A 72,089-nucleotide genomic window follows, 5' to 3' on the forward strand; every position below is an offset into this window, starting at 1 on the left:
TTATTATTTTTGCATTTTGTACTTAAAAAATCTTAATAAATATTTATATTAAAAAAATAAAAAATAAAAAATAAAATAAGACTGGGGACGGAAAGAAGGCAGGCATCTGGGGGGGGGGGAGACTTCACACCCACCCATAGGAGCCAACTTCTAAGGGCCAAGGTCCCTTTGATCTCCCCAATAAAATATTTGAGGGGTGCTTCGTATGGTATGTGACGCTGGTCTGGGACCATAATAAATTTCATTTCAAAATATTTGAGGGGGGGCAGGGGCCCCGAAGTTGAAGCGCATTGCCATTCAGATCCTCTGTGTGTGTGTTATGTGATCCATTGGTTGGAGCGGGGCTTATCTGCCCTCCACCTGTTGCGTTCCCAAAACAAGGAAGGATTGGACTATGATTAATAGAATACACATGAGACTTGACCAGCAAGACTCTGGGAGGAGGTGCCAGTAATAATAATTCCCCTCCACCCCTTGGCCCAGGTCATTTTATTCACAAAAGAACTTTTTACACAGTGTTCGTAAGAACCAATCAGATTTCCTCTGAGCATTTCAAAAAAAACCACGTGGGACAAAGTCAGGTCAGAAGAAATTCTTTCAGCTACAAAGAAACTATTTCCTACTTGAGCATGCATGTGTAGTTCAGAGTAAATAAAATAGGAATAAAAGGAGGGATGCATTCAGCAAAACCGCAGAGCTCATAAACAGGAGAAGAATGATGGCAGTATTTGCCATCTCCTTGTGAACTCTCTACCTAGCCCTTAAGATCTATCTAAAAATTAAACTACATCAAAGCTACCTTCTATTTTTATGACCCAGGATGCCTGGTGAACAACTGGCCTGTGTGTTTAGGGTGCTTATAGGTGCCTGGCAGGCGTAGAGAAAGCAAATGGCAGAGGTGCGGAGGCTTGTGGGATTTGATCAGAAATTATTGCCAATGAATCAAACCCAGTTGACGCCATGCTTTCATTGTGGACACAACAGCTTGCTCCATATTTCATAATTCCTCATAGCAATCCCAACTGACCCCCACACTCTGGATATTTGCACACCTACATCTCACCATTTTATATTCAAGTTGGCACCCACCCACCCACCTTTGCACCCAATGTTATTTTGACTATACGCGATTTTGGCTTTAGGCATGATCCCTTCGGCATAACCCCTGTGTGAGTTGCAAGCGTCCCTTCACACAGCTCATAATCGAACTGTGGAACTCCCTCCCACAGGAGGCAATGACTACCACCAACTTGAATTGCTTTGAAAGAGGATTGGACAAATTAACAGAGGGCAAAGCTATCAATGGCCACTAGCTGACCACCACGGCAATGTTTCTGAAGATCAGGTGCTGCAGGTGAAAGTGCTCTTCCGCTCCTGCTTTCTGGTTTCCCACAGGTATCTGCTTGGCCACTGTGAGAACAGGAGGCTGGGCTAGATGAGCAGCAGGCTCTTATCATGATCATCATCATTTATTACTTATCCCTTATTCCTCTTCTTATACCCAACTCTACCTCTCTTTTAAGTCAGAACCAGTGAAGGCGGTGAAGGTCCTGTGTGAGTGTCTGGAGGCAGTTGGAGGATGGATGGCAGTCAATAGATTGAGGCTGAATCCTGACAAGACAGAAGTACTGTTTTGGGGGGACAGGGGGCGGGAAGGTGTGGAGGATTCCCTGGTCCTGAATGGAGTAACTGTGCTCCTGAAGGACCAGGTGCACTGCCTGGGAGTCATTCTGGACTCACAGCTGTCCATGGAGGCGCAGGTCAATTCTGTGTCCAGGGCAGGTGTCTACCAGCTCCATCTGGTATGCAGGATGAGACCCTACCTGCCCGCAGAGTGTCTCACCAGGAGTGGTGCATGCTCTAGTTATCTCCCACTTGGACTACTGCCATGCACTCTACGTGGGGCTACCTTTGAAGGTGACCCGGAAACTGCAACTAATCCAGAATGCGGCAGCTCGACTGGTGACTGGGAGTGGCTGTCGAGACCACATAACACCTGTCTTGAAAGACCTACATTGGCTCCCAGGACATTTCCAAGCACAATTCAAAGTGTTGGTGCTGACCTTGAAAGCCCTAAACGGCCTCGGTCCAGTATACCCGAAGGAGCGTCTCCACCTCCATCGTTCTGCCTGGACACTGAGGTCCAGCCCTGAGGGCCTTCTGGCGGTTCCCTCCCTGTGAGAAGTGAGGTTACAGAGAACCAGGCAGAGGGCCTTCTCGGTGGTGGCACCTGCCCTGTGGAAAGCCCTCCTATCAGATGTCAAGAAAACAAACAACTATCTGACTTTTAGAAGTCATCTGAAGGCAGCCCTGTTTAGGGCAGTTTTTAATATTTGATGAATCACTGTATTATAATATTCTGCTGGAAGCCGCCCAGAGTGGCTGGGGAAACCCAGCCAGATGGGCAGGGTATAAATATTATTATTATTATTATTATTATTATTATTATTATTATTATTATTATCCTACGTTTACCAACCTCACTTCCTCTTAAACAAGCAAATAATCTTTTGAAGGCAGAGAAGGAATCCTTTGTTTTGTTTTCCCCACTGCACATCCGAGTTCAGAAAAGATCTCTTGGCGCCAAGTTATTTGTTCAGGATCTACTCATCTTTCTTTCGGTGTAATTGCACCCTGGCAGGCACAGATTGCATTAGGGGAAGGAAAAAAATTAAAATAGAACTCTGCTTAGGAACACAGGGTCATGGCACACCTCTAAGCCGAAAGCCTCGCCTAGGAATGCCATCCCTATCATTAGTCAGGAATTTAAAAGCCATTATTAGATGAAGGTATATCTCCACAACATTGTCAGGAGGCTATTTTCGGTTCCCTGTCCAGATGCTGATTCACAGCGGATGTTTAAATGGACCAATGGATCTGCTTTGCTCTGTAATTTAAATTGTTTCTGGTTTAATGAGCACCTGTACCGGCTGATAGGGTTCACACCTTAGGAGGAGGGAACATTCTGGTCCCTGGTCAACAAAGGGCTGCGGTGATGTAAGAAGACTTGGCCCATTGCTGTCATTTCAAAGGGAATCATGCAAATTTTGCTAACAAGGATGTCTCGGGAGAGAACTTTGTAAAAATAAATAAAAATGCTTTTTGGGGTCTTGAAAAAAATATATATATTTTATTTTTTACCAACCACCAAAACACAAGCAGTGAAACCCCCCAGGCGGCTGATCCATTGGGTATACAATATTCAATAATATACATATTCAATAATATTCAGTAATAAATACTTTTTATTATCTTCTCAAGTTGAGTGACAAGCACGGCCCATCAAAAAAATTATCAAAAGGAAAAAGGACATCCCAAAAACTAGACTCCAACCAACTGGTCAAAATCAGAAACAAGAATGCGGAGAAGTTTCTATGTGCAGACTCCACAGATTTCCCCCCCCCCCAATAAATGCAGATATACAGTATTTAAATGAGAAAGAAGAGATAACGAACATTCAACAGATCTGCATAAGTATGCCCTGGGGACTTTCCTCTTGCAGTATGAAACATTTGTATAAGCGCCACCAGTCTGTTGCATCTGTCTGTCCTGGGAGGGGGCTCTGCAGGGGGTTGGACTCGATGGCCCTTGTGGTCTCTTCCAACTCTATGATTCTATGATTACAATAGAGGAGTGAAGTCAAACTGTTGGAAAGTTGCATTGCCTGATATAAGAGAGACATGCTGTGTTGCAGCTGGGGCAGAAGTAGGCACCCGTTTGCGCTGCTGCAGATGCACGGTGATATTTCTTCTCTCTGCGCTCCTCTCTCTACTGGTCACTGCTGTGGACGCACAACCTCGCTGTCTTCCTCCAGGCACTGTGGTCGCCTGCAAGGGATTCCCACATGGCCTTTGTGTCATTTTTGCAGACATCCACCAAGGCCAGGGCCTTCTCAGTGATGGCTCCGAGCTGGTGGAATGCTCTGTCCCATGAGACCAGGGCCCTGCAGGATTGAACTTCCTCCTGTAGGACCTGTAAAGGTAAAGGTAAAGGGACCCCTGACCGTTAGGTCCAGTCGTGACCGACTCTGGGGTTGCGGCGCTCATCTCGCTTTATTGGCTGAGGGAACCGGCGTACAGCTTCCGGGTCATATGGCCAGCAGGACTCAGCCACTTCTGGTGAACCAGAGCAGCACACGGAAACACCGTTTACCTTCCCACCAGAGCAGTACCTATTTATCTACTTGCACTTTCACTGTTTTCGAACTGCTAGGTTGGCAGGAGCAGGGACCGAGCAATGGGAGCTCACCCTGTTGCGAGGATTTGAACCGCCAGCCTTCCGATCGGCAAGCCCTAGGCTCTGTGGTTTAACCCACAGCGCCACCTGCGTCCCCTGTAAGACAGAGCTATTCCGCCTGGCTTTCAGTTTGAACTTAGCCTGATATTTTCTTCCCCTTCCTTCCCTTTTTATGAAGATTTCCCGCTCTGGGATCCCACAGCTAATTCTCCCCTGGTCTCCTCGCTGGCCCAAATAGGACTAATTTAGCCAGCTAGCCCTGGCGATCATCTAATGTTTATTGGATGGATTTCCCCCAATTAGCTTTCGTCATTGAGCAGATGTATGAATAGCACTTCATCTTCTGCAAAGCCACTTCCGCCCTGCAGAGGAGGTGGGGTTGTGGGCTTCACGCTCCCAGTCCCTGTGTGATTGGGGGAATCCCCGGCCGCGTCACCCCCTGGCCAGCCAATCGGCTGGCTCTGGGGGTGTGGCCTGCCCTATTTAACAGAGGCACAGCTGGGGATCTCCCTTTTCCCTGCCTCTCAGCTGTTCCTGTTCATTTTAAAAGTAGCTCATAGATCAAAACCATAAGAGGGAAACATAAGGGTCAGACTGAGTCCAGACCAAAGGCCAGGAGGAACAGCTCTGTCTTGCAGGCCCTGCGGAAAGCTATCAAATCCCACAGCGTCCTAGTCTCTTGTGACAGAGCGTTCCACCAAGTCGGGGCCAGGGCTGAAAAGGCCCTGGCCCTAGTTGAGACCAATCTAACCACCTTGCAACCTGGGACCTCCAAAGTGTTGCCATTTGTGGACCTTAAGGTCCTCCATGGGGCATACCAGGGGAGGCGGTCCCATAGGTACATGGATCCTTTAAAGGTCAAACAGCACCTTAAACCTGACCCTGTACTCCACCAGGAGCCAGTGCAGTTGGTAAAGCACTGGATGAATATGCTCCCATGGCAGAGACCCCATAAGGAACCTCGCCGCCGCTTGAAAGAAACTCTGCACCGCTAGAGTTTCTGGGTCAGCTTCAAGGGCAGCCCTGCATAGAGCGAGTTACAATAATCAAGCCTGGAGGTGACCGTTGCATGGATCACTGTGGCCAGATCAGGGCGAGCAAGGTAAGGGACCAACTGCTTAATACGGCGGAGATGGGAAAATGCCACCTTTGCTGTGGCTGCAACCTGCACCTCCATGGAAAGGGAGACATCGAAGGTTACACCCAAGCTCTTGACAGAAGGCACTGGCACTAATTGAGCCCCCGCAAGAGATGGGGTTGCTCAAAACGCAAGCCTGCTAGACCTTCTTCTTGTTCTTGGATATTCGCATAATATTCTCCCAGACCCTTGGCAGAGTGAATGCGCAGGACAGAATGGCAGAGGGATTGTTGAGTGGAGCGTGGCGGCACACAGCCCCTAGAACAAAAGAAGCCTTAAAATGCCTGGCGAATCAAGGAAGTTTAAGCAGTTTCAGAGGCCTGTCTGCACAAAATGCAAAAACCTTGTTCACCAAGATAGTGATGGAACCTCCATGTTTGAGGGCAGTCTACCTCTAAAACTATGTGACATGGGACCCCTCATCTCACTTTACTGGCCGAGGGAACCGGCGTACAGCTTCCGGGTCAAGTGGCCAGCAGGACTAAGCCGCTTCTGGCAAACCAGAGCAGTGCACGGAAACGCCGTTTACCTTCCCGCCGGAGCATTTTTAAGGCCCGAAGGTTTTATGCTTTTGCTGGCCATTGTTGGGAGAAAAGAATACAGGACTAGATGAGTCTGATCCTGAATGGTTGCTCTCTCATTTTCTTATGGCACTGTTTCTACCATATATATATATATATATATATATATATATATATATATATATGAGCTATTTTTTAATTAAAAAAAACCCCACATCTTTTATTTATTTTTATTTCCAGCTCAGCTGGTTTGTCCTGACCAGCAATCTAAATTTCCACCTGCCACTTCAGATTTACCGAAGTCATTTCCCTGCCAGCAAACTGATTTGATTTACTGCTGCTTTTCCTCTGACAGCACCTGGCTAAACAAGACTTGCCAAATAGAAGTCAGGGTGCTCCAGCAATGCTCGAACCACCAATTATGTAATATTTCCTTCTGTTTTGTTTTAAATTCATATCCTGCTATAACCAATAGGGGGGCTGGTCCATTTGAGTGAATGGGGTGGAGCGGGTGGCACTGTGGTCTAAACCACTGAGCCTCTTGAGCTTGCCGATTGGAAGGTTGGCGGTTCAAATCCCCGTGACGGGGTGAGCGCCCGTTGCTCGGTCCCAGCTCCTGCCAATCTAGCAGTTCAAAAGCACGTCGAAGTGCAAGTAGATAAATAGGTACTGCTCCGGCGGGAAGGTAAACAGCATTTCCGTGCACTCTGGTTTCTGTCACGGTGTTCTGTTGCGCCAGAAGCAGTTTAGTCCTGCTGGCCACATGATCCAGAAAGCTGTCTGTGGCATAGCTGTCAACGTTTCCCTTTTTTTAAAGGGAAATTCCCTTATTCCGGATAGGATTCCTCGCAAGAAAAGGGGAAAGTTGACAGGTATGGTCTGTGGACAAATGCCAGCTCCCTCAGCCTGAAAGCGAGATGAGTGCCGCAACCCCATAGTCGCCTTTGACTGGACTTAACTGTCCAGCGGTCCTTTACCTCTTTACCTTTACCTTTTGCCCCAACATCCTCCCTCTGTCTTCAGACAACTCCCTTCCTGCTTACCTCCCTTCTTAAAAACCGGTCCAAGGGGTTTCCTCCTCCTCCTCCTCTTCTTCCTCCTCCTCCTCCTTATCCACCAGGTTGCCCCTTGTCAAACGCAGCTCCACCTATCACTGGTTCTGGTTCCACCAGGGCCAGATTAAGAACTCTGGAAGCCCTAAGCACTCAAAGGATTTTGGTACCCCCACATATATCTAATATAATAAACAACAGTAAACCATAAAATATTTTTTTGTTTTTCAAAATGAAACAAAACCTACAGTGAGATGAAAAGTAATGTTGATTTCTGTATACTTCCATACCTTGCAATGTAGACATGCATAATGACAAATAGGTGGGGTTTCGAAATGGGCAAAAAACCGAGGCAACGGAAGAATGACAGACCCTCCAAGTGTTCCTATTTTCCAGGGACAGTCCCGGATTTACAGAAGCCGGTTTCTGCTCTTTCACGCTCTTCCCTAGGGTGTTCTTATTTTCATCAGAGAAATGTTGAAGGGTATGGAGTTATGCGACCCCTGACCCAAGGCAAAATCTGAAGGTAGCCCTGTATAGGGAAGTTTTTTATATAAAAAAAGTTTGGTGTTTTATTATGCTTTTATATATGTTGGAAGCCGCCCAGAGTTGCTGGGGTAACCCGGTCAGGCAGGCAGCATATAAATAATAAAGTTGTTGTTGTTGTTGTTGTTGTTGTTAAATAAGACGTCACTATTTTCATCAGAGAAATATTGGAGGGTATGGAACCATTATATATTAAATGCATAAAGGTAAAAGGACCCCTGACAGTTAAGTCCAGTCGTGGCTGACTCTGGGGTTGCGACGCTCATCTTGCTTTATTGGCCAAGGGAGCCGGCATACAGCTTCCAGGTCATGTGGCCAGCATGACTAAGTTGCTTCTGGCAAACCAGAGCAGTGCATGGAAACGCCGTTTACCTTCCTGCCGGAGCGGTACCTATTTATCTACTTGCACTTTGACGTGCTTTCAAACTGCTAGGTTGGCAGGAGCAGGGACTGAGCAACAGGAGCTCACCCCGTCATGGGGATTCGAACCGCTGACCTTCTGATCAGCAAGTCCTAGACTCTGTGGTTTAACCCACAGCGCCACCCACATGCTGCCTAGCAAATCACCATGTAATCGGTTCTGGGGTTGGCCAAAGACATCTTGGCACCTGAAGTGAACCACAAAATGACCTTCTTCTTCTTTGGCGATCTCTCATGGCTCGAACCCACGACCCTTAGATTAACAGTCTCAGACTCTAGCAAATGCACTATCCTGTCCCTGATCAGTTCTGACCTTACTGGGCATTACTGCTGGTTAGTGGTGTTACCGGAAAAATCTGAGGGCTCCCTTGGACAAAAAGTAAAGACACCAACCAGAGTAAATTGGAGCAAATCAGCAGCCTGTAGGCTTGGCCTTTATTGACTGTTGCAACAGGGTGCTCCCCTCACTTGCAGGTGAGAGGAAAGACACAGAAAAATGGTGTGCAAGGCCTTATAAAAACTTTTGAAATTCCCCTCCTCTAGGTCAAGCCCACCCCCAGAAACATCATGCATACATTACAGAAAGGAGGGGTTGAGGGAGGAGTTGTGGTGGTAACCTGAGTGTCCTGTCACCTGGCTGGTTCCCCCTTGAGTACTTTCCAGGTGACAGAGGGGAGTTTCCAGTTTCCTGCCCCCAGAGGGACAAGCTGATCAGTGTCCTTTGTTTCAGTCCATGCTGAATCCACTCCCATATGCAAGTTCTTTGTGATCTTGATTGGCTTCTGTCTAGGACCATCAGGGTTGGCATAGCAACTGGGCAGGGCTCCTGTGGATGTGCTGGGATGGTGAAGGGATTATGGCTGCCCTGTATCAAACCTTCCCCATTTTGTAGTCCTTCCTTCATGGAGTAAAATAAAAGTGGAACAGTGCAAAACCGATGTATGGTTGATTTTCTATGAATTTATAACAGAAGCATAGCGTATGTAGTGTGTGAGTGTGAGTGTGTGTGAAGTTTGTACAAACTGAATGATTGGGGTGGGGGGTTCCTGCTACAGTGGAAAGCTGGATTTTTCCTTTACATAAATCAGCATGTCAGCCAGTCAGTAGAAACGGCATATGGTTCATCTGGGGGGGGGACGGGACATGATGGAGCAACTGAAAAGCAAGGCAGCTTTTGAGATAGTGTGGGTGAGTCTTGTTTCATTTGCTGCAGTGTCTGTTTTCTGTCCACTGTCCCCAGGGCTTTCCTCACCTGAGCAGAGAGAGGCCTCTAGTGTCTGAACACAGATCTGCAGACGGACCGAGAAATCCACTTCCACACCATGAAATCACTTTAAACCACTGTGATATCACTTTAAACAGCAATGGCTTCCCCCAAAGAATTCTGGGAGCTGTAGTTTGTTGAGCATAATTAGGAGACCCCCTTATTCTTCTCCCAAAGCTATAAATCAAAGAGTGATTTAACAATCATTTCTTTCTTTGCAGGGAACTCCGGGAATTATAGCTCTGTGAGGAGAAAGGGGGGGAGTCTCCTAATGGGGGGGGTCTCCTAGTACAGTTTCCCAGGATTCTCTGGGAAGAGGCCATGACTTTTTAAAGTGATGAGATACTCTTCTTCTCTGGCGATCCCTCATAGCCAAGTAAGATTTTCTTCCATAAGCACAGTTTTAACAGTGAGACCATAAGTGACTGTGGAGGCCAATTCTGGATCCCCACATCCTTCCACAGTGGGGACATTGGTTTCCGGGCAGGAGTTGATCATGGTGTGGATTTGCCAAACGTGCCTTCCTCCTAGCATGTTTCTCACTTGCGTCCTGAGTTCGAGTGTCTTCAAAGCCCATGACGCCTTTGGTAAAGGCTGTTCTCCAACTGGAGCGCTCACAGGCCAGTGTTTCCCAGTTGTCGGTGTTTATACTACTTTTTTTAAGATTTGCGTTGAGAGAGTCTTTAAACCTCTTTTGTTGACCACCAGCATTACGCTTTCCATTTTTAAGTTCGGAATGAGATACAATCATACCTCATGTTACGTTTGCTTTAGGTTGAGCATATTCAGGATGCGTCCCGCGGCGACCCAGAAGTACCAGAAAGGGTTACTTCCGGGTTTCGCTGCTGGCGCATGCACAGATGCGCAAAATGACATCATGCGCAGAAGCGGCAAATCATGACCCGCGCACACGCAGACAATGGTTGCGTTCCTTTCAGGTTGTGAACAGGCCTCTGGAACGGATCCTGTTCGCAAGCAGAGGTACCATTGTACCGCTTACATGAATAGCACAATTGGACCCTCTGTGACTGTCAGCTGACTCTAATACATTTGATGTCATGCCATGTCAGGCTTGGGGAAACCTATTCAGCTTCCCAAGAGGCATGGGTCAGTGATGGGTGGGGCCGAATGAAAAAATTGGGTGGGGCCACAAGTGCGATTCTTGCCTCTGTACAGTCTGCAAAATCCCAGCGACCCAAATTCATAGGGTAGTATAGACCCACTGAAATCAGTGGACCCAGGATAATAATAATAATAATAATAATAATAATAATAATAATAATAATAATAATATTTTTATACCCCGCCCTCCCCAGCCAAGACTGGGCTCAGGGCAGCTAACATCAGGTATAAAACAATTGATTGAAATACAACTTAAAAACAAGATTAAAATAGAGTACAACATTAAAATGCAGCCTCATTTCAGTAGGAACACAAATCAAAAACTTTTGGGGGGATGAAAATGTCACCTAGGTTAGCAATGTGGATTCATTTCAATGGGTCTAAGATACAGGCCTTAGGGTTTTACACACAGAGAGACCCCTCTGCCTCCTTCTATCCAGGGAAGCAAGCAGGTATCGTCACAATTCAACAACAATTCAACAACGTAACATGGGAAGCTGCTTTCTACTGAATCAGACTATTTGTCCATCTAACCCAGTATTGTAGACACTGGCTGGCAGCAGCTCTCCAGGGTTTCCAAGAAGGAGCCTTTCTCAGCCCTGCCTGGAGATGCCAGGGATCAAACAGAGTTACTTGAGCACACAAAGAACTTGGAGATTTCCTAGAGGGCCACGTCTGCACCCAAAAGTTGGTGGCTCCCCAAGCCGTTTACCGTGCACATCTCCTTTCAGGGAAGGGTATCGATATGGATCAAAACAGCTCCCCATGTTTTATTTATTGACTGAGAACATTGGTATCTTGCTTTTCAGTCAAAAAGGCTCCATGAGTGATTTGCGGGCAATCAATGAAAACAAGTCAGCCCCTGTCTGCGTGCTTACAATCTTAAAAAACAACAAAAAACACAACCACAGCACACAAGGGGAAAGGCACAGGGAAGGAAGAGGAAAAAAGCAAACTCAAGCACCAATTTTTAAACAGTATTTTGTGGCTTTTCTTGGGGCAGGACAATGAGGCCATCATGATGAGCTCCTGGATGTTTTAAAGATTTGCCATGCTGCCACAGATTTGTCGGTTGGGGAGCAGGGAAGACATTCTTATCCAGGTTGTCAGTTGTTGTTTGCGAATGACCAAGCTGGCATCTAAACTTAACTGGGATGTTCTGTTTTTGGAGCACCTTCAGTGACTAGGCCAAGTGTAGGAGACTTCACATCTCTGCGGAACGTTTAAAGAAAACTTTGAAATGCCTAAAGACGCCATGATGCCTAGACAAAGGTGACTAAAGAGCTGTGACTTAATGGCCTCTCCCACTTTAGGAACATGCAGAATTCACCGCCACAAGATTTGTTGATGGCCACTGTTATTAGAGCGGTGATTTAATTGCATTTGTATTCAAGATGTCACAGTTGTGATCTCTGTCACTGGGCAACATCCAATTGCATCCTAATTGGAGTGGGCTAGGACCTGGCAAGTAAAGGTAAAGGGACCCCTGACCATTAGGTCCAGTCGTGACCGACTCTGGGGTTGCGGCGCTCATCTCGCTTTACTGGCCGAGGGAGCCGGTGTACAGCTTCTGGGTCATGTGGCCAGCATGACTAAGCCGCTTCTGGTGAACCAGAGCAGCGCATGGAAACGCCGTTTACCTTCCCGCCGGAGCGGTACCTATTTATCTACTTGCACTTTGAGGTGCTTTCGAACTGCTAGGTTGGCAGGAGCTGGGACCGAGCAACGGGAGCTCAGCCCGTCATTGCGGGGATTCGAACCGCCAACCTTCTGATCAGCAAGTCCTAGGCTCTGTGGTTTAACCCACAGCGCCACCCGCGTCCCTAGGACCTGGCAAACTAGGGTTCAAATCCCCCCGTTCAGCTATGTAGATCTCACTAACCTTCCTCACAGGGTTGTTGTTGAGAAGATAACCGAATAGGAACCTGCTGGGTCAAGACAATGGCTTACCTAGTGCAGCATCCTCTTCTCGCAGTGGGCAACCAGAAGCCTCGGGGGGGGGAGCCCCAAAGCAGGACCTGGGAGCAACAGCAACACTCCCCATTTGTGATTTCCAGGATGATTCTGGGATATCCTGCTTCTGGCAGGGGAAAGTGAACACAGCCAGAAGGTTTACATACGCTCCGACATTTCTCCTTGCCAACAAAGGTCCGTATAGTTCAAGCTATGGTTTTCCCAGTAGTGATGTATGGAAGTGAGAGCTGGACCATCAAGAAGGCTGAGTTGGAGTCCAAAGATATCTGCAAGTTCCCCATCCCTAATGGAACTAATTAAAAAAAAAAAAACCTATATAATTTTACAAAGACGTCTGCGTGTTTTTTTATTCCGAGAGCTATGCATTAGCAAATGTGGGAAAGAATGCAAGAAAAAGTGTTAAAAGTGAATTTTTTTTACAATCTCACATCATTCTTCTAATCACATCTCTCAATATCCTTCAAATTCACCAGTCCATTTCTCTTCCTTTGAATTCAATGGTTCTGAGCCAACTATCCTCCCCTGTCATATTCTGAATCGGCCACTGGGTGACACTGCTTTAAAGCAAAACTGGAGATGAAATTACTCTTAAGAAGGTAAGAATAGCCGGCTGGATCAAGCCAATGGTCCATTTAGTCCAGCATCTTCTATGGAGCCCGTAAGCAGGACCTACACTAGTGGCCAAAACTGCGGAAACCTTTTGGGGAAAGTGTACTTCTGAGGTTTGACGGCTCATAACACCACTTTCTTTTGGAGTAATACCATAACATTTATACATCAATGGAAAGGTAATTTAATAAAGAATGTAATGCAACAATGTTTGTTCAGTTATCTTTATTCTGTCAAAAGTTATAGCCAAATAACCAGAAAAAGGGTAGCACAACTTGCTTCGGCAGTAGCTTTCCATCATTTGAATGTAGCCAATGAGCATGAGTGTTTAGAGCGTGGGTAGGCAAACTAATGTCCGGAGGCCAGATCCAGCCCAATCGCCTTCTCAATCCGGCCCATGGACGGCCTGGGAATCAGTGTGTTTTTACATGAGTAGAATGTCTCCTTTTATTTTAAATGCTCCTCTGAGTTATTTGTGGAGCCTGCCTGGTGTTTTTACACGAGTAGAAAGTGTGCTTTTATTTGAAATGCATCTCTGGATTATTTGTGGGGCATAGGAATTCGTTCATTATTTCTTTCAAAATATAGTCTGGCCCCCCACAAGGTCTGAGGGATGGTGGACCAGCCCACGGCTGAAACAGTTTGCTGACCCCCAGTTTAGAGAGCCAATCAGGTGTTGTGAGCCACCAAACCTCAGAAATACACTTTCCCCAAAAGGTTCCCACAATTTTGGCCACTGGTGTAAGTACAACAGCATCCTCCCCTCTTGCAGAGGCGCTGAGTTGTGCCCAAAAGGGGGGGGGAGATGACATCACATATGTGACACCCCCCAACTGGGCCAAGCCGACTCAGCCCTCTACCTCCCACCCAGCCAACCACTGCCAGCCACATTGCATTTGTGAAAGGGACATGGCAAAGCAAAGACGCTTCACCCTGCCTCATCCCTGGCAGATGCCATCTGTAATTGGTAAAGTTGGGGCCTTATTTCATTCCAACGCTGCCCCGTCTCTTCTGCGATTGCGTGTGCTTCCATCCTGCCACCGCCTCCACTGCTCCTGAGCCTGCAGTCAGTCAGTCTCCTCCCAACAACTCTCAGTGTCCTCAACAAACTGCAGTTTCCAGGATCCTTTAAATAAATCAAAAGACTCCTGGCTTCTTGGGAGAAAAGCGATGATAAACCTAGACAGCATCTTAAAAAGCAGAGACATCACCTTGCTGACAAAGGTCCATATAGTTATAGCTATGGTTTTCCCAGTAGTGATGTATGGAAGTGAGAGCTGGACCATAAAGAAGGCTGATGGCCAAAGAATGGATGCTTTTGAATTCTGGTGCTGGAGGAGACACTTGAGAGTCCCATGGACTGCAAGAAGATCAAACCTCTCCATCCTTAAGGAAATCAGCCCTGAGTGCTCACTGGAAGGACAGATCGTGAAGCTGAGGCTCCAATACTTTGGCCACATCATGAGAAGAGAAGACTCCCTGGAAAAGACCCTGATGTTGGGAAAGATGGAGGGCACAAGGAGAAGGGGACGACAGAGGACAAGATGGTGGGACAGTGTTCTCGAAGCTACCAGCATGAGTTTGACCAAACTGTGGGAGGCAGTGGAAGACAGGAAGGCCTGGCGTGCTCTGGTCCAGGGGGTCATGAAGAGGCGGACACGACTAAATGATTAAACAACAACATGCCTGGAGAAAGTGAATAGGGAAAAGTTCTTCTCCCTCTCTCTCTTTAAGACATTTTTATTAATTTTTTAACATATCATTTCCAACAGCCGTTTGACATACATTCTTATATTATACAATATTTTAGACTTCCATCAACTACCTCTGAAGATTTTCCATTCTTTATCACTTTATACTACATTTTTTAAGATTTGCCTTGAGACAGTCTTTAAACCTCTTTTGTTGACCACCAGCATTACGCTTTCCATTCTTGAGTTCGGAATAGAGTAGTTGCTTTGGAAGATGATCATCAGGCATCCGCACAACATGACCAGTCCAACGAAGTTGATGTTGAAGAATCATTGCTTTGACACTGGCGATCTTTGCTTCTTCCAGTACACTGGTATTAGTTTGCCTGTCATCCCAAGTGATGTGTAACAATTTTTGGAGACACCGTTGATGGAATCTTTCGAGGAGCTGGAGATGGCATTTCATAGAATCATAGAATCATAGAGTTGGAAGAGACCACAAGGGCCATCGAGTCCAACCCCCCTGCCAAGCAGGAAACACCATCAGAGCACTCCTGACATATGGTTGTCAAGCCTCTGCTTAAAGACCTCCAAAGAAGGAGACTCCACCACACTCCTTGGCAGCAAATTCCACTGTCAAACAGCTCTTACTGTCAGGAAGTTCTTCCTAATGTTTAGGTGGAATCTTCTTTCTTGTAGTTTGGATCCATTACTCCGTGTCCGCTTCTCTGGAGCAGCAGAAAACAACCTTTCTCCCTCCTCTATGTGACATCCTTTTATATATTTGAACATGGCTATCATATCACCCCTTAACCTCCTCTTCTCCAGGCTAAACATGCCCAGCTCCCTTAGCCGTTCCTCATAAGGCATCGTTTCCATGCCTTTGACCATTTGGGTTGCCCTCCTCTGGACACGTTCCAGTTTGTCAGTGTCCTTCTTGAACTGTGGTGCCCAGAACTGGACACAGTACTCCAGGTGAAGTCTGACCAGTGCAGAATTGTTGTTGTTGTTGTTTAGTCGTTTAGTCGTGTCCGACTCTTCGTGACCCCATGGACCAGAGAACGCCAGGCACTCCTGTCCTCCACTGCCCCCCGCAGCTTGGTCAGACTCATGCTGGTAACCTCGAAAACACTATCCAACCATCTCGTCCTCTGTCGCCCCCTTCTCCTTGTGCCCTCCATCTTTCCCAACATCAGGGTCTTCTCCAGGGAGTCTTCTCTTCTCATGAGGTGGCCAAAGTGCAGAATACAGTGGCACTATTACTTCCCTTGATCTAGATGCTATACTCCTATTGATGCAGCCCAGAATTGCATTGGCTTTTTTAGCTGCCGCGTCACACTGTTGGCTCATGTCAAGTTTGTGGTCAACCAAGACTCCTAGATCCTTTTCACATGTACTGCTCTCAAGCCAGGTGTCACCCATCTTGTATTTGTGCCTCTCATTTTTTTGCCCAAGTGCAATACTTTACATTTCTCCCTATTAAAATTCATCTTGTTTGTTTTGGCCCAGTTCTCTAATCTGTCAAGGTCGTTTTGAAGTGTGATCATGTCCTCTGGGATGTTAGCTACCCCTCCCAGTTTGGTGTCATCTGCAAATTTGATCAGGATGCCCTTGAGTCCATCATCCAAGTCATTGATAAAGATGTTGAATAAGACCGGGCCCAAGACAGAACCCTGTGGCACCCCACTATTCACTCTTCTCCAGGATGAAGAGGAACCATTGATGAGCACCCTTTGGGTTCGGTCAGACAGCCAGTTACAAATCCACTGAGTGGTAGCATAGTCAAGTCCGCATTTTACCAGCTTCTTTACAAGAATATCATGGGGCACCTTGTCAAATGCCTTGCTGAAATCAAGGTAGGCTACATCCACTGCATTCCCTTCATCTACCAGGGTTGTAATTCTGTCAAAAAATGAGATCAGGTTAGTCTGACATGACTTACTTTTCAGAAATCCATGCTGACTATTGGTGATCACAGCATTCCTTTCTAGGTGCTCACAGACTGTTTGCTTAATGATCTGCTCCAGAATCTTCCCTGGTATTGATGTCAGACTGACTGGGCGGTAATTATTTGGGTCCTCTCTTTTCCGCTTTTTGAAAATAGGGACAACATTTGCCCTCCTCCAGTCTGCCAGGACTTCGCCTGTTCTCCAGGAATTCTCAAAGATGACTGCCAGTGGTTCTGAGATCACATCTGCCAGTTCTTTTAATACTCTTGGATGCAGTTCATCTGGCCCTAGAGACTTGAATACATCTAAACTAGCCAAGTATTCTTGTACTATCTCCTTAGTTATTCTGGGCTGTGTTTCCTCTGCTGAATCATTTGCTCCAAATTCTTCAGGTCGGGCATTGTTTTCTTTATCGGAGAAGACTGAGGCAAAGAAGGCATTGAGGAGTTCAGCCCTTTCTGTGTCCCCTGTTTGCATTTCACCATCTTCTCCTCTGAGTGACCCCACTGTTTCTTTGTTCTTCCTTTTGCTACGAACATACCCATAAAAGCCTTTTTTGTTGCTTTTAACCTCTCTAGCAAGCCTGAGTTCATTCTGTGCTTTAGCTTTTCTGACTTTGTGTCTACACATGCTGGCTATTTGTTTGAATTCCTCTTTGGTGGCTTCCCCCCTTTTCCATTTTTTGTACACATCCTTTTTTAATGTTAACTCAGTTAAAAGTTCTTTAGATAGCCACCCTGGCTTCTTTAGGCACCTTCCATGTTTCCGTCTCATTGGTATTGCCTGAAGTTGTGCTTTTACTATCTCCCTCTTAACAAACTCCCAGCCATCATGAACTCCCTTTCCTTTTAGTATTACTGTCCATGGGATCTCACCCAGCACTTCCCTAAGTTTTATGAAGTCGGCTTTCTTAAAGTCAAGAAATTGAGTCCTAGTATGCTTGGCTGCTCCTTTCCGCTGTATAGTAAATTTCAGAAGAGCATGATCACTCGCGCCTAATGATCCTTCCACTACTACCCCACTAACCAGGTCATCAACATTGGTTAGGACCAGATCTAAAATGGCTGTTCCTCTTGTTGCTTCTCCCACTTTCTGGACAATGAAGTTGTGTGCAAGGCCAGTGAGGAATCTGTTTGACCTTATGCTCTTGGCTGAGTTTGACATCCAACAAATATCCGGGTAATTGAAGTCCCCCATTACTACTATCTCCCTTCCTTTTGCATGCTTGGCCATCTGTTCCAGGAAGGCATCATCTATGTCCTCCGTTTGGCTTGGGGATCTATAGTAAACTCCCACAATGAGGTCACTGTGATTCTTCTCTCCCTTAATTTTGACCCAAATGCTCTCACTTTGGCTTTGAGGTTCTAAATCTTGGATCTCTTCACAGGTATACACATCCCTGACATATAACGCCACTCCTCCTCCTTTCTTGTCTGGTCTGTTTCTCTGAAATAGATTGTATCCCTCCATTATTACATTCCAATCGTGGGACTTATCCCACTAGGTTTCAGTGATGCCTATTATGTCATATTTAGTTTGCTGTACCAAGAGCTCAAGCTCATCTTGTTTATTTCCCATGCTTTGCGCATTAGTGTACAGACACTGAAGTCCATTAATCATTCCCCCGTGTCTCTTATTTAAGGATTTTTTCCTCCCACCACTAGGTCTGCGTGCTGTTTGCTCCATTTGGTCTATGACATTTGGATGATCATCTTCATCAACTGATAGACTCCTACCTTCAGGAGCACTGTCTCCCTCCCCCACATTAGTCAGTTTAAAGCCCTCCTGATGAGGTTTCTGAGATTTTTGGCAAAAACATTCCTCCCAACCGTTGTGAGGTGCAGCCCATCACTTGCCAGAAGTCCATCTTCAAGAAACTGCAGTCCGTGATCTAAGAATCCAAACCGTTCCTGTTTACACCATTTGCGAAGCCAGCTGTTCACTTCCACTATTTTTCCCTCTCTCCCTGGGCCATGTCGTTCAACTGGGAGGACAGATGAGATGACAATTTGTGCATTTAATTGCTTTAATTTCCTGCCCAGAGCCTCGTAGTCTCTTTTGATCTTCTGGAGGCTATTGCTTGCAGTGTCATTGGTTCCCACATGAACCAAGAGGAAGGGGTATTTGTCAGTGGGTTTTATGATTCCTTGCAGTCGTTCAACATTTATAAGTGGTCCATGTTTCACAAGCATACAGTAATGTTGGTAGTACAATAACATTATAAACAAGCATTTGGGTTTCCTAGTCCACTTATGTAGTGCTTTAAATATGTGGTACAGAGGAGACCAGAGTGGAAGGCAGCTCCAAACAAACATGAGGGGCGATAACAGGACCACGCCGGAAATCCACTCACCCCCGTGGATTTTCTTTCACTGCCGTTAAAGTCATAATTGCAGGCCCAGCAACAATGAGGGACCTCTGCTTGACGTGCCTCGCCCTTGCGCAACAGGTTTTTTGCCAAACGGGATTTGAGAGGACCGTGTCCCACTAAAGGCTACAAAAGGTCAGAAATAGAACTTGCGTGTAAAATTAAAAAAATAAAGATCTGTCACTCCTGGGCGGGTGCGAAGGCAGGTTGGTCGGCCAGCATCAGAAGCTGTGCAGCAAAGCCAATACAGGTGAGTGTCAGCTCTGCCGGGGACTTGCTGAGTGAAGGACGTGCCTGTGGACTTTGCCAGGGTCTGAATCAGAGGCCTGCTCAGAGAGAGGGAGCCTCCCGCTGCGAGGCGGTGATTAAGCGGCTCCTATATAATGATCTCCGGCTGCCAACCTGCTCACCAACGGAGACCTGGAGTCTAACGTGCCTCTGCTTGTGTGAAGGACAGGTGAGTTCAGCAAATGCAAGGGATTGGAATGGTTGCAAGGAATGAGGAGCCAGTAGGAGCACCCCCTCTCCAAAAATTGAATTGATTCATTGATTGTTTGACCCATTAGGAATCAGTCAGCCAGTGCCGAGCACCACACCATGTCTTGCTGTATCTGAGGCTAAGTGTGCTTCTCTGTACAGTTCTAGAATCATAGAATATAGAGATGGAAAAGATCTCTAGGGTTCATCTTTGCAATGCAGGAATCACGACTCAAGAATCCCTCATAGATGACCATCCAGCATCTGTTGAGGTCGGTCCGCCACCTTCCACGGGAGTCGGTTCCACCTTCAAACAGCTCTTACCCTTGGAAGGTTCTTCTTAATGTTTAGTCAGAACGTCCTTTCTCATAATTTGAATCCATTGATTCAGGTGTCCTCCCTTCTGGAACAGCATAAAACCAGCTTGCTCCATCTCCCTTGTGACAGCCTTTTGGCTATTTGAAGATTGTTATTTATTCATTTATTTCGACAATTTATTGCTCAATTAAAGTCAGCTTTAAGACCACGTTCATACCGCACATTTAAAGCACTATGGTGCTGCTTTGAACCGTCATGTTGTCCCTAAAAGAATTATGGGAACTGTAGTTTGTTAAGGGTGCCGAAAGTTGTTAGGAGATCACCCCTATTCCCCTCAGAGACCTGCATAGAAAGCCTGGAGGAAAGTGTGGCTAAGCCCTAACTTTGACTTCCCTGAAGACTTCAGTGATCAGGATGTCCTTAAAGCACCCTGGACCCAATTTGTTACGGGCCTTGCAAATGAATACAAGAAACCTGAACCTGGCCTGGTACCATATGGGCAGCCAGTGCAAGCTTTTGAGCAGCGCAGTTGTGAACACCTTGCTCTTTCATTTTAGGATCCCCCTTGAACTTGCCAAGAGATGTCTCAGCTCCTCGGGAACATCCACAGCATCATCGGTGCTTTCAACAAGTACGCAAAGGACGATGGGGAATGTGCGACGCTCAGCAAGGGCGAGCTAAAGAGCCTCATCCAGAAGGAGTTTGCCGAGGTGATCGTGGTGAGTGTCTACGTTGGTCTTCTTGGACAATGGGATGGGATGGGAGGATCGCGGGGCAGAGGAAGAGAGACCAAGTATGGAAGACTTGCATGCTATGGGTAGATTTAAGCTATTGGGGAAGTCAAGTGAATGGGCTTCAAGTTAAGGAGGACCAGGGAGTGAAGGAGGCCTCGAAGACCAGGAGATAGGGAACAATGCTGGCCAAGGTTAATGAAGCTTTGGAGAAGGGTCATGGCTCAGTTGCAGAGCCTCTGCTTTGCAAGCAAAAGGTCACAGGCTTAGTCCCCCAATGGCATCTCTAGGTAGGGCTGGGAAGTATCCACTGTCGGTCAGTGTTGTGGACAATGCTGCTGTCAGTCAATGTAGACAATGCTGAGTTAGATGAACCCAATGGCCTCTGTATAAGGCAGCTTCCTCTGTTCCTATTTAAGTAGAGGGTCGTGGCTCAGCAACAAAGCATTGGCTCCACATGCAGACAGTCCCTGGTTCAAATCCCTGGCACATCTAGGTAGGGTTGGGAGATAGCCTTGTCTCTCTGGAGATCTGCTGCCAGTCAACACAGACAATACTGGGCTAAATGAAACAATGGACTGACTCAGTATGTTCCTATTTAAACCAGAACCTATTTAGTCAGAACTTTGAGGACTGGGATTCTTAATTGGTTTTTGAGAGGGTGGGACATAACTGTGTGGAGGAGCACCTCCTTTGCACCTTCCGCTTTGCATGCACTCAGGTTCAATCCCTGGACCTCTCCAGGTTGGGCTAGGAATGTGCATTGTCTGGGCAATAGGGAGATCGATGGTCCAATGGAGCAGCTCAGTATGACGGAGTTATACTGCCTTCCTAAGTGAGTAACAAGCTTGGTGCATTTCCTTTCAGAACCCGCAGGACCCTGAGACAATCGAGACTATGCTGCAGCTGCTTGACAAAGACTGTGATGGCAAGGTGGACTTTGAGGAGTTCACCGTCCTGGTGTTCAAAGTGGCAAAGGCCTGCTATAAGAAGGAACACGAGTGCGGAGTGACAGCAGAAGGGCAGTCCAGGAGGGGAGGGAGCAGTGCAAGGAGACAGGAGACATCAGCGCTGAGCAAAGGCTCAACTCAACAACCTGCTCAAGAATCGGAGAAAGTTTCTGAACCTGAGTCTCAGTGCTCATCTCAAGAAGAGAAACAGGAGTCCCCAAAATCAGAGACACTCTCTGATAGACGGAGTAAAGAACCCCTAAAACAAGAACAGGGTTCCCGGTTTTCACAGAAGCCATCAGGGGCGTGTCCAACTCAGAGGGAGAGAGAGGAAGGCCAAAGAGGAGAGAAGGAGCCATCTTGCCAAGGTTTTCGGAGAGAAGTGCAGCATCGCTCCAAGCCCTCGCAGCGGAAACCCCAAATCGTAGCTGAGGAGATAAGCAGACAATGCTGCCAGGAATCTGACACACCAGATGAATGCCAGACTCAAGGAACTCAACAGAGCACAGTCCAAAAACCATCCCAGCCATGTCAGATGGAGGAACAGGGCCACAGGGAGCCACAGGAGCAAGAGCAGGCAGCTCAGCAACCTACTCCCCATCGAAAGGAAGCTCCGAGACAGACCCAAGAGCAACTGAAGAGGGAACAGGATGTAGTGAAGCCCAAGTCGCAAGAATCACAGAAAGCGGTTCAAAGACCAGCCCAAAGGGGGGTTGAGGAACCTCAAGCATCAGAACAGAAATCAACTTCCCAGTCCTGCCGAGATCGTCAGGAGGAACAGCCTTCATTGGGCTGTGGGAAAGAAAGAACGTCAACGTCTGAGCAACATTCAACCTGTTGTCAAGAGCAGGAACCTCAGAGAGGAGAGCGGTCAATGCAGCAAGAGGAATGTAAGCCTCAGACACGGGGGAAAGGTGCCGTTCGTAGACTTGTAGAAGAGTATCAGGAAGCAAAGGATGATTCTTGTCAACAGCCAACAAAGGAAGTTCAAGAACCGGAACAGGCTCAGAGTTGCAAGCCAGATGGTGGGATTCTGACACGTGGAAAGCAATCAACTCACCAACAGGAATGTCAGTCTCAAGGTCATGAGCAGGCCTTGACTGGCCAAGAAGAGCAAGAGTCTCAATCCCCAGAGGAGGCCACAACTTGCTGTCATGAACGTCATCCTTTGACCACAGTACGACATCAACCACATCAAGATGTTCAGGAGCCTCAGCGCTCTGGAAAGAGCCATTACCGCCGCCATGAATGTCAGACTCTGACACCAGAACAAGTTGTTTCTCCTCAAGAGGACACAAAGCCTCAGACATCAGAGAAGGAAGCCTGCGGTGAGCCAACAGAGAGTACCGAGCAGACCACAACTGGCTGTCATGAAGGTCAACGTTTGACAAGAAGACAACATGAACCTTATCCAGAAGAGAGTAAGCCTCAAAATACAAGGCAGAGTCAATATCGCAGTCATGAATGTTCACCTCTGACACCAGAGGAGGGCCCTTTCCGTCAGGAGAGGACAACATCTCAGAAACAGGAGAGAGAGGAAGCAGAGGGTTCAGAGAAGGCCACAACTGCCCCTTGTGAATGTCCATCTTTAAGAAGATGTCAGCCCTGTCCAGAGGAAAGTAAGCCTCAAAAGCCAGGGCAGAGTCAACATCGCAGTCATGCATGCCAGCCTTGGACACCAAAGCAGGTCCCCTCTGCTCAAGAGATGTCTCAGACACAGGAGAGAGAAGCCAGCTGTGAGCTACCAGAAGCTCCAGAGAAGGCCACCTCTAGAGGTCGGCCATCAGAACAATGTCAACCCCATGTAGAAGAGCAGAAGCCAAGAAAACCAGGGCCGAGCCAACATCGCTGTCAAGAATCTCAGCCTCTGGGGCAAGAACAAGCTCTTTCTCCTAAGGAGGAGACAAAACCTCAGGTGTCAAAGAGAGAAGCAAGCTGTGAGTCAGTGGAGACTCCAGAGAAGGCCACATCTGGTGGTCGGACATGTCATCCTTCACCATCAGAACGATGCCAATCCCGTTCAGAGGAACAAAAGCCTGAAAGACCAAGGCAGAGTCAACATCACTGTCAAGAATCTCAGCCTCTGGTGCAAGAACAAGCTCTTTCTCCTAAGGAGGACACAAAACCTCAGATGTCAAAGAGAGAAGCAAGCTGTGAATCTGTGGAGACTCCTAGGAAGGCTTCATCTGGTGGTCACGCATGCCAGTCTTCAACAACAGAACAAAGCCAGACCTGCCCAGAGGAACAGAAGCCTCAAAAACCAAGGCAGAGCAAAGATCACCATGAACGTCAGTCTTCAGAATCAGAGCGGGGCATTTCCCCTCAGGAGGAAACAAATCCTTGTGAACAAGAGCAAGAATCAAGCAGTCAGGAGACAGAGGCTCCAGAGAGGGCCACAACTGGCCGTTGGAAATGTCAGTCTTCATCAGCAAGGCATCAGCCTCACCCTGAGGAGGGGAAACCTCAAAACTCTGGGCAGATACAATATCGCCCTCATGAATGCCAGCCTCTGACACCAGAGCAGGCCATTTCCCCTCAAGAGGAGACGAAACCTCAGACATCGGAGAGAGAAGGGAGCTGTGAGCCGACACAGAGTCCAGCTTCCCAGGGGCCGAGAGATTCTTTGGCCAGGCAGCCCTTCCGACCTTGGCCTCAGCAACAGCGCAGAGCATTGCAGTTCCCTTCTCCATGGTCCCCAAAGCACTAAAGTCTCCCCAACGAAACCAAAACCCTTCTAGATAAAAAAAAGGCTGACGTATAAAGGATTGTGACCCAGAGAGAAGAGGGTGGGTGGCTCACAGGAGCTGGAAAATTTTTGTTTGTTTCCCACTAACTCTGTCAGGTGTGTGTGCAAGCAATTGCCAAGGAGAAGTGGCTGGTTGGCTGTATTTAGCTTGATGGGTTGCTAGTTGGGCAGGGATGGTATCAGGCTTAATTGTGGGCATCTGGGAATGAGAATCATTGAGCCGCTTTGCTTTTTAGTTGATGTGCCATTGCTGCTCCCTTGAAAGAGACATGTTCACCCAAACCCTGGCCAAGTAGCAAAATATTCATTCTCACCCACTTCCTGTCTAGTCCTCAGATGAGCTCAAGGGATAGGATAATAATAATAATAATAATAATAATAATAATAATAATAATAATTTATTATTTATATCCCGCCCATCTGGCTGGGCCTTCCCAGCCACTCTGGGCGGCTTCCATAAAAACCAAAAATACAGTAAAATCACACGTTAAAAACTTCCCTGAACAGGGCTGCCTTAAGATGTCTTCTGAATGTCAGGTAGTTGTTTATCGCTTTGACATCTGCTGGAAGGGTGTTGCACAGGGCGGGGGCCACTACCGAGAAGGCCCTCTGCCTGGTTCCCTGTAGCTTTGCTTCTCGCAATGAGGGAACCGCCAGAAGGCCCTCGGCGCTGGACCTCAGCGTCCGGGCAGAATGATGGGGGTGGAGACGCTCCTTCAGGTATACTGGACCGAGGCCGTTTAGGGCTTTAAAGGTCAGCACCAACACTTTGAATTGTGCTCGGAAACATACTGGGATGAGGGACCTGTGGCCCTCTTGATGCTGTAAGACCCAGCTAGAATGTTTGGGATTATTGGGCATGAATTTTCCATCCCTGTGTTAGGTTAATGCAAGAATTGGCCCCAAATCACTCTATTAAAGCTGATGTCCCACTCATACAATGGCAGGACTGGGAGGAAGCTGCCTGGATTCGAGGGTTCAGGGCTGTCAGGATACAACATGGTACACTTTGGCTTCTTGTCTGCATAGATTAGTCTAAAGGAATGCTTTCTTGCTTCTTTGATAGTCAATAAAAGAAATCGCAACCAGAATTTAATGTCGCGTCCTTTGTCTTTGCAACTGAGATGGTTTTCCCCCCGTTTCAAAACAAACATGCGGCCATGTTGGGCTAGGACTGGCTATCATGACATCTCAGCTGTACTCCATGAGACCCTGGAGGCTGGAGGCGAGGCCATTGAGGCTGTCTCTGGGCCATGTTCCTTGTCAGCCCTGCTCTGTGCCCTCCGTGAATGCTTTCGATTGACTAGAATGTGACCTTGAAAGATCACAATGCTTCTTGATTATCTTCTTGGTGTATATGAACAGATATGCATGTCTGACCACGCAGTGGCCTATTGTATAAAGTCACATCCATTGCTCCACTTGCTTTTGCTTCTGGCATGTGCCCCCAGAAGGTTTTAACACAAGGTAATGCAGCCCTGAGGCTGATAAAGGTTTATCGCACATGCTTTTAATACCGAAATCCTAGGCAAACTTATCTCGGAGTAAGTCCTGTTAGACTACAGTGGGAATAGCATAAGAAGAGCCCTGCTGGGTCAGGTCAATGGCTCATCTAGTCCAGAATCCTGTTCTCACAGTGACCAAGCCAATTCTTATGGGAAACCCACTAGCAGGACCTGAGCACAAGACCACCGTCTCCCCTCCTGCAGTTTCCAGCAATTGGGATTCAGAAGTATTGCTGCTCCAAGCTGTGGGAATGTTCAGGGATGCAGGAGAGGATACATTGTTTGATTATAGCCTTTCCAACTTGTGTTAACAAGTTCACAATTTAGCAGAGTAACATTCCCCCCTTTTAAAGTCACAGCGGATGCATTTGCTCAGGCTCACTAAAGGCTCTATAATAACTGTTCTGATATTTTCCCCTTATTCCCTCATAAAAGATAAGACATGACACAGTCTTCTATAAAAGTATAAAGAGTTTACTCACTCACATTCTGTTTACAATCAGATCCCAGAAGGCAGACTTAGCTTAGAAAAGTAACATATACCTGGAAACTATCTCATAAGGAGACAGTCCCTTTGTCCTCTCTTGGCTGGAGGCCAAGGAAGTTGACCTGCTGGCTGGACAAACATTCCTCCCCATGTGTAAACATGTTCACTCTAGGAATGTGGTACTTGACTGCTCTTGTGTTTCACATCCCACAAAACTGTGGAGGCAGAGCAGAGCCATCAAGGCTAGTAACAATCAATAGCCACCTCCTCCTCCTCCATGGATCTGTCCAATTCTTTGCCCAAATAAATACATACAGTGGTGCCTCGCAAGACGAAATTAATCCGTTCCGTGAGGCTCTTCGTATAGCGGTTTCGTCTTGCGAAGCAAGCCCATTGACAGCTTAGTGGATTAGCGCTATTAGCGGTTTAGCGGCTTTTAGCGATCAGCTGTTAAGCGGCTTATCAGCGGATCAGCTGATAAGCGGCTTAGCGGCTTAGGAAAAGGGGGGGAGGGGAAAAAACCCGCAGGAACTCGCAAGACATTTTCATCTTGCGGAGCAAGCCCATAGGGAAATTCGTTTTGCGAAGCGCCTCCAAAACGGAAAACCCTTTCGTCTAGCGGGTTTTCCGTCTTGCGAGGCGTTCGTCTTGTGGGGCACCACTGTATTGACATATTTCTTCATTCATTCAGCAGTTCTTATATATACTTACCCATCAAATCCTCTGAGCAGGATATGCAAAATATAAAATATACATTAAAAGTGCTAATAATAATAATAATATAGACTCATAGAGTTGGAAGGGACCCTGAGGGTCATCTAGTCCAACCCCCTGCAATGCAAGAATCCTGCCCACAGCCAACCCTGGGTGGACTCGAACCACCAACCTTCTGGCTAACAGCCACACACGCTGACCCATATTATTATTATTATTATTATTATTATTATTATTATTATTCCTATATGATTGGGTTGCCCCAGCCACTCTTAGCAGCTCCCAAAAGAATATTAAAAACACGATCAAACATCAGACATTAAAAACTTCCCTAAACGGGGCTGCCTTCAGATGTCTTCTGAAAGTCAGATACAGTGGTACCTCGGGTTAAGTACTTAATTCGTTCCGGAGGTCCGTTCTTAACCTGAAACTGTTCTTAACCTGAAGCACCACTTTAGCTAATGGGGCCTCCTGCTGCTGCCGCACCGCTGGAGCACGATTTCTGTTCTCATCCTGAAGCAAAGTTCTTAACCTGAAGCACTATTTCTGGGTTAGTGGAGTCTGTAACCTGAAGCATATGTAACCTGAGGTACCACTGTAGTTGTTTATTCCCTTGACATCTGATGGGAGGGCATCCCATAGGCTGGAATGCTTCTTCAACACCAACTTCGTTGGACTGGTCATGTTGTGCAGAGGCCTGATCATCATCTTCCAAAGCAACTCCTCTATTCCAAACTTAATTCCGAAAGTGTGATGCTGGTGGTCAACAAAAGAGGTTTAAAGACTTTCTCAAGGCAAATATTAAAAAATGTAGTATAAACACCAACAACTGGGAAACACTGGCCTGCGAGCACTCCAGTTGGAGAACAGCCTTGACCAAAGGTGTCATGGGCTTTGAAGACACTCGAACTCAGGACGCAAGGGAGAAACGTGCTAGGAGGAAGGCACGCTTGGCAAACCCTCACCAGGATCAACTCCTGCCCGGAAACCTATGTCCCCCCTGTGGAAGGATGTGGGGATCCAGAATTGGCCTCCACAGTCACTTATGGACTCACTGTTAAAATCGTGTTTATGGAAGACAATATTACTCGGTTATAAGGGCTCACCAAAGAAGAAGAAGAAGTAGACCCCTAAACATTTTTTAAGAAAAAAAAAGCACTGGCTTCATGTAAGCTGCCTGTTTACAAAGGTGCCCAATGAGAACAGAAACTAAAAATAAATAAATTAAAAGTGGTATTCCGATTGCTTGTTGTAGTTGCCCTGTGGCAACGGATACTATTTCTGGACATCAAAAATGATGACAATAGCGGGGTTGACAGATAGCATAAGCCCAGCAACCTGTTTGGAGGTGGAGAAGGTGTAGCCAGCTGGGCTAGGCAGAATGGGATGGAAGTGAATCAGATTCGCCCAAGGAGGGTGTTGCCTTCCACTCCTGCAATTAAGAAAAGTAGAAGAAAGGACCAGTTCTGTGGTGTTCTCCAACCTGCTTCTCTGAGCTGTTGCACTTACAGACCTGTGTGAGTTGAAATCCCTTGTTTTGAGGAGCAGAGACAATGATTTATGTATGCGACGACCAGTGCTGCATTTACATATAAGTTAAACAAGCTATAGCTTAGGGCCCCACTCTCTTTTTTAAAAATAATAATAATAATATTTATTCAAATTTTAAAGATTACAAAAAGAAACAATAAAAAGGAAAAATAAGAAAAAACATAAGAAATACAAACAAACAATAAAAAAAACAAATCAGACCTTTGCATAACTTCCTTTCCTTTACTTATTTCCTTGACCTCCTCACACCTCCCTTTTTTGTATTCTAGTCCAGTTAGATGTTTCAGCAAATCCTTTCCAGCTTTGTTTTTATCCTAATAATTTATCTTAATATACTATAATTCTCGTCTTTCACCAATTAATAAATCAATTTCAACCTAATCCTTTATAACATTTCTGCTAAAACCACATTACTTTATTCCAACAACCTTCTAACATTCCTTAATTTTGCAATGTTTCTGTAAATAAACTTTAAATTTCTTCCAATCTTCTTCCACCGACTCTTCTCCCTGGTCTCGGATTCTGCCAGTCATTTCCGCCAATTCCATATAGTCCATCACCTTCATCTGCCATTCTTCCCGGGTGGGTAAATCTTGTGTCTTCCAATACTTCGCAATGAGTATTCTTGCTGCTGTTGTGGCATACATAAAAAAAGTTCTATCCTTCTTTGACACCAATTAGCTGACCATGCCCAGGAGAAAGGCCTTAGGGCCCCACTCTCTTGGGAGGGGCCCCAAAAAATGTAAAGGGAAAAAACTGGATGTACATTTCCAAAATATAAGATAATAAAATAAAATAAATAAAATAAAATAAAACCTACATGCAGCAACAGTGTTTTGTGTTGTGTAGGCTCCTGGGATGTAAGTCATGGGTAGGCAAACTAAGGCCCGGGGGCCATATCCAGCCCATTAGCCTTCTAAATCTGGCCCACAGACAGTCTGGGAATCAGCGTGTTTTTACATGAGTAGAATGTGTCCTTTTATTTAAAATTCATCTCTGGGTTATTTGTGGGGCCTGCCTGGTGTTTTTACATGAGAAGAATGTGTGCTTTTATTTAAAATGCATCTCTGGGTTATTTGTGGGGCATAGGAATTCGTTCATTATTTTTTTTCAAAATATAGTCCGGCCCCCCACAAGGTCTGAGGGACAGCCCCCTGCTGAAAAAGTTTGCTGATCCCTTAATTCATGGGCCCCACCTGCTAGCCTGCTCCCTAAAATATCACTGGTTTGCTCCTTTCTATATATAGGGTGCCTACATTCTGCATGGACTGGTTGCAGGGCAACATGTGCAAATGGCTTGAGATACCTATTAGGTCCATAAATGACCATATTGCATATATTCAACACAAAAAACCACAACAATTTGTTGTTGACAAAGGACAGCTGGACATATAAAGGGCCCCGTTACCTTCAGTAGCTGAGGGCCTCCTCAAACCTAAACCCGGCCCTGGCGATGACAGCAGCGTGGATACTACTGGCCCAGAGATGGAAAGAAGATAAACTCCCGACCAGAGAAGAATGGCTGATGAAGATGATGGCGAAATTGACCAGGAAAACCAGAAACCAGGAAAAGAAGAACTTTAAGAAAGAATGGGGAAAGTTTACAATGTACTTAAAGAGAACACTGTAAACAACTAAAAACTTTGGCAGGATTTGAGTAACGTTTGTACAGTGGTACCTCATGTTAAGAACTTAATTCGTTCTGGAGGTCCGTTCTTAACCTGAAACTGTTCTTAAGCTGAGCTTAACTTTAGCTAATGGGGCCTCCCGCTGCAGCCACACTGCCATGGCGTAATTTCTGTTCTCATCCTGAAGCAAAGTTCTTAACCTGAGGTACTATTTCTGGGTCAGCAGACTCTGTAACCTGAAGCGTCTGTAACCTGAAGCGTCTGTAACCTGAGGTACCACTGTAATGTTCTAAAAACTAAGGTAAAATTGGATTATATAAGAAAAATAGAGAAAATAAGTGAAGCAGCAGAGTCAAAGGCTTCGGGGAATCCTAAATGATGACAGTGATGTTTATTGTTTGAATTTAAATCTACAATGAAAAATTCAATAAACAAATTCAATATATACCGTATATATACCGTACCACTGTATTATGAGACATCTGTAGTACTGCCAATGTGATTGTTGTAAACCCCTCTGTTGTTATTTTTTAAGGAATCATGGTGTGTAAATATTTTTTATAAGTATTTGTTGAGAGAGGATTGGTTCCTCCCTCTGTCATAACATCAGAACTCTGAGTCTATTTAGCACTGGGGTTATGGGCTGGTGGTAATCTGTCCCCACCAACAATCTAGACCCAAACTTGGGTCTCCAGCTGTTTTGGGACTACAACTCCCATCATCATCCCTAGCTAGCAGGACCAGTGGTCAGAGATGATGCTAACTGTAGTCCAAAAAAACACCTGGAGACCCAAGTTTGGAAAACCCTGATCTGGCCGCAGCAATTTGCAACCAGCGTTTCTCTTCCAGGAGAGGGAAATCTATAAAATGATCAAATGCATATGGTGGAAGGATGGAGTGGAATGGGGGAGGGAGGTGGGGAAGAAGAAGAAGAAGAGTTTGGATTTGATATCCCGCCTTTCACTCCCTTTAAGGAGTCTCAAAGCAGCTAACATTCACCTTTCCCTTCTTCCCCCACAACAAACACTCTGTGAGGTGAGTGGGGCTGAGAGACTTCAGAGAAGTGTGACTGGCCCAAGGTCACCCAGCAGCTGCATGTGGAGGAGCGGGGAATCGAACCCGGTTCACCAGATTACGAGTCCACCGCTCTTAACCACTACACCACACACACACGGGAGAGGGGTGGGATTTATAATGCACAATTCCATGGTGCTATGCTGCCATCTTGTGGTGGCTGGAGTTCGTGTCATGAGGGGAGGGTCCAGCAGGCTTGACCAGCCAAATGGTGTAGAATTTGAAACGTTGCGTCTAATAAAGTCTGTGTCCAGAACTGACGTTTTGTTTGCTCGCTGCTCCCCAGGATCTGCTGTTCTTAAAATACCAGGAGCGTTGCCATTTCTGTCTGCTGTGTTTGCAATCATGCAATGGAGCAGCCGTACTGCCATTATTATTATTTATTGACAGTTTGTATACCCCTCCCAGATTAAGACCCTAAGCACTTAAAAGATTTTGGTGCCCCTATATGTATCTAATTCAAAATATAAACATGTGAGCCTCGGTAGACCGAGTGGCAGCTTACCAGTTAACAGATTCTAATTTTGTTGTATCCCCAAGACTAATGTGTAACATTAATATCTAGTTCCAGTTACAGATAGGTAGCCGTGTTGGTCTGCCATAGTCAAAACAAAATAAAAAAATTCCTTCCAGTAGCACCTTAAAGACCAACTAAGTTAGTTCTTGGTATGACCTTTCGTGTGCATGCACACTTCTTCAGATACACTGAAACAGAAGTCACCAGACCCTTCTATATAGTGAGAAGGTGGGGAGGGGTATTGCTCAGAAGGGTGGTGGGAATGGGTGATTGGAATGTATAATGATAAGAATGTATAATGAGATAAGAATCCAATGTCTGAACAAAGACATTGGATTCTTATCTCATTATACATGACAAAGCCATTTTTCACCTTCTCACCCCTTGCTTTTTCCTGTAAGACCTATTGCAGTCGTTAAGAGTCGTCAACAGGCTCATCACAGCTATCTGCCAATCACCCAATCCCACCACCCTTCTGAGTAATACCCCTCCCCACCTTCTCACTATATAGAAGGGTCTGGTGACTTCTGTTTCAGTGTATCTGAAGAAGTGTGCATGCACACGAAAGGTCATACCAAGAACTAACTTAGTTGGTCTTTAAGGTGCTACTGGAAGGAATTTTTTTATTAATATCTAGTATTACTATTTTATTGTGTATATGTGTGTGTGTGTGTTATTTTTTCATTTATAATAGGATCCTTTTTCAACAATTTTTATTAAATTTTCTGTTTTACAATTTAGAATATTCGTTTAAACAACCTTAAAATATCAAAAACTTCCCTTCTTCTCTTTCCAAGGTTCATTTTGCATAACATAAATCTCTGCTTATTTTATATAAACTAAACCATCCAGTACTCCACTATTACATCCATCAAAACTTATTTACACTGTTGAATTTATCTTAATGCTGCCAATGTTTTCAAGTGTGCACATTTCCCCCCCCCCCCATATTTAATAAACGTTTTCCAATCTTCTCTAAACGTGTCATTCTTGTTTTCTTATTCTATATGTTAGGTCTGCAAGCTGCACATATTCTATCAGTTTAAGTTCCCATTCTTCTTTAGTTGGGACCTCGCTCATTTTCCCTTTTTGAGCTAACAAAACACGGGCCGCAGCAGTGGAATACATAAGAAACCTTTTTCAACACCTGGGAATTTTCATCTGAATTATCCCCAACAAAAAGGACTCAAAATGGGAGCTTTTTTTCAACTGTACCATATGGTCATTGGTAAATCAAGCAATGGTGAAATTTTGTAGTGCCCCCTGCCTTTGATGCCATAAGCACATGATTATTTTGCTGAATGGTTAATCCAGCCCTGGCCCTTGGGTTCATAATCTAAGAAGTCACAGCAGAGGAGGAAGAAGGAACTTGAGGGAGGAGGAAAAAGCAAAGCTCAAGTGCAAGTCCTTAAAGTTACAGCCAGCATCATTGACAGTTCTACCAGTCTCTCCCTTGATAATGGAATTTAGGAAACCTTAAGTGAACCCACGCAACACTTCAGACCAGCCTTTCTCAACCTGTGAGTCCCCAGACTACAACTCCCATCACCCCTAGCTAGCAAGGCCAGAGCTCAGGGATGATGGGAGTTGTAGTCCAACAACATCTGGAGACCCACAGGTTGAGAACCACTGCTTTAGCCATCTGTCACACTTTCATGTGACCAATGTCAGCACCCAGGCAAGAGCAAGGAGAGAATGCGGATGGATGATTTTTCATTTTCCCAATTTTAAATTTACCTCTTCATGTCTCTTCAGCAATTGGGGGGGGGGGAGAGTAGTCATGATTATTTGCCAGTGTTTTAGAATGAATTTCCCTGAATATAAATATTTTGTGCACTCTTTTGACTAATACACATCTTTTTCATGCAATTTTACCCTATATACTGCATTTTTGTACTGTGTTTTTGTACGGCATCCATTTTCATGCATACTTCCCTCAGATATATGCATTCTGTACACATTGTGTGGCTTGGTTGCAAAGTTCAGGGAAGTGCAAATTTCGGTGAGCATTTGGTTTCAGTTCGTTTGCAAATCAAGAAGTGCAGATGAGGTGATTTCTCATTGAAACTAAAACAAAAACCAGTTTCCCCCCGTCCCTAGGAGAGAAGCACAGATTAGGTCTTCAGCGATTCCCATTGAATTCTATGGGACAAGATGTCGTTCTGCTGCACGCTCCTTCAAATGATGGCTTTTTTAGCAGAACGCCCTTCCCTTCAAACTGTGATGTTGCCATCATGAAAAGTGTATTCAGCAGCACTGTCTCCAAGATACAATTTATGACTAACAGGCCTAAGTAGGCCTCCAGGCAGCCTTTGATGATGGTATCAAGCACTTTAGGCTCCTCGAGCGAAAGTGAAGAGTGAGAATCTGGGCGTGGAGGAATTCCATTCCCTACTTTCCATCATGACTCGCTTGTAGAAGCATAAGAAGAGCCTGGCTGGGTCAGGCTGGTGCCCTAACTATTCCAGCATCTTCTTCTCATCGATGCCCCGAGGGGGAAGCCCAGAAGAAGGGTTTGAGAGCAACAGCAACTCTCCCCAGCGGAGGATAAACACAACCCACAGACTGTCTCGCTAGAGTGACACATGCCCTGGTTATCTCCCTCTTGGACTACTGCAATGCGCTCTATGTGGGGCTACCTTTGAAGAGCCCCTGCCAATCAGGGTCATAGTGAGCTAGCTGGACCCATAGCCTGACCTGTATTCAGGCCCGTCTTTACCCAGGGGTGCAAGGGGTGCCGAATTTTGAGGGGCACCCACAGCTGAAGCCACCAAAGCTCTTAACCGCGACCCCCAGGTGATTGCGATTGATGGATCATTTCTGTTCTCTTTTTGGACCCACAGCTGTCCATGGAGGCACAGGTCAATTCTGTGTCCAGGGCAGCTGTCTACCAGCTCCATCTGGTACGCAGGATGAGACCCTCCCTGCCCAGGAACTGTCTTGCCAGAGTGGTGCATGCTCTGGTTATCTCCCGCTTGGACTACTGCCATGCGCTCTACGTGGGGCTACCTTTGAAGGTGACCCGGAAACTACAACTAATCCAGAATGCGGCAGCTAGACTGGTGACTGGGAGTGGCCGCCAAGACCACATAACACCGGTCCTGAAAGACCTACATTGGCTCCCAGTACGTTTCCGAGTGTTGGTGCTGACCTTGAAAGCCCTAAACAGCCTTGGTCCTGTATCTCCACCCCCATCGTTCTGCCCAGGCACTGAGGTCCAGCACCGAGGGCCTTCTGGCGGTTCCCTCCCTGTGAGAAGTGAGGTTATAGGGAATCAGGCGACAGAGGGCCTTCTTGGTAGTGGCGCCCGCCCTGTGGAATGCCCTCCCAAGAAGATAAGTAACTATATAACCTTTAGAAGACATGTGAGGGCAGCCCTGTATTTGGAAGTTTTTTAAGGTGTAATGTTTTATTATGTTCTTGTATATGTTGGAAGCCACCCAGTCAGATGGGCAGGGTACAAATGATGTTGTTGTTGTTGTTGTTGTTGTTTGTTCTGGGAGGAACAGATCAGTTTATCCCCAGCCCTTGTCACTTTTGCAAGTGTTTATTCATAAATTCATCTGGCTCATTTTACCTTTAAGAGCCTTTCTTCCTTTCAATCTTTGCTGTATGCGGAACCTGTTACCCTCCAAATGTTCTAGTTACAGGTAGGTAGCCGTGTTGGTCTGCCGTAGTCAAAACAAAATAAAAAAAGTTCCTTCCAGTAACACCTTGGAGACCAACTAAATGTTGTTGAACTCTAGTTCTCGCCAGCCCTAGAGTGGACATTGGTTAGGGATGGGAGCTTATTATTATTATTATCATTATCAGCCTCATCCTCCATCAATTTGTCTAATCCTCTATAAAATCCGCCCACATTTGGTGATTATTATTGCCATGGGGGTGCTGGTTGGAATGTGGCCCTCCCAGCCCCTATGCCTGGCCCTCAGAATTCTCCCCAGGCCACACTCCTCACTGGCCCTGCTTCTGCAGCTGGGGAGGTTTCGCCTGGCTGGAAGGTCTCCTCTTGCTTGTCTGGATGGAGAATAGAGGGAGGAAAGTGTGGGCAACGACTATTGACTACACAAAGGTAAAAGGGACGCAGGTGGCGCTGTGGGTTAAAGCCTCAGCGCCTAGGACTTGCCGATCGAAAGGTCGGCGGTTCGAATCCCTGCGGCGGGGTCCGCTCCCACTGCTCGGTCCCAGCGCCTGCCAACCTAGCAGTTCGAAAGCACCTCCAGGTGCAAGTAGATAAATAGGGACCGCTTACCAGCGGGAAGGTAAACGGCGTTTCCGTGTGCGGCTCTGGCTCTGGCTCTGGCCAGAGCAGCGATGTCACGCTGGCCACGTGACCCGGAAGTGTCTCCGGACAGCGCTGGCCCCTGGCCTCTTAAGTGAGATGGGCGCACAACCCCAGAGTCTGTCAAGACTGGCCCGTACGGGCAGGGGTACCTTTACCTTTACCTTTTTACCTGAAGGAGCGTCTCCACCCCCATCGTTCTGCCCGGACGCTGAGGTCCAGCTCCGAGGGCCTTCTGGCAGTTCCCTCATTCCGAGAAGCAAAGCTACAGGGAACCAGGCAGAGGGCCTTCTTGGTGGTGGTGCCCGCCCTGTGGAACGCCCTTCCAGCAGATGTCAAAGCGATATACAACTACCTGACATTCAGAAGACATCTTAAGGCAGCCCTGTTCAGGGAAGTTTTTAACGTGTGATATTTTACTGTATTTTTTGTTTCTATGGAAGCCGCCCAGAGTGGCTGGGGAGGCCCAGCCGGATGGGCGGGGTATAAATAATAAATTATTATTATTATTATTATTATTATTATTATTATTATTATTAAGCTCCGCCCACTTTTGCCTCTGGTCCCGCCCAGCACTGATCACTCCATTCCCAGAATGGACCATATCCCTCAGGCTGAAAAGGGTTTCCCACCCCAATCTTGGGAGACCTGAAACTGCACACCTCCTCCTCCTAAGGAAACCATAAGAAATTCCACCTTTACATATATCGCAATTGAGCGAATAGAAAGTACCACTCATTGTTTGAAAGGAAGTTTGTCTTTATTGCTTTGCAGTAACACACCAGAACCCAAATTCCCTTAAGCATCGAAGACTGGTCCGCAGAGCCCCACAGATTACAGCATATTCGCCCTACACACACAAACACACTGATAAAGCAACAAAGATATTAATTAACTGATCTATGGATTCTTTATCACACTTATCACGCTTTATCACACTTAGGGAAGCTTCTAATGTTTAATAGGTTATTGTATTTTAAAATTCTGTTGGAAGCTGCCCAGAGTGGCTGAGGAAACCCAGCCAGATGGGCGGGGTAGAAATAAATTATTATTATTATTATTATTATTATTATTATTATTATTATTATCCGCCTTTCCTCCAAGAAGCTCAAGGTAGCATACCGCCATCTCCCCCATTTGAACCTCACAACATCTCTGTGAGGTAGACTTGGCTGAGAGACAGGGACTGGCCCATGGTGACCCAGTGAGCTTCATGAATGAGCTGGGGAGTGGAACCTTGGTCTCTCAGGTCCAACACTCTAACCACTACACCACATCTCTTGCCTTTAGAGGCAGAGAGAGAAGCAGGGAACATGCTGCGCCTGAAATATCTAAGACTAGGAAGCCGACCCAGGAAGGGGACCAAGGATTGCCCACCCAATCAGGAAGAAGGCTAAGCAGGAGGCCAATGAGAGGCCGCAGAAAAGTGATTTGAAGTCAGAGAAGCCAATGAGGATTTGCATACTTTTTTTTTTTAGAAGTCTGTTGAACTGAACTCATTTAATTTTTTCTACCCATTACAGGCCCTGTTTTCCTCAAAAATTTACTTTATGATGTTCCATGCAGGGAGGAAGGAAGAATGTCTCATTTAATTAAAAAGGACAGGATTGCCCTTCATGGTGTACATCAGGGGTGGCAAGTATGTGGCCATTCAGATATTCCTGGACTGCTGTTCCCATCATCCTTGGCCATTGACCAGGCCGGCTGGGATTTGGAGCCCAGTAACACCTGGAGGGCACCAACTTTCCTTCTCCTAATCTAAGAAAAGGCCTTCCCCTTGTCTCATGAGACGTTGAAAAACCCCAACTCTGATCAACCCTGACATTAGGTGGCTGGGGCAGGTGGGAGCTGGTGTCTGACAACATCTGAAGGGCCCCTGTGATATACAAGGATGTTCTGGATTAAAGATCACTTAAGAACTGTTCAACATTAAACCATGCCATCAGCTGCATACGCACCATATATTCAAAGCACATTTCTCCTGGCCACAAAGAATTCTGGGATCTGTAGTTTACCCCATCACAAGGTTACAATTCCCAGCATCCTCAACAAACTAGTTCCCAGGGTTCTTTGGAGAGGAATGTGCTTTGAACGTATGGTGTGTACGCAGCCATCGTCGACCCAGAATGACACCCTTAGTTACAAGAAAATTCACAAGATTGGGTGTGACGTGGCTTGGAGACACGTCGATTGCCCGCTCTAGATTCACGACTGCGTTCTTCTGGGTCATGTAAATCTTGCCTCCTGTTCTCCCTCTCTCTGGATTCAGAGTCGCAGCAATGGGGTCTACGCTGTTGAGATGCTTCATGCTGTAGCCCAGAAGGCACGACCCTTCTCCTCTGACTTTCCCTGAGGTCATCTTCACGTGCCTGGACTCTCCTTTGGTCGGCGTCTGCAGCACCAGAGCTCCGTGATGGGCCTCTCCTCTGCTGTTCACTGATTCCCAGGTCCATCCCTCTTCTCCTGGGCTCAACATCTCCAACATCATCAGCACAGGACTGGGTCCTCCTCTGCTGTTCACTATCCCTTCGGTCAGTGTCATGGGACCAGTTCCTCCTATGGTCACCTTGCCTTGCCTCACCATCACGTCTCAGGGTCTGGCTTCTCTCACGGTCCCTTTGTTCAGTGTCACGGCACCGGGCTCGCCTCTGCTGCTCTCTTGGGTCAACCTCCCGAGTCTGGCATCGCCTCCCGTCAACACCTATTGGGTCAGTGTCACATGATCTCTGGGGTCTGCTCCCTTCTTGCTCTCTGGCTCCTGGTGTGCAATACCTTTGCCCCCTCTCCTCATAATCCTCAGGTTCACGTCGCTGACGTGGTCTCCTCTCGCTTTCCCGGGGCTCAGACTCGTATTCCTGTCGCCTGCCCCGATCGCACTCTCTTCGGCCACCCACTGATGGGTAGTACCTGTCTTCTTCTCTGGGTCTGGAAAGGGATTGTCTTGCCTGGGGCCTCTCCCTCTCATCATCACTGAAGTCAGCCTCCTCAGGTCTCCTTCTCTCATCTTCCCAGGACTCAGAATAATGTGACTGTGGCCTGTTTCTTCTGCTTTCTAGGGTCTCAGAGTCATAACACCGCTGCCTTCCTCGGCTACCCTCTCGTCGAGCAGATTCTGGGGCTTCAGGCATCCTCCTCTCAACATCTCTGTCCAAAGGCTCAGAATCATAATACTGCTGCCGCCTCTGACCATCACCTCTTGGTTCTCGTTCACGTCTTTGAGGCCTGCAGGATTCATAGTCACGAGGTTCAAGGTCACCAGACAGGGGTCTCCTCCTCCTCAGATTCTCCTCCTCTTGGGACTCATCCTGATGGCACTCCTCCTGTCCCCAGCCATCCTCTTCTGGTGTTTGTGCATGTCTTTGGGACCTTCTCCGGTCACCCTCTCTAGGCTCATACTCACAAGACTGGGGCCTTCTCCTCTCACCATCTGCAGGTTCACATTCAGATGGATGGAGCCCAGTCCTCTGACGCTCTCTGCATTCTAGAACGCGAGACCATCGCTGGTCCTCCACCTCTGCTCTTGTGGTTGGCTCACATGGATAAGGTCTGGTCCTATCGTCTTGATCCACAGGCTGGCGTCTCCTTCGTTCAGATTCTCTTACATCATGTTCACGGAGCTCAGCCTCTCTGGATTGAAGTCTGTACTGACCCTGGCTTCTCCGCTCATCCATTCTGCAGTCAGACATGGATCTCTCAGTGTGTTCTGCATCACACCTCTGAGACCTTCTCTGCTCACGTTCTGGATCACAGGACAAAGATCTCCTCTCTCCATCTCTGGGAAATGAGCGGGACTCATCATCACAATCTACTGGTTTACGATCAGATCTTTGGTCCCAGCACTCATTAGCTACACGCTGGTCACGTCTGCGGGACCTTCGCTCATCTTCACATACGTAATCCTCTCTCCCTCCATCTTCCAGTTCTTGGGGTTCACAAGATGGGCGAGATCTTCCATAATCAGATCTGATTCCCTGTGCTGCACACCTGCGGGTGTGGCTTTCTTCACCCACCTGCCGTCCAGACACACGTGGCCTTCTCAGGTCCTCTTCCTCTTCCATTTGACACTCAGTCACTTTTGGTTGACGTCGCCTCTCATCTTCTCCTCTTTGAGTGGCCTCCTGGGAATGTCGCTGTCTGTCACCTCCTCCCCGTGGAAGACAATCTCTTTGATCATAATCTCTCTCCCATGACTGGCGCCGATGGTCCTCTTCCCTTGATGGTTCTCTTCGTCTTAGTTGACGACGGCCAGCTTCATCCCTTCGTGACTCACATTCATGAGTCTGCTGGCAGGTCTCCACTTCTCCCTGCTCATCAGACCCACATGGCCGGTCCTCGCAGTCATCTTCCCATTCCTGAGTCTCACGGGATGGACGGTGCCTCCCACAATCATCCCTCAACTCCTGATCACGAGCTTGGCGGCTCCTCTGATCTGATCGGGCAACAGGCTCCTGAGGAAAGTGATCTCTTCTCCCCTCACATCTAGTGGCACCTTCCTGTTGACGAAGTCGTGGGCGGTCAGAGTCTCGTCGCTCACAGACATAGCCCCCTTCCCTTTCAGCCTCCCGTAGCTGGCGGTGGTCTCGTCCTTCCCCTCGAAGTTCATCTTCATGTGGGGCTCTGCGGGCTTCTCCCCGCTGAACGCGGCGTTCTCTGGGCTGCAGGTGGCTGTCGCAGGCCTTGGCAACTCTGAAGATGAGGAACAGGTACTCATTGAAGTCCACCAAGCAGTCCTTATTGACATCCAGAAGCTGGAAGGTCAGCTCGAGTGTCTCAGGATCATGAGGGTTCTGAAGAATGAGGAAAGCACAAAGAGTGAACCTTCAGCTTCATTTAGATGGTGTACATCAGAAGCAGCCCTAGTTGTCTTCTACCTGGTCTCTGGCAGACAATGGAGGCTGCAAATAGGGGAACTGCCCCACCAACCTCAGCCAGTCCCCACCCACCTCTTTTTGACTTATAATCCTTCCAAGGAGTTGTCCGGTCTGTTAGGGCCCTCCTATATTTTTCTCAGCACGCAATTAATTGCCTCTGCCTACTATTGGCTCCGGTGCCACCTCCTGTTGGTCTCCCTGCCTTCCACCCTACCAGTCTCCTTGGGTAGCACCCACCGCTGCTTGTAAGAGTGTCCAGCCCCAGACCCCCCTCATCCTTCTCTGCTTGTTCCCCATCGCAGCTTCCACTCACCTCTATGACCCCGGCAAATTCCTCCTGGAGAAGCGTCTTCATCTCCCTCCTGGTCAGGGCAGAGCAGTTTCCACGTTGCTTGGCGTGCTTGTAAAAGACACCCATGATGGTGCACATTTTGTCCAGGAGATGAGCCATCTTTCAGAAGGTTCTGCTGGGACCTGTTGGAGGTAACAGCAGTGGTTAGCACAGGACCAACATTTCCATGGACTGTAATGTTTCCAAGCTGCTTCCTCAACTGAAAACACCTCTTTTTTTTAATGAGAAATGTGATTTGGAAGGTGTTTCCTTTATCCTTCATGCAGGATGCAATGCTAAAAGCACATTAGGAGAGACGTTTATCCCTCTCCTTGATGCAGTGTGGAATCTCTCTTCTAAGATCATAGAAGAGCCCTATGTTCATTTTATTCATTTCAGACATTAATATACCATGTATATAAAAGAGTGCATCTTAAAAAGCAGAGATATCACTTTGCCAACAAAGGTCCATATAGTCCAAGCTATGGTTTTCCCAGTAGCGATGTATGGATGTGAGAGCTGGACCATAAAGAAGGCTGATCACCAAAGAATGGATGCTTTTGAATTCTGGTGCTGGAGGAGACTCTTGAGAGTCCCATGGACTGCAAGAAGATCCAACCTCTCCATTCGGAAGGAAATCAGCCCTGAGTGCTCACTGGAAGGACAGATCCTGAAGCTGAGGCTCTAAGACTTTGGCCACCTCAGGAGAAGAGAAGACTCCCTGGAAAAGACCCTGATGCTGGGAAAGATGGAGGGCACAAGGAGAAGGGGACGACAGAGGACGAGATGGTGGGACAGTGTTCTCGAAGCCACTAACATGAGTTTGACCAAACTACAGGAGGCAGTGGAAGACAGGAGGGCCTGGCGTGCTCTGGTCCAGGGGGGTCACGAAGAGTCGGACACGACAAAACGACTAAACAACAACAACAACATATACCACGTAATCATTCCTAAGTGGTGTCTACTTGCCCCCCATGCCTCTTCCAGCTCCCCACCCCCTGGTGCCACTTCTTCAGCCTGCCATGAGGTCTGAGGGACAGTGGACAGGCCCACGGCTAAAAAAATTGCTGACCCCTGGGCTAGATCTATTAATTTTCTGTCCACATTCATGGGCAAATCATTTGAACCACTCAAATATCTTGCTTCAGGGTGACCTAGGTTGTGTTTTCCTCAAAGTTCCATTGCGTGTAACAGAACATGCACACCATTCTCCTGAAACTGAAGCACCTTATGTTTTCCGTGTTCCTGAGCTTCAGAGCATACAGAGCAGATGCTTCTCAGTGTTCCTCCTGCGTGTCGTCTCCAGAGTGACCCTCTGAGCCCATCCTCGGTGGCTGACTCAACCTCCTTTCCCTCTGATTGGTTCCAACCGGCACAAAGGGTGCTTCTCAGTGGCTAAAAACCTCCCCTTTTGTGCTGGTTGTTGGGGGGCGATCTAGGATGCTGGCACCCTCCCGCAGGAACAATAATGGCTCTTTGATCCCGCTGTGACTCAGGACCACTTCTCCTCCACAGCAGAGAATGCTCCTTCTAATACCATTGAGGCATTCCTTCTTTGACGCACTTCCCCTCCATCCCTAATCTCTCACGATCCTACAAATTTAGAAACTTCAGCCAATGCCTCTTCATCTGAATTGTTGCCTTTCTCAAAATAAAAGCAACCATTAAGCCTTTCATAGCAGAGAAGGCACACATTATGGTGATTTTCCATCTCTAGCTTGAAAAATCAGGGCTCCTTCTAAACATCTCCACCATCCACCAATTCCCCCCGCCCCCCGCTTGATTGCAAGAAAGCATGGAAATTTCAACTTACCAGAGTCGGTAAATGCAACAGCTCACTGGACTCGAAGTAGCGGGTTGAAGAAATGTGTGGAGCTGGTCCCTTTTTTATACAGCGGCTGGTTATCCCGATGGAAGGCGGCAACCTCCTCGAATGATGCACTCATCCAGACTAGCCTGTTGTACTTTCATCACCTACAAGTGGACATTTCAACTCCTTTCTCTCTTACACACCTCCAATCCGTCACTATACCTGTCACTTGATGAACTCAGAGGGTTGTTGTATTCAACCTTGGACCAGCTCAGAGTAGACCCTTTTTGGGGGAGGACCCAGTTTCTGCATTTCTGCAGTAAGTTGCCATTAAAAAAAAAATGTCCTGAAAATTCATCAGCTTTTTAGGATGGATTTCTGCGAATCAACAAGTTTTTGTGTGCAATTTTAACTTGAACACACTTTTGCAAGCAATTTTCCAGAACAGAATGGCTTTCTTTTTTTCATTTTGCTTGCACTGAAAGGTGCATTTTTCATGCGCTGTAAGACGTGCATTTTTGTACATGTTTGGTTGGAGAAGGGGCTCACAGAATTTGGAGAAGCACACATTTCGAAGGATAGATCTGTTTCAGTTTGCATATTAGGCCCCACCTGCAATATAAATTTAAAGCACTATGATGCCACTTTAAACCCTCATGGCTTTCCCCAAAGAATCCTGGGAGCTGTAGTTTGTTAAAAGTGTTGAGAGTTGTTAGGAGAACTCTTAATTCTTTGCCTCCAGAACTACAATTCCCAGACTGGTTTGACAATCAGTCCCTCTTCACAAGGAACTCGGGGATTTGTAGCTCTGTGGGGGGGAATAAAGGGGTCTCCTAAAAACTCTTGGTGCCCTTAACAAACTACAGCTCCCAACATCCTTTGTGGGAAGCCCTGGCTGCTATAGAGTTATCACAGTGCTTTAAGTGTATACTGTCCAGTAAGTAAAGTTTAAAGGTACGGTATTTTTCGCTCTATAAGACGCAATTTTTCACTCCTAGAAAGTAAGAGTAAATATGTGTGCGTCCTATGGAGTGAATGCAGGCTGCACAGCTATCCCAGAAGCCAGAACAGCAAGAGGGATTTGCTGTTCTGGCTTCTGGGATTCAGAATATTTTTTTCCTTGTTTTCCTCCTCCAAAAACTAAGTGCGTCTTGTGATCTGGTGCATCTTATAGAGTGAAAAATACGGCAGTTATGGCTGGTGCACATGAAAATACCAGAATTGGGGCTGATATAGAAAAATAGGCATGGGTGGCTCCCCTGTTTTTCTATATCAGGGCCAATACTTTGCATTACAGGTAAAGGGATCCCTGACCATTAGGTCCAGTCATGACCGACTCTGGGGTTGCAGCGCTCATCTCGCTTTACTGGCCAAGGGAGCCGGCGTACAGCTTCCGGGTCATGTGGGCAGCATGACTAAGCCGCTTTTGGCGAACCAGAGCAGCTCGTGGAAACACCGTTTACCTTCCCGCCAGAGTGGTACCTATTTATCTACTTGCACTTTGCCGTGCTTTCGAACTGCTAGGTTGGCAGGAGCAGGGACCGAGCAACGGGAGCTCACCCCATCGCGGGGATTCGAACTGCCGACCTTCTGATCAGCAAGTCATAGGCTCTGTGGTTTAACCCACAGCGCCACCCGCCTCCCATACTTAGCATTAGGCCAGCTCAATTGTCATAAAATACTCTGCAGGCTGTCAAATTCCAACAAATGGTTGTACAATGCTTTGCGTGGAAAAGTTCCAGTGTTCATCTTCAGGTAGGCTTGAGTGAGAATCCTGCCTGAACCTCAGAAAGCATAAGACAGTTTCCTCTGTTCGTATTCTGAACCATGAGGACTGGTATCTCACTTTAAGGAGGACTGTTCAATCCTAAACCCAGGGCCGTCTTAGCATATCCAGCACCGTGGTGCAAAGATCCCTCTGGCGCCCCACCCCCCGTTTCCCAGAGTTGTCGACCTTTCCCCAAGCCTCTGCGGGGATCGCTAGTCTCCCGCGGAGGCTTGGGAGGCAAGCTGCACGCCCACCAGCCATATGGTTGACGGGGCTCAGCTTGCGAGAGTGCAGGAAAGAAAGGGGAGGCCGCTAGCAAAGCCGCACAGCTCCCCTACTCGCTGGGGCACCCCTGAGAGGCCAGCACCCTGGTGCAACACGCCAGGGAGATATGGCTCTGCCTAAACCAGACTCTGAAATCATCATTTGAAGGCCTTTTCCTTGTGCTTCCTCCACAGGAGGTCCGGAGGATGACAACACAAGAGCGGGGGTCTTTGAGAGCCAGTGTGGTGTTCCTGGGCATGGTCGGCCAATTGGTGTCAAAGAAGGATAGAACTTTCTTTATGTATGCGACAACAGCAGCAAGAATACTTATTGCAAAGTACTGGAAGACACAAGATTTACCCACCCGGGAAGAATGGCAGATGAAGGTGATGGACTATACGGAACTGGTGGAAATGACTGGCAGAATCCAAGACCAAGGAGAAGAGTTGGTGGAAGAAGATTGGAAGAAACTTAAAGTTTATCTACAGAAACATTGTAAAATTAAGGAATGTTAGAAGGATCTTGGAATGAAGTAATGTGGTTTTAGCAGAAATGATATAAAGGATTAAGTAAAAATGGATTGTTAATTGGTGAAAGAACAGAATGTAAAATTATAGTATATTAAGATAAATCATCAGGATAGAAATAAAGATGGAAAGGATTTGCTGAAATATCTAATTGAATTAGAATACAAAAAAGGGAGGTGTGACAAGGTCAAGGAAATAAGCAAAGGAAAGAAAGTTATGTAAAGGATTGATTTTTTTTTCTTTAATTATCTGCATCTTTTTTCTGTTTTTTCCTTTGTTCTTGTATTGTTCTGTATTTTTATTTTTATTTTCTGCTTAAATATGTTCTTTATTTTTTCTTTTTGTAACCTTTAAAATCTCAATAAAAATCTATTGGGAAAAAAAGAGAGAGAGCCAGTGTGGTGTAGTGGTTAAGAGCGGTAGTCTCATAATCTGGGGAACTGGGTTTGCTTCCCCGCTCCTCCACATGTAGCTGCTGGGTGACCTTGGGCCAGTCACACTTCTTTGAAGTCTCTCAGCCTCACTCACCTCACAGAGTGTTTGTTGTGGGGGAGGAAGGGAAAAGAAGATTGTTAGCCACTTTGAGACCCCTTAAAAGGTAAAGGTAAAGGGACCGCTGACCATTAGGTCCAGTCATGGCTGACTCTGGGGTTGCGGTGCTCATCTCGCTTTATTGGCCAAGGGAGCCCGATGTACAGCTTCCGGGTCATGTGGCCAGCATGACTAAGCCACTTCTGGTGAACCAGAACAGCACACGGAAACGCCGTTTACCTTCCCGCCAGAGTGGTACCTATTTATCTACTTGCACTTTGACGTGCTTGTGAACTGCTAGGTTGGCAGGAGCAGGGACCGAGCAACGGGAGCTCACCCCGTCGCAGGGATTCGAACCGCCGACCTTCTGATCGGCAAGTCCTAGGCTCTGTGATTTAACCCACAGCGCCACCCGCGTCCCTTAGGATAGTGATAAAGCGGGATATCAAATCCAAACTCCTCCTCCTCTTCTTCTTCTTCTTCTTCTTCTTCTTCTTCTTCTTCTTCTTCTTCTTCTTCTCCTCCTCCTCCTCCTCCTCCTCCTCTTCTTCTTCTTCTCCCAATCAAATTTCTCCACCTGAAGGTAGTTCCAAGGCTGCAGAGGGAGTCTCAGCGTTGGTGAAGCGGTGTTGCTTGTTTGCAGAAGCCTGCCTGCCTTCCGTCCTTCATCCCATTGGGAGGAACCTACGAGGTGCAATTTTTGGCTATCATCATAGCACAGCCCTGAGAAATGCAACTCACCTTTCTCAAAACACCTTGTCTCCGCATTCCTTCCCTTTGAATGTTCTCTGCTCCCTCCAGCTTTGCCGCTGTTGGGGGTGTTGGGGGGGTCTCTTGCTACACTGCCCTTGTTCACCATGTTTGGTGATTTCCAGGCATTTGGTCACCAGGAGGAGGGGAAACCATATCGATTCCAGTTTCACAAGGTGGGTCATGCCATTAGGCTTATACAGTTGTCACGCAACGAGGAACACTATTTCTACAAAGCAAAGAACACCATTTCTGCATTCTATTTTGTTACATAGAAACGGATTGCAAGCTTATCCTTTAACTCTGGGAGGGGGGACCTGCCCCCAGCCCTTGGCCAGCTATGCTTGAACATTGGCTTCCAGTAAATGACAAATTCATTCCTCCTTGCCTGTCCAGTCCTCTGTCTGAAGCCCTGGGGAGCTTTTGCTGGTCAGTGGTGACAATCCTGAGCTATGTCCACCAAAGCTCTGTGCAAATCAGCCTACTATTTACGATGGTGAGGACTAGAATATTTGTAAAGGAAGAGGCCTGGCTCCATAGCAGAGCGGCTGCCTTGCATGCAGAAGGTCCCAGCTTCAGCAGAGCTAAGTGCTGCAATGGATGCAGCCCACAAATGAACCTAAGTTAGCCATGGCAAGGACCAGCACGGCATCCCTTCCGAGTGACCAGATGCCTCAGAGGTTCACATGGATCACTGTTGACTGAGTCCATCAGAGCACTGAGATATATAAGCATGAAGGGTTGTTGCTAACAATCCCTCCCTTTGAAAATATATCTTTCCTTTGAGGCAAATGATACACTCTGCTAATTACACCACACCCTTGGGACTAATAATACCTTATCTGGGGTGGTAATTTCATGTTCAAGTAGGCAAGAACAAGGAGGAGGAGCCTGTAGCCAGAACAAGTCTTTTTTTGGTTCATGGGAACAAGGGTATAATTCTGCCTCAGTTGAGGGTACGGGGACGGTGTGGCAATGAGTGGCTGGTTTGGGAACTTGAGTGGCTTATACTTATACTATCCTCAGGACATGGGGAGCTGCCTTACACCGAGTAAGCCCATAGGTCCATGCCAGAGCCTCCAAGTGTCCCTATTTTCCAGGGACAGCCCCAGATCTATGCTGTCCCAGTTTCTGATTCGATCCCAGAATGTCCCACTTTTCCTTAGGAGAAAGGTTGGAAGGTATACTCAATTCTGATCCAACTCAACCTGCTGGTGTATATTTTTGCTCTGGGAAACTTAGTTTGGTCAAGCTTACACTTCCAGAGTTAACACTAAACACATGACTTCTGGTAAATGAACCCCTGTAGCCGCCATAAAAATTTTTGTCCCAGGCTTTTTAGATTTCTCTCCCCATGTACTATCTGAAACCAAAGGGGTTCATTGGTTGATGGCAGGGCCAGATTTAGGTTTGATGAGGCCCTAAGCCATCGAAGGTGATGGGGCCCTTTATATGTCCAGCTGTCCTTTGACAAATAGTCACTGTTTTTTGTTGTTGTCATTGAATATATGCTATATGGTAATTTATGGACCTAAAAAGTATCTCAAACCATTTGCACATAACAACAAATGTATTTTATCATTATTATTGCTTTCATTTTATGGATCAATGGTTTCGTTAGATAGTAAAATTCATGTTAAATTCCTGTTTCAGGGGTTGTTTTTAAAAGTCTGGAACAGATTAATCCGTTTTGCATTACTTTCTATGGGAAACCGCGCCTTGGTTTTGGAACACTTTGGTTTTGGAACAGGCTTCTGGAACGGATTAAGTTTGATACTTTAGGGAGCAGGCTAGCAGGCAGGGCCCATGACTTACATCATAGGAGCCTACACAACACAAAACACTGTTGCTGTATGAAGGTTTTATTTTTATTTTTTTTATCTTATATTTTGGAAGTGTACATCCAGGTTTTTTTCCTGCCTCTGTTGGCTACAGGAATGGATGGCATTACAAGATGCAGAATTGTTGAATCTCGAGGGCTTTGACAACCGATTCAGTTGGCACACATATTTATGTTATGAAAAAGTCAAAGTGCACAGAGGTTTTTTAAAGCACACAATAAGAATATCGCTGTAATATCGCTGTAAATACAAAAACTTGCTAAAGCAAAAAGCAACCTGGAGGCTATTGCCATTAGAGGCGATTCCTAGAATAAGAATATGGCAAAAATTGGGCAACATATAAAGAATTACTTAAGAAGGAGGAAGGTCAGTTGAAATTGGGGAAAAATTTGAAGAAATTAGAAATCACTTAACTGACTGGTTACAATTCCACCACCTGAATGGTATATTCAAATTAGACAAAAGAAAAGGGTTTGCTACTGAAACATCGAAACTTGAGAAAGACTTACTACAAAGCAAGGACAAACTACTTTCCAAAAGTATAGGCTCCTGTTGGATTGGGGGGTGAAAGAGGAGGAGATTAAATCAGTGGTGATCCAGTGGTCTAAAGATTTTGGTTACAATACAGAGAAGTTAAAAGACGCCTGCTTCTTGGGAGAAAAGCAATGACAAACCTAGAGAGCATCTTAAAAAGTAGAGACATCACCTTGCCAACAAAGGTCCGTATAGTTAAAGCTATGGTTTTCCCAGTAGTGATGTATAGAACTGAGAGCTGGACCATAAAGAAGGCTGATCACCAAAGAATGGATGCTTTTGAATTCTGGTGCTGGAGGAGACTCTTGAGAGTCCCATGGACTGGAAGGACAGATCCTGAAGCTGAGGCTCCAAGACTTTGGCCACCTCATGAGGCGAGAAGACTCCCTGGAAAAGACCCTGATGTTGGGAAAGATGGAGGGCACAAGGAGAAGGGGACGACAGAGGACGAGATGGTTGGACAGTGTTCTTGAAGCCACCAGCATGAGTTTGACCAAACTACAGGAGGCAGTGGAAGACAGGAGGGCCTGGCGTGCTCTGGTCCAGGGGGGTCACGAAGAGTCGGACACGACTAAATGACTAAACAACAACAACATAGAGAAGTCCATTTCTCAGTGCCTAAATAGCTCCCGAAAAGCCTTCTGAGGTAGGTTAGGCTGACAGTGAGTGACTGACGCCCAAGGTCACCTCAGTAAGCTCCATGGCCAAAGTGAAGATTTGAACCCTGGTCTCCCAGGTCCTAGTCCTACACTCTAACCACTACTCCACAAAGCCTCTGTGTTTGTCTTACAGTGCAAACCAGAGCCAGTTTCTCTGCTATCCTTCCCCATATCCCTCTGTGGCTGGAATAAGCGCTGCCTTTTCATGTCATCGTGGAAAGCAACATTGTGGACCATTTTTGGCAGTTTTGCCTTGAGACATTGAGGACATGGGATGCAGGACTCTCCTGCAGCAATACCAGTGGGTCGTTGACACACACACAAACTCTGCAACCCCAGCACACTGCTCCACAGCTGCCCAAATTGGGACGCCACAAAAAGGATTTATTTGGGGTTTTGGTCCCACTGTCCCAGCAACGAGCTGGGGAGTCTCCCGGGCTCATGGAGCCATCGCAAGCCATATCTCTCCCTGCCTGCTCCTGCATCCATCGTACCTGCTGCCAAACCCTCCTGAAATCACAGCCCTTAAGCCCCATGACGAAACACTTGATGACTTGGAGAAGGCTGGGTGTGAAGTATTTTTTGAAAAGGAGGAGGCTGACGAGAGAGGAGGGTGGGGATGTTTTACAGCGTGGAGACCGTCACAAAACGCGAATCTATTTTGCCGAAGAAGAAAGGAAATTAGGCACGGCATTCTTTTCCGATGGGTGTACGGTGACCTCTCACGTAAGCGCATCCCTGTCCGACCAGCTTCCTTACCTTACGTAAGGACGGATCCCCTTGCCTCATGTCCCAGCCTTTGGAGAAGAACCTGGTCCAAAATTAACCGCCCGGATCACTTAAGATATCATTAGCCCAGAGGGTCAAGGCTGTAATTAGATCCCAGCTGGGTATACAGGTGTGTGCCAAACACAGTTGCTCACATCCGTTCCTGCCAACAGCAAAATACACATTTTTATTAACGTTGAGGTCACTTGGAGTCACCTTGGAAAAGCTGTGTCGTAACAGGGCAGGGGCCTCAGAAGGTCCCTGACGAATGAGGTGCAAAGGATATTTCAGGGCCAATGGGGCCAACGGAACTGTTGGAGGTGACAGTCACCTGTTTGCAAATTGACGTGTTTTGCTGTTAATAACCATCGTGGTGCGAGGGTGACCTGTGATGAGTTGCTGCAGCGTGGAGGACTCCTGTCCAGAGCTGCAGACAGCTGAGCCGTCTTTGGGGCTTCCTTCTCCCATCTCAACCCCATCTTATAGCTATATAAGGATCGGACCTTGGAAAACTGGCCTCTCCCAAAGACAGACAGTAGGTGGATACAGTGCTGGGTTTACCTATAAGCCAAACAAGCTATAGCGTGGGTAGGCAAACTAAGGCCCGAGGGCCAGATCCAGCCCAATCAACTTATAAATCCGACCCATGGACGGTCTGGGAATCAGCGTGTTTTTACATGAGTAGAATGTGTCCTTTTATTTAAAATGCATCTGTAGGTTATTTGTGGGGCATAGGTATTCGTTCATTATTATTTTTTTCAAAATATAGTCCGGCCACCCACAAGGCTCCCGCTGGAAAAGTCTGCTGACCCCTGAGCTATAGCTTAGGGCTCCACTCTCTTGGGGGGCCCCAAAAAAAAATTAAAGGAAAAAAAATGGATGTACATTTCCAAAATATAATATAAAAATAGAATAAAATAAAACCTACAGTACATACAGCAACTGTGTTTTGTGTTGTGTAGGCTCCTATGATGTAAGTCATGGGCCCCGCCTGCTAGCCTGCTCCCTAAAATATCACTGCTTTGCTCCTTTCTATATCTAGGGTGCCTACATTCTGCATGGACTGGTTGCAGAGCAACATGTGCAAATGGCTTGAGATACCTATTAGGTCCATAAATGACCATATAGCATATATTCAACACAAAAAACAGCGACAATTTGTTGTTGATAAAGGATGGCTGGACATATAAAGGGCCTCATTACCTTCAATAGCTCAGGGCCTCATCACACTAAATCCGGCCCTGGGTGGATGGAGGACTGCATCAAATGTTTGTCGTACCCATTGAAATAAAACCACATGACGAATTTAGGGCCCCCCTTAGTTTCCATTAATTTCAATGGACTCACTCTTGAGTTGGCTATTACCTGGAGTGTTGTAGCCATTGTTAGTCCTACTTTGTCAAGTAGTGTTTAAACCAGTGTTTCCCAAACAGCTGTTCTGGGTCTACCTTTCTCAGCATCTCTGACCACAGGTCCTGCTAGCCCAGAATGTTGGAAGTTGCAGTCCAAAAAGAGCTGGCAACCCAAGTTTGGGAAACGCTGATTTAAAGTGTAAGACTAGGAGCTTGAATCCTCACTTGGCGATGAAGCCCACTGTGCGGCCCTGGGAGGACTAATAAGGAAGGAGAGAACCACGTACATCTCCTTGAGCTCCTTGGGAGGAAATGGTGGGATAGAAACACAATCATCAATCAATCAATCAATCAATTAATCCAGTGTTTCCCAACCTTGGGCCTCCAGATGTTTTTGGCCTACAACTCCCATCATCCCTAGCTAGCAAGACCAGTGGTCAGGGATGATGGGAATTGTAGTTCAAAAACAGCTGGAGGCCCAAGGTTGGGAAACACTGAATTAATCAATCAATGTTTCCACTCATGGAATTCAACACAAGGACTTCCACTACTGCCACAGGGCTCTTCCCCCCCACGCACACACACCTTGCCCCCCAAATTGGTTCTGGGGCGGTTGGGAGAACCCCCCCCAAAAAAAAAAATCAGTGCACAGGGAGAGGAGAGGGGAGGGTCCTGCTAGCTAGGGATCATGGGAGTTGTAGGCCAAAAACATCTGGAGGGCCAAGGTTGAGGAAGCCTGGTATAGACCAGATGTAGCCCGATGAACCCATGACCTGACGTGGCAAAATATATCCCATTTAACTTGGAAAGGAGTTCACAACTGGGGTGAATTAACTGCTGGACACGGGCTAAAGGAAATTTATTTCCATCACTCATCCTGAGTCATATGCTGAGTTCCGTTGGGAATGGCAACCACCTGCCAAGGTTTCTCAGAGATCACTGGATCTATCTGGTCATCTAAGGCTCAGCCATTTAGCCATGGACACCTGCTCCATCAAAGGTGGTGAGCCAGGGTGATGGACATTGTCATCATCATCATTATTCATTCTTTTATTTATATTTTATACATTTCTTTACATTTCTTTTACAAAGTAATAATCATAAACAAAAATAAAGATGTGCACCCCACCACCAAGACCATTCCATTGTAACTATCCGACCTCCCAAAATTTCAACACCTCTTGCGATGGTTTGACCCCTTTCTGTTTTAACAGTACAAATTCTACAAACGCCTTCTGTATCTCCTCAGAATCATTTCTCCTGCATATTCCCCATCTTGCCTTAATGGCACATATTAATTTATCATTAATAGTTATATCCCACACCTCTTTATACCATTCTTCCATTTTATATTCTGCTTACCCCTTCCACTTCCTATCTATAATAATTCGTGCAGCTGACAATAAATTTCTGAGCAAGCCCTTCATGGCCTGTGAACCTTCCACCCCATCGTAAATTGATACTAATGCTACCTCTGGATTTTGGTCAGCTTTAACCCAGTGATTTCTGTTATCTCCATAAACACCCTTTGCCCCCCCCCAAAAAAATTCTACATATTTGCACCTCCACCACATGGGAACATAATTCCCTGTTTCCTGCCATCCCCTCCAACATAACACCAAATATTCCTTGTTTATTTGATTTAATCTGACTGGTGTTTAAAGACCATCTCCAAATTAATTTATAATAATTTTCTTTTATTCTTATGGACAACATTTTCTACGTACAATTCTCCCATATCCCCCCCCCCCAGTTTGACTGTCTCCTTTCCCCCACACCTCTTTTTATTTGTCTTCTTGATCTTCCATTTCTACTAACATTCTATAAATGTCTCTGGTTTCCCCTTTTTCACAGACACCAAACATGCTTTAGCAGGCTTCCTCACAGGGAAGGACAACAGATCAGCAGCAGAGCAGGTGCATGCAGAAGGCCCTGGGTTCAGATCTCTGGCATCTCCTGCAAGGGCAGGGAATACCCCCTGACTGAAATGCAGAAGTGCCCCTGCCAATCAGGGTCATAGTGAGCTAGCTGGACCCATAGCCTGACCTGTGTTCAGGGGTGCAAGGGGTGCAGTGCACCCAGGCGCCGAATTCTGGGGGGCACCCACTGCTGAAGCTGCCTAAGCTCTTACCCATGACCCCTGGGTGATTGCGGTCGATGGGTCATTTCCAGTCTCTTTTTGGACTCACAGCTCTCCATGGAGGCGCAGGTCAATTCTGTGTCCAGGGCAGCTGTCTGCCAGCTCCATCTGGTACGCAGGATGAGACCCTATCTGCCCATGGACTGTCTCGCCTAAGTGGTGCATGCTCTGGTTATCTCCCGCTTGGACTACTGCAATGCGCTCTACATGGGACTACCTTTGAAGGTAACCCAGAAACTGCAATTAATCCAGAATGCGGCAGCTACACTAGTGACTGGGAGCGGCTGCCGAGACCATATAACACTGGTCCTGAAAGACCTACACTGGCTCCCAGTATGTTTCCGAGCACAATTCAAAGTGTTGGTGCTGACCTTTCAAGCCCTAAACGGCCTCGGTCCTATATACCTGAAGGAGCATCTTCATCCCCATCATTCTGCCCAGACGCTGAGGTCCAGCGCTGAGGGCCTTCTGGTGGTTCCCTCCCAGCGAGAAGTGAGGTTACAGGGAACCAGGCAGAGGGCCTTCTCGGTGGTGGCACCTGCCCTGTGAAACGCCCTCCCACCAGATGTCAAGGAAATAAGCAGCTATCTTCTCTTTAAAAGACAACTGAAGGCAGCCCTGTTTAGGGAAGTTTTTAATATTTAATGCTGTATTGTTTTTAACATTCGATTGGGAGCAGCCCAGAGTGGCTGGGGAAACTCAGCCAGATGGGTGGGGTATAAATAATAAATTATTATTATTTCCCGAAGAGCTGCAGAATCAATGTATCCCCCGCCACCCCCTAGTGGTGTCTTTCATTCTTGCAAGATCACAAAAAACGGAAAGATGGAGTCATCACTGCTGCTCACCCCCCTCCCACACACACATTCATGTTAGCAGTTTTCCCCTCCTTACAAGCTCAACAACTTTGACCTGCCACCCCCCAAAAAAATTGGGGCACTGGGTGGATTTTTGCACTCTGGTGCCGCATATGCTAAAGTCAGCCCTGCCTGTGTTCCTCTTTAAATCAGGCCTTTAAATCAGGCCTTTACAGGCCTTTAAATCAGGCCTTTTCCTCTTTAAATCAGGCCTTTACAATGAGGACTGGAATCCTGCTATTCCATTTTTTAGGGAATGGGAGAAGCTCAGTGGCAGAACACCTGCTTTGCACGCAGAAGGTTTCACATTCAATCCCTCCCCCTCCCAACATCTACAGCTTTGTTGTTTAGTCATGTCCGCCTCTTTGTGACCCCCTGGACCAGAGCACGCCAGGCCCTCCTGTCTTCCACTGCCTCCCGCAGTTTGGTCAAACTCATGCTGGTCTCTTCAAGAACACTATCCAACCATCTCATCCTCCGTCGTCCCCTTCTCCTTGTGCCCTCCATCTTTCCCAACATCAGGGTCTTTTCCAGGGAGTCTTCTCTTCTCATGAGGAGGCCAGAGTCTTGGAGCCTCAGCTTCAGGATCTGTCCTTCCAGTGAGCACTCAGGGCTGGTTTTCTTCAGAATGGAGAGTTTGGATCTTCTTGCAGTCCATGGGACTCTCAAGAGTCTCCTCCAGCACCAGAATTCAAAAGCATCCATTCTTTGGCGATCAGCCTTCTTTATGGTCCAGCTTTCACTTCCATACATCACTACTGGGAAAACCATAGGTTTTACTATACGGAAGCTAGGTCTACAGCTAGGTCTGGGAAATAACAACACCTGAAATTGCTGCTGGTGGTCTCTGAGGACAGAACTGAGCTAGATGGACCAAAGAGCTTGATGAAGCATGCAACAGTGTCCTGTGTTACTATGGGCTGTGCTGGACCCCAGCTAAGGGGTCGTGCACCTGCTTCACATGCAGAAGGTACCAGTTATAATCGCCAGCATCTCCGGGTAACTGGGAAAGAAATCCCGGTGAGATACTGCCTGTCAGTGCAGACAATACTGACCCAGATGGATCTAGGCCTGATGAAGTACATAGCTGATTCCTACTTTCCTAGGAACTCTGAGCGCAGCAAAGAGACATCCCTCAGCAAACAGGTCGTGCAAATCAGCCATTTATTTATTATTTATTTTTAAAAATGTATGTTTAATTAAGGGACACGGGTAGTCTAAACCACAGAGCCTAGGGCTTGCCGATCAGAAGGTCAGCGGTTTGAAACCCCGCAACAGGGTGAGCTCCTGTTGCTTGGTCCCTGCTCCTGCCAACCTAGCAGTTCAAAAGCACCTCAAAGTGCAAGTAAATAAATAGGTACCGCTCCGGCAGGAAGGTAAACGGCATTTCCGTTCGCTGCTCTGGTTCGCCAGAAGCGGCTTAGTCATGCTGGCCACATGACCCAGAAGCTGTACGCCGGCTCCCTCGGCCAATAAAGCGAGATGAGCACCGCAACCCCAGAGTTGGCCTCTTTTTTTAAAAAAAAATAATATTTATTAAAATTTTAAAGGTTACAGAAAGAAAAAATAAAAATACCACATTAAACAAAAACAAAACAACACATCACAATATGAAAAAACAGAAAAATAAAATCCATTAAACAGAAACAAAAACGCAAAGAAAAATACAGCAAATCTTCTCATTACTTATATTTCATTAGCTTGTTTCCTTGACCTCCTCACACCTCCCTTTTTTGTATTCTAGTTCAATTATCCATTTCAGCAAATCCTTTCCCTCTTTTAAAATTTTAGTCCTGTAAATTATCTTAATATAATGTAACTTTACTTTTCCTTCTTTCACCAATTAACAGTCAGTTATTCCCAAATCCTTTATATCATTCCTGCTAAAATCATATAATATTATTCCAACATCCTTCTAACAATTATTAATTTTACAATGTTTCTGTAAATAGTCTTTAAATTTCTTCCAATCTTCCTCCACCGACTCTTCTCCCTGGTCTCAGATTCTGCCTGTGCAGGTTCTCTTTGCTGTTTGCTAGTGGTCCTTTGGTGGTGAGAGAGGTTGGGGTTGGCCTAGGGCAGGCATAGGCAAACTCAGCCCTCCAGATGTTTTGGGACTACAACTCCCATCATCCCTGACCGCTGGTCTTGTTAGCTAGGGATGATGGGAGTTGTAGTCCCCAAAGATCTGGAGGGCCGAGTTTGCCTGTGCCTGCCCTAGGCTGTGGTTGTTTTTTTGTGATTGGCTGTGGTGAATTTTATTTTCATGTGTGAGTGGGGTAGGTGTTTTGGATCAGATTAGCCATATTGATTCATACACTGTTGGTGGATTCTTGCCATTGTCTTGTATGTACAAAATACTACTCCAGGAATCCCCAAACTCAGCCCTCACCCCTGGCCACTGGTTCTGTTAGCTAGGGATGATGGGAGTTGTAGTCCCAAAACAGCTGGAGGGCCAAGTTTGAGGATGCCTATACTACTCCAAAATTCCACGAATGCCCTAGACGTAATCGAAAAAACAATGGGAGAGCGACATAGGCTATGAAATTACCGTATTTTTTGCTTTTGCTGCACAGCAATCCCTCTTGCTGTTCTGGCTTCTAGGATTCAGAATATTTTTTTTCTTGTTTTCCTCCTCCAAAAACTAGGTGCGTCTTATGGTCTGATGCGTCTTATAGAGCAAAAAATATGGTAACCCCACTCAGTGGACCAGAATGTGGTCTAAACCTCCCTTTAAATCCGTATCAACAAAAAGGAAAAAACTCACTCTGAAACTCACTTACAGGTGGTACCGAACACCAAAGTAAAGGTAAAGGGACCCCTGACTATTACGTCCAGTCGTGGCCGATTCTGGGGTTGTGGCGCTCAGCTCAGAAACACTGTTTACCTTCCTTCCGGAGCCGTACCTATTTACAGTGGTGCCCCGCAAAACGAATGCCTCGCAAGACGGAAAACTCGCTAGACGAAAGAGTTTTCCATTTTGGAGGTGCTTCGCAAAATGAATTTCCTATGGGCTTGCTTCGCAAGACGAAAATGTCTTGCGAGTTCCTGCGAGGTTTTTATTTCCTCCCCCCCCCCTTTTCTAAGCCGCTAAGCCGCTTATCCGCTTATCCGCTAAGCCGCTAAAAGCCGCTAAAAGCTGCTAAAAGCCGCTAAACCGCTAATAGCGCTAATCCGCTAAGCCGTCAATGGGCTTGCTTCGCTTTCAAACTGCTATGTTGGCAGGAGCAGGGACCGAGCAACAGGAGCTCACCCCATTGCAGGGATTCGAACCGCCAACCTTATGATCAGCAAGTCCTAGGCTCTGTGGTTTAACCCACAGCGCCACCAAGGAAACTAGCGCTAATATGCCCAGGAACCTCACCAAAATGCTGGAGAGGGTGCACTTCCACGGGCAAATCAGCCATTTAGAGCGGTGAGGCTGGCGGTCGAGTCAAGGCAAGCGTAGTCATGACGGAATCTGCTTGTTCAGAGCGGAGTCAACAGGAAACATTGTGGCTCAGAAGCGGCGCTTGTGCAGAATCCGGTGACTCAGAGGTAAAGCCTGTGCCTTGCATGCAGAAGGCCGCAGCTTCGGCCCCACACCAGGATCGATCTCCAGGTAGGACTGGTGGAGATCAGCTGCTGCCAGCCAGTGCATGCAATGCTGAACTAGATGGAGCCAGGGTCTAGCCAAGTACGCAGCCATTTCCCGTGGCCTGACTCTGCATAAGGAGCTTTCCTATATTCCTATATTAAAAACTTACAAACAATTACAAACATTTGGAATAAACTGGTTACAATATTATCAGTTCAAAGCAACATACGAAAACGACATAAAAAGGGGGGGATTTGAAAATAAAACTTCAAAATTAGAAAAGGAAATATTGCAAAACGATCAAAAAATACTTGCAAAAATGTATAGATTATTAATGAAAACCACCTTAGAACAAGAGACGAAAGGGGAAGACATGTTAAAATGGGAGCATGATTTGGGATATGAGATAGATCTGTGATATGAGATTGTTCTTTTTTTCTTTTTTCTGATATCTTTCATTTCACTGCTTTATTGTGAATAGCATTTTATAGAGGTATAAATAACTGTAAATATGAAGAGAGACGAAATATTCTCTAATTTTTTTTCCTTGGTTAGATGTATTTTCTTTTTCTTTTGTATTTACTTTTGTTGTGAATATGTATGTTTTCTAATTTGTAATATATATATATATATATATATATATATATATATATATATATGTATAATTTTAAAAAGGAGCTTTCCTATATTCCTAACCACAGGGCTGTGTAGGGCGGCTCCACAGCTGGCGTCTTTGCCCCGCCACAGAAGAGGTTTTTCCAGAGTTCCCCACCCCCACCCCAGCAGCCGCCACTATCGGACGTCTTTTGTCCCTAACATGAAATTACTGCCCCAGGAGACGTATCATTAGTCTAGGGGCGTGGGGTGTAATTTGCGCATAGGATCATTTATCTCCAAGGCAAGATTTGATTCAAAACAAAAGAAGGGATATTAGTAACAGTGCTTTGTCCTCAGCCAGTCCAGGGCACCTGGAGGGATCCAGTTTGAGTATTGCAACACCTGAGGCAGTCAGCGTTTGTTCCTTCGCATGCCATGAGGCGACGTCAAGACTGATGCCCCATACATTTGAAACTCCCCTGTACCATTATAAGCAGTCGAAGCTTCCCCCCTGACTGGGCAAGAGATGTTAGACATAATATAATGTTGGAAGATTGGGAAAGGTTATGGAAGAAAGGGGTTAAGCATGTACGGTATTAAAAGAAAACATCATGAAAATGATGTCTAGATGGTAATTAACCCCAGTCAAATTGGCATAGATCTACCACATGAATGATAATACATGTTGGAAATGTAGAGAGAAAGAAGGTAATTTTTTCACATGTGGTGGACGTGTCCCAAGGTGAAAGACTTCTGGGGGAAAATATATAATGAATTGGAAAAAATGTTGAAAAATACAATTATTAAGAAGCCAGAGGCCTTTCTACTTGGAATAATAGGAATGGAATCACCCCAAAAAGATGTTAAATTATTTTTGTATGCCACTACAGCAGCAAGACTGCTGTTAGCTAAAAATTGGAAATCTCAAGAAATCCCAACTGTGGAAGAATGGCAGATGAAGATGTTGGACTTTTTGGAGCTGGCCGACCTGACTGGAAGGATCCGTGACCAGAAGGAAGAGGAATATTTTCTTTTTTCTATGTTATATTTGTTATAATTGTGGAAATTTTAATTTAAAAAATGGAGGGTACCCAGATATGTTGGGACACGGGTGGCACTGTGGGTTAAACCACAGAGCCTAGGACTTACCGATCAGAAGGTCGGCGGTTCGAATCCCCGCGATGGGGTGAGCTCCCATTGCTCGGTCCCTGCTCCTCCCAACCTAGCAGTTCGAAAGCACGTCAAAGTGCAAGTAGATAAATAGGTACCACTCCGGAGGGAAGGTAAACGGCGTTTCCGTGCGCTGCTCTGGTTCGTCAGAAGCAGCTTAGTCATGCTGGCCACCTGACCTGGAAGCTGTACGCCGGCTCGCTCGGCCAGTAAAGTGAGATGAGCGCCACAACCCCAGAGTCATCCGCAACTGGACCTAATGATCAGGGGTCCCTTTACCTTTAATATGGCCTATATGGTGGATGGAGAACATTCAGTGAAGAAGTGCAATTTTCACAGTTTTCAGCGTGACTTAGTGATCTCTCCCTGTTCACAGGCAGCACCAGATTTAGGGTGGTGCAAGCAGTTCATATTCTGCTGGACTACAACTCCCATCTGCCTGACAATAGCTGGCTGTGGATGATGGGAGTTGGAGTCTAACAGTGTCCATATGACCACAGGTTCCCCATCCCTGTTCTAGGGAACAGATTCTTTGCAAAATGTTTGAAATCTGTGTTTCAATCTTGGTGCTGTTTTTATTGTTTATCTCAGTGCTGGGTCTTTCCCGTTGATGTTTGGTATTGGACAGTCCTTGCTACTTGACATGCAATGGTTGTATTCTATCGCCAAGAACTAACATACAGTGGTGCTGAGCATCTGACACCTACCCCTCCTGGGATTTCATATACGACACCAGGTGAATTGATCAAGGACAGCTGGTAAATCTGCAGCAGCTGAGTTTGAAACACTGAAGTGAAGGAGTTACTCTTACCTGTTATTGAAGAATGATTATAGAAATTGATGGATCTGACTGTGATGGCCAAGCTGACATGTTTAATTAGAGAAAAATCATGTTGGCATGTCTTACTGATTGCAAGCTCCTTGTGAACTTTTTGCGCCTAAAGGAAAATGAAGTTGTGATACCTGGATTTAAAGAATGGGGAAATGTTGATTTATGGATAGAAGATTTGGGTGCTATTCTGAAGTAAGGGTTTTGCATAAGTCTATGTAGCAGATGGAGGCAGTGAGAGGTTTTACTTTCTTGGGCTCCATGATCACTGCAGATGGTGACAGCAGCCACGAAATTAAAAGACGCCTGCTTCTTGGGAGAAAAGCAATGACAAGCCTAGACAGCATCTTAAAAAGTAGAGACATCACCTTGCCAACAAAGGTCCGTATAGTGAAAGCTCTGGTTTTCCCAGTAGTGATGTATGGAAGTGAGAACTGGACCATAAAGAAGGCTGATCACCAAAGAATGGATGCTTTTGAATTCTGGTGCTGGAGGAGACTCTTGAGAGTCCCATGGACTGCAAGAAGATCAAACCTCTCCATTCGGAAGGAAATCAGCCCTGAGTGCTCACTGGAAGGACAGATCGTAAAGCTGAGGCTCCAAGACTTTGGCCACCTGAGGAGAAGAGAAGATTCCCTGGCAAAGACCCTGATGTTGGGGAAGATGGAGGGCACAAGGAGAAGGGGACAACAGAGGACGAGATGGTTGGATAGTGTTCTTGAAGCTACCAGCATGAGTTTGACCAAACTGCGGGAGGCAGTGAAAGACAGGAGTGCCTGGCGTGCTCTGGTCCAGGGGGTCACGAAGAGTCGGACACGACTAAACGACTAAACAACAACAACATGTAGCAGATGGAAAATTAGAGGTCTTCTTCTTTTCCCCTTCTTTTCTCTCTTTTAGTTTTCATGGTAAAAATGCTTGGTATTTGATGTTAACTTTTGTATATATATTTTTCTTTCTTTTTTAAAAAGCTTAAATAAACAAACAAACAAATAAATAAATAAATAAATAAGAGCCTCAGAGGACGGTTGCAGGATCCGAGTCAGTTCATGTGGGGAGAGGTGGTCCTTGTGATGTTGGGATCCTGAGCTGCGTAAGACTTTATAGGTCAAAGCCAGCGCTTTGAATTGGGCCTGGATTGTTAATGCATGTTGACAGACACACACAAAGAGAAAATTCTGAGGGAGACTGGAACCCACCACCGGGAACTAGGCATGTCAGAGAATTACAACCAAAACAGGGGCAGAAATCACTGGTATTTGATTAGCCGTCTCACGTCCGGAATGGAAATTACCGTAATTCAGCAAATACATTCAGTATCCACTGCTTCTTTTTTAAAAAAATAATATTTATTAAGAGTTTAAAGATTACAAAAAGAAAGAAAAAGAATTAAACAAATCAATATAATACAATACAAAAACAAAAACAAAAACACTACATAAAGCATTGAATTAATAAAACAAAACAATAACAATTAAAAACACTTCCAATATTTTCAATCTTATCTTTCATTCACTTGTTTCATTGACTTCCTCACGCCTCCCTTTTTGTATTCCACTTCAGTTAACTGTTTCAGCAATTCCTTTCCATCTTCCTCTGCTTTCTGTCCTGTAATTAATCTTAACATATTCTAACCTTGTTTTTTCTCTTTAATACATTAACAATCTATCTGTACCTAGTTCCTTATAACATTTCTGCCAAAGCCATATAACTTCATTCCACCATTTTTCTAAAGTTCATTAATTTTACAATATTTCTGTAAATAATCTTTAAATTTTTTCCAATCTTCTTCCACCGACTCTTCTCCCTGGTCTCGGATTCTGCCAGTCATTCCCGCCAATTCCATATAGTCCATCACATTCAGTATGCACTGCTGCTGGTCCTTTGTGTCTGCAAGTGATACGGGGAACGGCCGCAGTTCAGTGGTAGAGCATCTTCTTTGTGTGCAGAAGTTCTCAGGTTCAATCTTTGGTGGCATCTCAAGGTAGGACTGGGAGTGAGTTGTGGCTGAAACTCTGGAGAAGCCACTGCTAGGCGGTGTTGAAAATACTGAGCGAGACTTCATGTAGAATCACAGAACTGTAGAATTGGTAGGGACACTGAGCATCATTGTGTTTCACACACACACACACACACACACACACACACAATGCAATGCAGGAATATGCAGTTGTCCCATATGGGTATCAAAGCTGTGACCTTGATCTTATCAGCACCATGCTCTAACCCACTGAGCTATCCATGTAAGGCAACTTCCTTAAATGTTCCTGCGTTAAGTGGTGGTGATTCCACTCCCCATTTGCATTGTGTTTCTGTTGCCCCGAAATGAATGTGGTGGAATAAGATGATGACAATGTAATATACATGATTTCTGTAACTCATCACACAAAAGTTACGAAAATTTCATTTTTGTGGAAGACGAACCGCAGCAGAGCAGAAACAGCGTTGCATGCGATGCATACAGGGCAGAGGGGGAAACGATGCCTTTTTACCCTGAACCGATCACATAGTGGTTGAAGTTTAACATGGTTTTGTCTTGTAAAATCTGGGCTCCTAAAAGAGAAGATTTGCTGCCGTTCCTTCAACACGGCCCCAAATAGCAACTGTTTATATGCGACAGCCATGACAAGCGTATGAAAGACCCACCTTGATTGGTTTGTTACGGAGCTCAATTTGGCATGGTATCCCTTCCCCGTGGTGGAAACAAAATGCATATCGAAGTAGACAAACTCGATCAGCAAGACTCGGGAAAAACATATCCAAACCTGGGGAGGATACAGAAATTACAGGGCAAGATTCTGCCCCCAATTGTTAGGGGAGAATGTAGAGCCTCAGAACTTCAGAAGAGCCTTCTGGATCAGACCCAAAGGCCCATCTAGTCCAGCACCCTGTTTTCACAGTGGCCAACCAGAGTCCTTCAGGAAACCCCCAGGTAGGGGATGAAGGCAAGAAGCCCTCCCTCCGTGTACCTAATAACTTATATGGGTAAAGGTAAAGGGACCCCAGACCATTAGGCCATATGGACACTGTTAGACTCCAACTCCCATCATCCACAGTCAGCTATTGCCAGGCAGATGGGAGTTGTAGTCCAGCAGCATATGAACTGCTTGCACCGGCCTAAATCTGGTGCTGCCTGTGAACAGGGAGAGATTGCTAAGTCACGCCAAAAACTGTGAAAATTGCACTTCTACACTGAACATTCTCCATCCACCATATAGGCCACATTAAAGGTAAAGGGACCCCTGACCGTTAGGTCCAGTCGTGACCGACTCTGGGGTTGCGGCGCTCATCTCGCTTTATTGGCCGAAGGAGCCGGCGTACAGCTTCCGGGTCATGTGGCCAGCATGACTAAGCCACTTCTGGCAAACCAGAGCAGTGCATGGAAACGCCGTTTACCTTCCCGCTGGAGTGGTACCTATTTATCTACTTTGACGTGCTTTCGAACTGCTAGGTTGGTAGGAGCAGGGACAGAGCAACGGGAGCTCACCCCATCACAGGGATTCGAACCACCAATCTTCTGATCGGCAAGTCCTAGGCTCTGTGGTTTAACCCACAGCGCCACCCGCATCCCAACATATCTGGGTACCTAAGACCAAAGGCCCCTAAAGTCCAGCATCCTGTTCTCATGGAAGCCAACTAGATGCCCCAGTGGGAAGCCTGAAAGCATGAATTCTAGAACTTCCTTATAATGAAACAACAGTGTTGGCACTGTCTTGTTTTCATGGCTTTCAATGCCGATTGGACCAAATTGATGGAAGAGGATGGAGCTTTCAGTGGTTCTTATTATGACTACAACTCTGTGTTCAGAGGAACTATACCTTCATGTTATGCTGGAACCTCAAGAGGTATCTCCAGATGGTTGCAATTGGAGATGGGATGGCAACCCGAATTGACATTTGGTCTGATTTCGAAGGTCACTTCCCAGCTTAGATGGTTTCTCTGGAAGATAAGTTTATCAATGGCTACGAGTCATGACGTTCTCCTTCTACTGAGGTAGTATATCTCTGGTTGCCCGTTGCTCAGATTCTGCTTGTGGTCGTACCACAGGCAATTGGTCATCCAGGATGCTGGACTTTGGCCTGATCCAACAGACATAATGTTTTTATGTTCCACCCCATCCTTGTTCACCCAAACCTATGCTGTGAAGGTGAGTGGGGGTATGTCAAGTCCAATAGCTCACTGAGAAAGGTGGGTGTCCATTTCTCCCTGGTTGTTGCCACAGAGCAGATGATGCTATTTTAGGCTTTTTTAATATATATATATATGTGACGGATTGGTTTTAGAAGAGCCAGAAAATATAGAAATATATATAAAGCTAAACAACCCGTTTGGAGGCGACAAAGGTGTAACTGGCTGGGCTGGGCTGGAGATGAATCAGACCGTCATCCCAGGAGGGTGTCGCCTCCCTTCTGCCGGCACAATTAAGAACCGTATAAAAAGGGACCTGCTCCACAGGGCAACGAAAGCTACTTCCCCAAAGCCTCTGAACCATTCGATTTTACAGAGCCAGGTGAGTAGCCTTGTCTCGTAGCCTGAAGGGCGGAGGGGAAAATCAGTGGACAGCAGGGACGTTGGAAAGAACTTTCCGCTGTGTGGAACGTAGGAAGGTGCCTTCTACTGAGTTGCACTGTTGGTCCATCTAGCTCAGGGTTGTCTACATTGACTGCTAGTGGCTCTTGGGGCGGGGGGGGGTTGTTAAGGAAGCAGTGACATTCCCAAGCCCAGCTGGAGACGCATTCCTTCTCTCACTTGGAGGTTGAGAGTCAGTGTGGTGTAGTGGTTAAGAGCGGTAGTCTCGTAATCTGGGGAACCGGGTTCGCGTCTTCGCTCCTCCACATGCAGCTACTGGGTGACCTTGGGCCACTCACACTTCTCTGAAGTCTCTCAGCCCCACTCACCTCACAGAGTGTTTGTTGTGGGAGAGGAAGGGAAAGGCGAATGTTAGCCGCTTTGAGACTCCTTAAAGGGAGTGAAAGGCGGGATATCAAATCCAAACTCTTCTTCTTGTTGTTGTTTAGTCATTTAGTCGTGTCCAACTCTTCATGACCCCATGGACCAGAGCACAGCAGGCGCTCCTGTCTTCTACTGCCTCTCACAGTTTGGTCAAACTCATGTTGGTAGCTTCGAGAACACTGTCCAACCATCTTGTCTTCTGTTGTCCCCTTCTCCTTGTGCCCTCCATCATTCCCAACATCAGGGTCTTTTCCGGGGACTCTTCTCTTCTCCTGAGGTGGCCAAAGTCTTGGAGCCTCAGCTTCAGGATCTGTCCTTCCAGTGAGCACTCAGGGCTGATTTCCTTCAGAATGGAGAGGTTTGATCTTCTTGCAGTCCATGGGACTCTCAAGAGTCTCCTCCAGCACCAGAATTCAAAAGCATCCATTCTTCGGCGATCAGCCTTCTTTATGGTCCAGCTCTCACTGCCATACATCACTACAGGGAAAACCACCCTTCCTATTCCCCTCTGTGAACTACAACTCCCAGAGTTCCCTGTGAAGAGAGGTTGGTTGTTAGACCACTCTGGGAACTGTAGCCCAGAGAGGGGGTGCAGGGGGTCTCCCAGCAGCTTCTAGCACCCTTAACAGATGATAGCTCCCTGGGTTTTTGGGGGGAAGCCGTGACTATTTACAGTGGTGTCATAACAATTTAAATGTACGGTGAGAATGTGGCCTTCGTTGGATATCACTCAGTGTTTTCTAATTCTATGCAACTGTTTCTAGACAAATTTTAGTAGTAGTAGTAGTAGTGGTAATAATAATAATAATAATAATAATAATAATAATAATAATAATAGGCACTCCATTTCAGAAAAGGTTTTAGAATGTTAGGAATCTAGGAAGCTGCATTATACAGACCACTGGCCCCTCGGAAATCAAACAGAATCCGTTCCAGAAGTCCTTTCAACTTCCAAAACGTTCGCAAACCAAGGCGCGGCTGCCGATCGGCTGCAGGAAGCTCTTGCAGCCAATCGGAAGCTGCAGAAGTGGCATCGGATGTTCGGGTTCCAAAGAACGTGCACAAACTGGAACACACACCTTCCTGGTTTGCGGCGTTTGGCAGCCAAAACATTAGACATGCAAGGCGTTCGGGATCCAAGGTACAACTGTGCTGTCAACACTGGCTGGCAGGGTCCTAGGGTGGTAGCCAACAAAGATCTACTCCGTGTAGCCCTACTGAACACAATGGACCTAAATCAGCCATGTGCATTCATTCTGATGTGTCTGCTCTGAGTGGAACTTAAGCTGGCTACAACCTTTAATTAGTGTTATTAAACGTATGTTTATCCCGCTTAGTAACAGAACAGCCTCTCAGCTTGATTCATCTGCCGTTGTTGGGTGACAAACTGGGCAGGATGAAAGAGGTTCTGTGCCTCATAGGGGCAGAAGCAGCCCATTCACTCCTGCTGCATGCGTGGATTAGCCTAAGTTCATCTCACTTGAAATCAAGCAGTTCCTAAACAAAGCCATTGGGAAATGCTTAAATCTTTCACAAACAAATCTGACCTGGTTAAGAACCAATGCTCTTTTTATTTTCTTACGTTTAGATGTTTTTGTTGGTAATGATGGCACTGGCAAAACATCCATAGTTGCTGTGCATGTGGTGGGGGGGGTTGGGGGGTAGGGGTTGTTCAGAGCCTTTGTTTTTACCTCCCATGCCTATTCATGCAACTTTAATGCACTAATGAACTATTTTGAAGTAGGGGAACTAATACAATTCAGATTGCCTGCACTCGGTAGGGTAACACTCCCTCTGAAGGAGTGCGTATGTATCTTGGGAGTACAGTAGTACATTGTTTTGTTTCTTTGTTTTTATATAAATTTTTATTAGTTTTTTAACATATCATTTTCAACAGTAAACACACATACTTTTACATCTTATTCAATTTTTTTGACTTCCATCAGTCCTGTCTAAAAATTTTCCAGTCTAATCTCTTAGTATGCATTTCTTATTTTCCCAATTACATTTCAAACTCATAACCAATATCTCTATCTTTTCCTACTTTGTAACACTTTGTATATTTCTCCTTACAAAACTTCTTGTAGTCATACCAGCGTAATTTGTTGATTACAGTTGCTCTTCAAATAGTTCGTATATTTCTTCCAATCTTCTGTAAATCTCTGGTCCCGCAGGTTTCGAATCCTTCCTGTGATTTTGTCCAATTCTGAATAGTCCATTAATTTCGTCTGCCATTCTTCTTTTGTCGGAATTTCTTCTTGTTTCCATTTCTGGGCTAACAATACTCTTACCGCTGTTGTTGCATATAAGAACAATTTGACATCTTGTATATTAATGCCTTGTCCTTTAATACCAAGTAAAAATGCTTCTGGTTTTTTTAAGAATGTATATTTCAACATCTTTTTCATCTCATTATATATATCATTTCCCAGAAGTTCTTTACTTTTTTACATTCCCTCCACGTGTGATAAAATGTTCCTTCTTTTTCTTTACATTTCCAACATTTATTATTTGTCTTATACATTTTAGCTAATTGCACTGGTCCCCAGAGTCTGTCAAGACTGGCCCGTACATGCAGGGGTACCTTTACCTTTAATATACCATCTATACATCAGTGGTACCTTGTTTTGAGTCCGGCATCCGTTCCGGAGACCCGGACGCTAGACAAAGTGCCCCTCTGTGCACACACGTGCAGTTTGCACTCCTGCATTTGCGCGAGCAGCAAGCCTGGAAGTAATCCGTTCCGGTACTTCCGTACTGTCCCACCATCTCATCCTCTGTCGTCCCCTTCTCCTTGCACCCTCCATTTTTCCCAACATCAGGGTCTTTTCCAGGGAGTCTTCTCTTCTCCTGAGGTGGCCAAAGTCTTGGAGCCTCAGCTTCAGGATCTGTCCTTCCAGTGAGCACTCAGGGCTGATTTCCTTCAGAATGGAGAGGTTGGATCTTCTTGCAGTCCATGGGACTCTCAAGAGTCTCCTCCATCACCATAACTCAAAAGCATCCATTCTTTGGCGATCAGCCTTCTTTATGGTCCAGCTCTCACTTCCATACATCACTACTGGGAAAACCATAGCTTTAACTATACGGACCTTTGTTGGCAAGGTGATGTCTCTACTTCTCAAGATGCTCTCAAGAGTCTCCTCCAGCAGGCAGACTTGAGGACCACAATTGCCTGACCACACACAACTCCCACATGCTTGTTCTAACCCTGTTCTGAATTGTGGAGGAAGGGGATTCCTAGTAAATTAGCCAGACATATCTCCCATGTCAACCAAAAGTTGAAGTTTTACAACAATAAGAAAAGAAAAGAAATTTACAGAGGAAAATAAGAATGAGAAGGGCGGTGGGGTGATGCCAGAAGATTATCACTATGTAGCATCAATGCAGACATGGAACATGAAGGCAGCATATATATTGTTTTTATTTTATTTTATTTTATTTATTTTATTATTTTATTTTATAAACAAGAATGTTATACAAATAAGTATACCAAGTTTTCTCATGTCATTTGCATATCACAAAAAAGCATAATAAATGTTGAAAAATATCTACAACGTTTGTTTCATTATTAGTGGTCAATGATTGTTGTGATTTAACAAGTATAAGTATTTGGGAAAGAAAATGCAGAGGCCTTTACCGATATGTTGAACACATGGCGGATCAAATGAAAATGTTTATCCTAATTCCCTTGCCTTCTTATTATGTGTACACCATCTAGACAGAGATATGGTAAGAATGAAATATGATAAAATAAAATAAGAGAGCATGGGTGTATTGTATCTTATCAATTGCCTTTTCATGTAGCCCATTCTATAACATAAACTGAACTGACCCTCGGTCTGTATTCCTCCGTATTCATGAATGATATTAAAGCAAACCAAACTCCTAGTGGTGCAGCAATAAAACTGTTAGCACATTTGCAAAGCTAAGTAGAGTTCGGTATGCTTTCATTGTGCCTAAAACCTGTCATTTGCACTGGACCGAACAGAGATTTTCAGTTTATGGGATAGGTAAAGGTAAAGGTACCCCTGCCCGTACGGGCCAGTCTTGACAGACTCTGGGGTTGTGCGCCCATCTCACTTAAGAGGCCAGGGGCCAGCGCTGTCCGGAGACACTTCCGGGTCACGTGGCCAGCGTGACATCGCTGCTCTGGCGAGCCAGAGCCGCACACGGAAACGCCGTTTACCTTCCCGCTGGTAAGCGGTCCCTATTTATCTACTTGCACCCGGAGGTGCTTTCGAACTGCTAGGTTGGAAGGCGCTGGGACCGAGCAGCGGGAGCGCACCCCGCCGCAGGGATTCGAACCGCCGACCTTTCGATCGGCAAGTCCTAGGCACTGAGGCTTTAACCCACAGCGCCACCTGCGTCCACCAGTGCCATACTTTCCTCCAATAAGTCTATCTCAATAAAAAGGTTTTTATTTTTATTTTTTATTAAATTTTCTGTTTTACATTTTAGAATATTCATTTAAACAACCTTAGAATATCAACGACTTCCCTTCCTCTCTTTCCATGGTTCGTTTTGCATAACATGTTCCTGCATATTTTACATAAACTAAATGATTCAGTATTCCATTATTACATCCGCCAAAACTCATTTACAGTGGTACCTCGGGTTACATACGCTTCAGGTTACAGACTCCGCAAATGCAGAAATAGTGCTTCAGGTTAAGAACTTTGCTTCAGGATAAGAACAGAAATCATGCTCCAGCGGTGTGGTGGCAGCAGGAGGCCCCTTTAGCTAAAGTGGTGCTTCAGGTTAAGAACAGTTTCAGGTTAAGAACGGACCTCTGGAACAAATTAAGTACTTAACCTGAGGTTGCACTGTACACTGTTGAATTTATTTATTTAATTCAATAAAAAAAGGGTTGTTGTTTTTTAATTAAGCCATCTCTTTCTTTTCTTTTTTTGAAATAATTTTTATTAATTTACAACAAAAACAAAAACACATACTAATTTCACATCCAATTTTTCACAAATTATTTTCTTTTCTGGACTTCCTTCAGCTTTTCCGTAAATCATCCATAGTCATTATTTAAGTTACGCATTCCTTAGGTTTGTATTGTCATTGTTTATACCTTTCTTTTTCTATTCCCTTTAAACAATACTTCTCAATTTTCACAGTGCTTCTTTAAATCCCTCTAGCATTATCTGTCCCTCACTTATACTTTCCAGATATTCCACAAATTTCCCCCAGTCCTCGATGAACTTTTGGTCTCTTAAATATATGATCTTTCCAGTCAATTTATCCAACTCAGCATAGTCTAACAGCTTCATTCTCCATTCTTCCACCGTCGGTATTTCCTGTTGTTTCCATTTCTGGGCCAGTAACACTCTTGCCACTGTCACTGCATATTGAAAAAATTTACAATCCTTTCTCTTTATCTCATTTCCTAATATTCCTAACAGAAAGACCTCTGGTTTCTTTATAAATGTATATTTTAGAATCTTCTTCAATTCATTATATATCCTTTCCCAGAAGCCTTTCACTTTCTTACATTCCCACCACATATGGTAAAAAGAGTCTTCTTTATCTTTATATTTCCAACACTTGTTACATGTCTTATACATTTTCGCTAATTTTACCGGTGTTATATACCATCTATAAAACATTTTCATAACATTTTCTTTTAACGTCATACATGCTGTAAATTTTAAATTTTCTTTCCATAGTTTTTCCCACTCCTCAAATTGTATGTTATAGCCAAAGTCTCTGGCCCAATGTATCATTACCAACTTAACTTCCTCATCCTTCAAATTCCATTCTAGCAACAACTTATACATTTTGGATAAAATCTTAAAATCATTATTTATTATTTCAATCTGAAATTTGGAATCCTTGTCAGCATAACCACATTCTTTAATATCTTTCCTAGACATTTCATTTATTTGAAAGTAATGCAACCAATCATATACATGTTCTTTAACCTGTTCATATGATTTCATTTTCCATTTTCCTCCTTCTTTAAATAACAATTGACCATATGTGATCCAATTGCTTCTCATATTAATTTTCTTTATACTCATAACTTCTAAAGGAGATAACCAGTGTGGTACTCTAGGTTCTAATAGGTTTTTATACCTATCCCAT

The 72,089-nt window shown here is 45.8% G+C and overlaps 1 protein-coding gene across 1 annotated transcript; it reads left to right on the plus strand.

Annotated features, from left to right (window-relative positions):
• Positions 1-19,965: 19,965 nt before the first annotated feature.
• On the plus strand, positions 19,966-24,462 carry LOC307205928 (uncharacterized protein). Its single transcript, XM_079958611.1, has 2 exons — positions 19,966-20,404; positions 21,284-24,462. Exons 1-2 carry the CDS (start codon positions 20,267-20,269, stop codon positions 24,071-24,073), a joined length of 2,928 nt encoding a protein of 975 aa, XP_079814737.1. The 5' UTR covers positions 19,966-20,266; the 3' UTR covers positions 24,074-24,462.
• Positions 24,463-72,089: the final 47,627 nt, after the last annotated feature.

The sequence above is a fragment of the Podarcis cretensis genome (genome assembly GCF_951804945.1).
Source record: "Podarcis cretensis genome assembly, chromosome: 16".
In the NCBI taxonomy this organism is placed as follows: domain Eukaryota; kingdom Metazoa; phylum Chordata; class Lepidosauria; order Squamata; family Lacertidae; genus Podarcis; species Podarcis cretensis.

Coding starts and splice junctions, on each gene's coding strand:
- LOC307205928 (XM_079958611.1), top strand. CDS start 20,267: ATGTCTCAGCTCCTCGGGAACATCCACAGCATCATCGGTGCTTTCAAC. Junction 20,405..21,283: donor AGTTTGCCGAGGTGATCGTG/GTGAGTGTCTAC, acceptor ATTTCCTTTCAG/AACCCGCAGGACCCTGAGAC.